Source organism: Pristiophorus japonicus, chromosome 7 (genome assembly GCF_044704955.1).
Source record: "Pristiophorus japonicus isolate sPriJap1 chromosome 7, sPriJap1.hap1, whole genome shotgun sequence".
NCBI lineage: Eukaryota > Metazoa > Chordata > Chondrichthyes > Pristiophoridae > Pristiophorus > Pristiophorus japonicus.
This window is the reverse complement of record NC_091983.1, coordinates 47090045-47162133: the sequence shown is the minus strand read 5'-3', so window position 1 is coordinate 47162133 and position 72089 is coordinate 47090045.

Below are 72089 nucleotides of genomic sequence, written 5' to 3'. Positions count from 1 at the left end.
CTTGGATTTATATTGCACCTTTCACAACCACCAGACATCTCAAAGTGCTTTACAGCCAATGAAGTACTTTTGGAGTGTAGTCACTGTTGTAATATAGGAGACGTGGCAGCCAATTTGCACACAGCAAGCTCTCACAAACAGCAATGTGATAACAACCAGATATTCTGTTTTGGTTATGTTGATTGAGGGATAAATATTGGCTAGGACACCAGGGATAACTTCCCTGCTCTTCTTTGAAATATTGCCATGGGATCTTTTGGGCCCACCCGAGAGAGCAGACGGAACCTCGGTTTAACGCCTAGTCCGAAAGACCATACCTCTGACAGTGCAGCACTCCCTCAGCACTGCACTGCAGTGTCAGCCGAGATTTTTATGCTCAAGTCCTTGGAGTTCTGACTTGAGAGAACATATGAAATAGGAGCAGGAGTAGGCCATACAGTCCCTCGAGCCTGCTCCATCATTCAATAAGATCATGGCTGATCTGATCTTGGCTTCAACTCCGTTTTCCTGCCTGTTCCCCATAACCCTTGACTCCCCTGAGAGTGCTACCCACTGAGCCACAGCTGACACTGTGGATGCAGGCAGGTACTTATCGGCTCAATTAACATCCCTAGGAGGCATTAATGAGTTATTTTTACAAATGTGGATGCTGGAATCTAAAATAAAAATAAAATGCTGGAAATACTCAGCAGGTCAGGCAGGATCTGTTGAGAGAGAAACAGAGTTAACGTTTCAGGTTGATGATCCTTCGTCGGAACTGGAAAACATTAGCGATGTAACAGTTTTTTAAGCAAGTGAAGGAGCATGGAAAGGAGGGAGGGGGAGGAAAGAATAGAAGGGAAGGGCTGTGATAGGATAGAAGGCAGAAGAGAATTTCCTATCAGCCCGCCAGCGCCCGATTGCTGCCCAAAAGACCGTTAAGATTCTCAAGATTATCGCTGGCGAAAACTCCCCCCACCCCCGCAAAATGAAATCCGCCGAGCGAAAAAAATGGGAGTTGCACCCCCATTCTCGGCGCAAAAGTGGAATTTAGGGTCAATTGGGCCGTTCCTAAAGAAAATGGGCGATACATTAAAAAAATCACTAAAACTTCACCCCGAGGCTGCGGGTTGGGCCTAACAGCAGAAAAACAACACAAAAAATCATAAAAACATTCTTAAGATCCTTTTAGCTCAAATCACCACAACAGAATTTTAAAATAATGAGTAAAATACCAATTACTAACATTTTTCTTGAAGAGGTACTCACCTACTGCCCAGCTCCGCTGATCCTCGTGGGCGTTTTTTTCATACTTACCTACGGGTCACCGCTCAGCCAAAGATTGCGCCGGGGCGATCTGAGGACGGTGCACGCCGGCGGTCCGCTCGCCAGCGGTAACTCGAAACCGCCGGCGTAACTCAGGTAGGGAATTTTTCGCTCAGTTGATTATTGTCCACAATGGCCAATATTGCCCAGAAACCGGGCGATATGCCACTGGAAATTCTAGCCCGAATAGACAAAAGGGATGATGATGCAAAGCAAAAGGAGATGGTAATGGGACAAGTTAAGAAGTTATTTTTAAGTTGTTTTTAACTTGGCTCCAAATTTAACTTGAGCGGAAGAGGTTTTGCGGGGCTCAAGAAACTGACAAGGGAAATGGAGGTGATATTCAGCAGCAGCAGTTCAGGTGGGTATTTAAACCTCTTATTATCCTGTCTGAATAAAAGCTCATTTACTGCAGCTGGTGTCTCAGTTCCCTCTGGCAAACATTTGGCAGAGAGTGCTTATGTGGATACAGCTTTTTTGAACCTTTGAGTATTTGAAATTGACAAGACCAGGATGGGAGGTGCGTTAGATGTGTTTGACAGCATGTTAGAGGAGGAAGACCATCACCATCCACAGCAGCGACGATTTGCTGTGGTGGGATCAGCACGTGTACAGGAGGGAGCTGCACAGGAGGGAGGGGCACCACAGGGAGGCGCACTGGAGGGAGGTGCACAGGAGGGAGGGGTACCAGAGGGAGCTACACCAGAGGGAGGGGCACAGGAGGGAGGAGTGCAGGAGGGAGGGACACAGGAGGGAGGTGCACAGGAGGGAGGGGCACAGGAGAGTGATGCGCGGGAGGGAGGTGCGCGGGAGGGAGGGGCACAGGAGGTTGGTGCACAACAGAGAGGCCAAGGTCACAGGAAGCAGTACACAAGTCACAGCATTTACAGACAGACGCTCAGCTTCCTTGACCTCAGAAAAGCAGTGCTTCCACAGGCTGAGGTTGACACTTCAGATGGTGGTAGACATCAGCAGCCTCTTACAGATAGATCTGTTGCCTGTTGGACCTGGTGGCCATACATTACCAGTGGTTGTGAAAGTGACCTCCGCCCTCAACCTTTTCACCTCTGGATCCTTCCAGGGTGCTACCGGCCACATATCCAGGATCTCCCAGTCGGCTGCATATAAATGAATTAGGCAGGTCACTGATGGGTTGTTTGCCAGGACCTACAATTATATAAATTTCCCCTGTGATGACAATAGCCAGATTGAGCGGGCACTTGGATTCGTCTCTCTGGCTGAATTCAGGGAGCTATTGACTGCACACATGTGACAATCCGAGCACCACCACAGGAATCAGGAATCTTTATAAACCACAAGGGATATTCGTCCATCAATGCGCAGATTGTATGCCACCACAAGAAGAGGTTCATGCAGGTGTGCGCCAGATTCCCTGGGAGATGTCATGATGCCTTCATACTGCGGCAGTCTAACATCCCAAATCTTTTCGTTCCAGGAAGCAAATGTAAGGGCTGGCTCATAGAAAACAAGGGTACCCCCATTAAACTTGTCTCGTGACATCTGTGAGGACCCGCACCAATGAGGAGCAGGAATACTACAACAAGAGCCACATGACCACTAGGTGTGTCATCGAGCAAGCCATTGTGGAATGTTGATCAGCTGTGATAAATGGCGGAGCAGGCCCGAAGGGCCAAATGGTCTACCCCAGCTCCTAATTCTTATGTTCTTAGAGCCTAGATAGATCTGGAGGTACCCTTCAGTACACACCAGAAAGAAAGTGGTGTGCTGCGTCCTGCACAACGGAGAGGATTGCAGGTGGAGGAGGATGAAGGGGCTCATCACTCATCTCCGCATGAGGAGAACATTGAGGAGAAGAAAGAGCAGGAGGAGGAGGAGGGTGAAGCTGGGGCACCCATCTCCAGCCAGCCACTTACATTGCTGCCCGGAATGTCAGGAATGCCCGAAAATCATGATGGTTCACCTAGTCTGAAACATTAATGAAATCCTGCTCTGCCTGCCCTGACTGCTCACCTGCTTTTGGCCTACACCCTCTTGGTTTTGGAGCAGCTGAGGGTCCCACCAAAGATTGCGACACCTGCACCTGTACAGGGGCAGACTCAGTCATCAGGAGACAAGGCAGCATGTCGGGTACTGGCTGAGGGGGTAAGGAGTAAGAAGTGGGAGCACTTTGAATGGAGATTCCCCTTCCATGTCCCCTTTTGCCATTATCCTTTACTAGGCTAGCGCCACATCAGTCCTACCACTCTGCTGCAGACCAGATTGGTGAAAATCAGTGACGCATTGTAAGGCCACAGATAAGGTATTTGTCATCCTGTTTAAGGAGGCTAACAAATTAGCTTCCAAAGTCTGCATGGACTCATTTGCGAGCCTTGCTTGAAGCTCTATGGAGGTGGACTCTCTCTCCATGGCAGACATTGTCACAATTTCCTGCTCTACCAATCCACTAGTGATCGAGTTGGACCCCTCCATCCTCTCCACTATTGTGAAGAGTGTACGTGGCATGTCTGTCAGTACCTGGCTACGTTGGTGATGCACCTCAAGCATTTTCCCTTTCAACAGTAGCCCCCGAGGTTCAGCACCTGTGTCCAGTTGAGTTGAGCTTGGAGAGGATTGCACCTCCCGACGCAGCAGTCCCTGCCAGCAGTGTCTTCTCGTGCTCATTATGAGGTGTGAATCACCAGGTGAAAACCCAACTAACTCTCTAACTGGACCCACCGAAATGGGAGTGTTTGTGCTGTGTGTCCTGTGAAGATGCACCCTCAGAAGGAAGAAGGTCCTCTGAGGAACCGTCCTCATGGAAGTCCTGCTACAATTGCTGTATGTGTGAAGGGCCTAGTCGACAAAAGAAAGGGATATGATTTAGTCCAGGCAAAGTCAGAATCTTGACAATCACCATACCCAGTCTTCTCATCATTCAAGCTTTGATGAAATGAAGTCAGCATATGTGTGTCAGAGATATTTGTAATTTTGACACCAGCTATATGTGAGCTCTCTGTCTCTCCGTCTCCTGACTGAAAGGGACACAGATGTGCCATTTATCTCCAGGGCCTCCATCTCTGCATCAGTTAGCTGGACAATTTGTCATGGTTCACCTCCAGTCCTCTCCCTGTCCCTTGCATTTTACTGAAAGTTGAGTGGGTGTGAGGAGTAATGTGATGGAGAATGCTTAGCAAAACAGAGTGAAAGTGGTGTGGGGTCTTAAACCACATGATGTAGGTGAATCAGCAAACGTATCCAGATTTCCTGACTTGGTTAGGTCATTAACCTGTTTTCTACATTGTATTCATGACCTTGGAACAACGCTCCTGCTGCTCATCTCCTCAGCTATCTCCAAGAAGGCCTTCTTGGTGGGAGCAGCAGGTTTCTTCCTTTCATTGCTGGGGAAAAGTAAGTCCCTCCTGCTCCTGACTGCACCCAACAGTAATTCCAGCTTCTGGATGCTGCCCTTGCTCTATGCCCTGAACACCTCCAATCTCTATTTCTGCATTATGCCTTTAAATAGAGCTGAGCTTGCATCATGTGGGTGTGCATCATGCCCATTGCACAGCTTGGAGACACGAAATCCGGAATTCAAAATTAATTGGTACAATTGAGTTGAGATCGCAGATTCCACCTTGCTCAGTTGACTTCCGGGCTTCCCCACGCAATTCCAGCCTTCCACCGGCCCATGCCCCCGCTGCTTGGAAGCTACCTTCATATTAATATCAGGGCCAGTAACACAAAGAAACAGACTGCTTCAAAAATTCAGAATTTGTTTCACTTTTCAAACAAAATACTTCCATTAAACTCAGGGGAGAAACTGAGGTTGTTTACGTCCCGTGTTAGGGGGCATTAATGGAGCGACAACGACCTTTCACCTGGGCACAGCGCCGCTAAGGACGCCCACTAAATTTTGCTAGAGTTTAGCGGCGGCGGTAACCAGCAACCATCACCGTGTGCAGCGACCCGTTTTTGATCCAGAGCAAACAGTCAGGACCGCCCCCCCCGAAGCTGCAGCAGGCGCTGCCAACAACATCTTCAGTGGGCACGTATCGGGCTACAGGTTGCTTGTGGGGAGGTGGCGTGTGCAGAAATAAAAGTCATCTGACTTCCATTGCATCCTTTAATGCGGGGTCCATGCCACAATCTCCGCTTGAATGTCACGGCTCGCTGCTCCCCAGGTAGGTCCAGGTCGGGCTTCGCAGAGTCAGCAGCTTGACCCTCCGCTTTCGACACGGCAGTGCCACATCTTCTACATGCACCCACCTCCCTACGCTTCCACCCTCTTCGCGCTCCACAGAAGAAGTGGAGTGTGTTATTTTGCACTCCACTTCCTTTCGGGGGCAGTAACCCCAATATCGCAAGCGGGGCAGGACTGCCGTACCTGCCGTAGGAACTCCCGCCTCACGGTTGTTATCGCCCCCCAAGTGGCCCGATCCACAATTTCCCCCCCTCAACCTTCATTATTTGACTTCACAACCACATGTTTTGTCAGTGCATCAATATAACATTGGCACTTTCAGTGTCGATGTCTCATGTTTTGAAACAAGAATTGTTATAGATGTGTACAAAATTAACATGAAATAAGTGATTAATGCAAATATCATTTTTTTTGTCCCAACAATCCCATTGTGCTCTGAAATTTCCAGCTTTTCTATGTAAAATATTCTTTTTGAGCTGCATTATTTAAATCCTCTATGAACATTGGGGAATATAAAAATGGTAGAGTCTCACAGGTTGTTTTTATTTACAGCTTTTACTTTAAGGACATAAGAAATAGGAGCAAGAGTAGTCCATTTGACCCCTTGAGCCTGCTCCGCCATTCAGTCAGATCATGGCTGAACTTCTACCTGAAATCCATCTTCCCATTCTATCCCCATATCACTTGATTTGCTTAATATCCAAGATTCTGTCAATCTCTGTCTTGAATATATTCAACGACTCAACCTTCACAGCTCTCTGGGGTAGAGAAATTATCTTCATTTTGCAAATATTTTAACATGAAAACTACCGGTGTGTAAACTCGTGTTTGAAATTTCTCTTTTTCTCCCCCTAAAAATTAGGGTTTCACCTACATTCACATTGTTTGGACAAACACTGAACAAATCCGAGGGGTAAGATTTTCACTCTTGACTTGTACACCTCTGCTCAACTTTTGTCAAAAACCATATTTTAAAATAACAATCAGTGCCCATCACAGGAACCAGAGGGACAGTCGAATGTTGACGTCACATTATGTCCATTGTTAAGCAGAGTAAGTTTCCCAACTGTTGCAAGCAGTCCAGTTGATATGTCTGATTTTTTTTTTATTCGTTCTTGGGATGTAGGTGTCGCTGGCAAGCCCAGCATTTATTGCCCATCCCTAATTGGCCATGAGAAGTTGGTGGTGAGCTGCCTTCATGAAACGCTGCAGTCCGTGTGATGAAGGTATTCCCACAGTGCTGTTAGGGAGGGAGTTCCAGGATTTTGACCCAGCGACGATGAAGGAACGGCGATATATTTCCAAGTCAGGATGGTTTGTAACTTGGAGGGGAACTTTCAGGTGAATGTGCACCCATGCACCTACTGTCCTTGTCCTTCTAGGTGGTTTGTGTCACAGGTTTGGGAGGTGCTGCCGAAGAAGCTGTGGTGACTTGCTGCAGTGCATCTTGTGGATGGTACACACTGAGGCCACGGTGCACCGGTGGTAGACGGAGTGATTGTTGAAAGTAGTGGATGGGGTGCCAATCAAGCGAGTTGCTTCATCTTGGATGGAGTCGAGCTCCTTGAATCCAGGCAAATGGAGAGTATTACATCACACTCCTGACTTGTGCCTTGTAGATGGTGGAAAGGCTTTGCGGAGTCAGGAGGTGAGACACTCGCCGCAGAATGCCCCGCCTCTGCCCTGCTCTCATTGCCACAGTATTTATGTGGCTGGTCCGGTTAAGTTTCTGGCCAATGATGACCTCCAGGATGTTGATGGTAGGGGATTCAGTGATGGTAATGCCATTGAATATCAAGATAAGGTGGTTAGACTCTCGCTTGTTGGAGATTATCATTGCCTGGCACTTGTTTGGCATGAACGTTACTTGCCCCTTATTAGCCCAACCTGAATGTCATCCAGGTCTCGCTGCAAGCGGGCATGGTCTACTTCATTTTCCGAGGAGTTGTGAATGGAACGGAACACTGTACAATCATAGCGAACATCTTCAATTCTGACCTTATGATGGAGGGAAGGTCATTGATGGAGCAGCTGAAGATGGTTGGGCCGAGTACACTGTCCTGAGGAACTCCTGAAGCAATGTCCTGGAGCTGAAATGATTGACCTCCAACAACCACAACCATCTTCCTTTGTGCTAGATATGACTCCAGCCAATGGAGAGTTCTCCCCCTGATTCCCATTGACTTCAATTTTACTAGTGCACCTTGAGACCACAATCCGTCAAATGCTGCCTTGATGTCAAGGACAGTCACTCTCACCTCACTACTGGAATTCAGCTCTTTTGTTCATGTTTGGACCAAGGCTGTAATGAGGTCTGGAGCCGAGTGGCCCTGGCCGAAGATTAATACGAACATTGGAAGAGGAGTAGGCCACTCAGCACCTCGAGCCTGTTCTGCCATTCGATTAGGTCTTGCTGATCTGTAGCACAACACTATTTACTGTACGAATTTTTGAAAACAGACTTTTGGACATTGCTTGGACACATTTTCTGTTACTGCAGAGAAGCAGACAGCACTGACTTGGGGCAGGTCCATGCTTGCCCCACAGGAATACGTATCAGCTGAGCGGGGATGGGTAAATGGCTGAAAGCAGGAACATCATGGTTGATGGGCACCTTTGGTCATGGAATGGGAACCCATCAGTGAGATATTAAATAAAGTGGCCGGTGTTCCGGCCATCGAAAGACAAAGGAAAGCTATTTGACTACAGACTGGTCGGAGCCACATGTTGAGGTACAGCCCAGTAACAAAGGAACAGGCACAGACTTGATTTTGCTCTTCAGCTGCACACCCTCTGGGGAAGGATAGTTGGACTTTTGGCATGAGAAGAAGCTTTTTTCAAGTATAAGAGACGGCAGTTGCAGCCATCTCTTGCTCTCTCTCCCCTCTTCTGCGCCTGCTTGCTTCATTCAATGCACAAGGACTGAGCACTCCATCTGGGACGGAGAGAAGAAACACCAACCATGAGCAACAAGAGCCTCGCTATTTCCACTGGGAAGCTGAGCTTGAGACTGGACTTGAATACCACAGATTGGTACAGAACCAGAAGATACGGCTCATCGGGAGAAGCAGCGAGTGAACAGAGGGGTAATTCGTGAGCATTTATCCCAGCCCACATCTTTAAGACCACCGCATAGTCTGAAAGGGTGTTGTGTGTCCCAACCAAGTCTTAGGGGTTTTAGTGGGGTGGTTTTTGCAAGGATCATAAGCGTGTGCACAATTTTGTTAGACAGATCCGGTGGTACTTTTGAATCTGAGCAGGGGTGTTTTAGTCGTGGGTACTTTGCATTAGGGACTTGTTCAGATGGACCAGGGTGTGTGTTGTACTGTGTTTGTTTGTTTTACACACCAGGGTGTGTTTTACTGGGTGCAGGTGTGTACTTTAAGTTGAATAAAAGCATTGTGACGGTTGAGAACGAAAAGATGTCTATGTCTGTATATTACTGTTCACGACTATAATTCCGGTGTCTAGAACTGTTGTAAGAGGATTGATTCGAAACCAACAAGGGCAAAACCACTTACATTACCTGCCTTTATTCCACATCCCTTGATACCAGTATAAAACAAAAATCTATCAATCTCAGACTTGAAAATTTCAATTGACCCAGCATCCACAGCATTTTGGGAGAGCTACTTCCAGATTTTTACTACCCTTTGTGTGAAAAAGTGCTTCCTGATTTAACTCCTAAGTGGCCAAGCTCTAATTTTAAGATTATACCCACTTGTTCCGGATTCCACTACTAGCAAAAATAGTTTTTCGATATCATTCAATCATTTCATAACTTTAAATACCTTTGTTAGATCACCCATCAACCTTAGAAACTCAAGGGAATACAAGCCAAGTTTATGCAAGCTGTTCTCATAATTTAACCCTTTTAGCCTTGCTATCATTCTAATGAATCTACACTGTATTGCTGCCAAGGTCAATATGTCTTTCCTGAGGTTTGGTGGCCATAACTGAAAGCAGCATCCAGCTGGGGTCTGATCATGGATCTGTATAACTGAAGCACCACTTCCTCACTCTTGAATTTCAATCCCCTGGATTAAAAAACCATTCTTTTAGCTGTTTTGATTACTTTTTGTAACTGTGCACTAACTGGCGTTTAAGGATTTGGACACCCAAATCACTTTGCTCCTTCACAGGTCCCTTTTCTCACCATTAAGAAAATATTTATCTTTCTCAGATCTTAAGCTGATGGCCTCACAGTTCCTCACATTAAACTGCATCTGCCATAGTTTTGCCCATGTCTCTTTGTAACTTCCTTCTCATATCCACACAACTTACTGTGCCTTCTAACTTAATGATATCTGAAAACTTGATATACCACTCTCCATTCCTTCATCAAAAGTCATTAATACATACGGTGAAAAGATGAAGTCCCAGTACAAACCCCTGAGGAATTCCATTCATCATATCCTGCCAATCAGAGAATGACCCTTTTATTCCTACCCCCATTTCTTACCTCCCAACCAATTACTAACCCATGTCACAAGATTCCATGTACTCTCATTTTTGCTAATAATTTCTTACATGGAGCCTTCTGGTCATCCACATGGACAACATCCATCGACATTTCTCTGGTGACCATGCTAGTTACCTCCTCAAAAAGAAATACACAGAGTATGTTTTGTATCTTTCAAGTCTTTTCAACTGTTTTCCTTGCTGAACTTCATAACAAATGCTACAGCAGGTTTTACGAGAAGGAGCCATAAAAGTATCGACCACCATTGCTTTTCAGCTATAAACTTGAAACTTATCAAAATCTGTTCTGTATTGGAATCCAGCAAAGTCACTAAAATGGTAAGCACCAGGAATGTAGACACATAGAAACATAGAAACATAGAAAATAGGTGCAGGAGTAGGCCATTCGGCCCTTCGATCCTGCACCACCATTCAATAAGATCATGGCTGATCATTCACCTCAGTACCCCTTTCCTGCTTTCTCTCCATACCCCTTGATCCCTTTAGCCGTAAGGGCCATATCTAACTCCCTCTTGAATATACCCAATGAACTGGCATCAACAACTCTCTGTGGTAGAGAATTCCACAGGTTAACAATTCTCTGAATGAAGAAGTTTCTCCTCATCTCAGTCATAAATGGCTTACCCCTCATCCTTAGACTGTGTCCCCTGATTCTGGACTTCCCCAACATCGGGAACATTCTTCCTGCATCTAACCTGTCCAGTCCCGTCAGAATTTTATATGTTTCTATGAGATCCCCTCTCATCCTTCTAAACTCCAGTGAATACAGCCCAGTCGATCCAGTCTCTCCTCATATGCCAGTGCTGCCCTCCCGGGAATCAGTCTGGTGGACCTTCGCTGCACTCCCTCAATAGCAAGAATGTCCTTCCTCAGATTAGGGGACCAAAACTGAACACAATATTCCAGGTGAGGCCTCACCAAGGCCATGTACAACTCCAGTGTGAGTCCGCACCATGAAGAGAAGCTGCACCAGATATTTCCATCAGCTTCTATTGCAGCAAAAAAGTATTTAGGCTGTGCATAATTCATTTTCAAGAATATGAAATCTTCTAATCCCCTGAGGCAGAAAAAGAATTGAATATCAGGCCATTTATGTCACCCGGTCCAGTTTGCTTCAAGTTTCAATTGAAAGCTGCTATCAGCATGACAGCTGGGCTAGTGAGTCAAGCCCTATTTTGGAATACACAGCACAAAAGGATGTACATTCCATAGTCTAACATCATAAACCACACATTTTGAAAATATTTTAGAACAGGTAACAAAGTGTTTGCAAGAGGTTTTTTTAACTGCTTGTAATTAGAAGCAATGTCAATTCTGTACCCTTCTTCCTCAGGAAGGTGAATAACTGGTAATGGCTGTGTGCTCAAAGTTTCTCTCTTCAACTCTTCAGAGCCTGATTATATAAATCCACAGATTGCACAGTGGTAGGAAAGTAAACGTTTGCTATGCATTTCAGAATGACTGGGGAGTAATGAGTTTACAGACAATTATATTCTGTACAACATCTTGTTCTCTGGCTTATTTTTTTTTAAAGAGATTGTAACAAAGATTAAAAGCTTTAAGATTAACCCTAGCGACAGCAGATATGCATCAAACCAATCATCATATTCAAAAATGTTATGCAAAAATAAATGTAACTCTCACTAATCATCACAACCAAACGAAGTACTGTGTTTAAATTTTTGTCATGTAGAGTCCTTGAACTTCATGGCTGCCTCGACACAGTGAAATTACAATGAAGCACTGTGGCATTATACAATTAAATTTGGGATAAAACAGCATTTTCAATCAAAAAGTGCTTAAAGGAAAATACAGAGGGTAGTTTTGAGGTTGCACAAAGGACTGAACCTTGGGATTTGCAGCTGATGTATGTTTTGGTCAAATACAAAAACTTGGAGCTTATACAAGTTGCTGACTGAGCAAAACCACAAACACTCATGTGCAACCAATGTAGAAATTGTAAATGCAAATTATTCAGCCTGTGAATAAGTGCACAGGCCAGACATTCAAATTCATAAAGATTTTTAGTACACAGTGCCCTGGAAATCTGCCTTACTGGCTAGATAGTTTCCAATAGTAAAACCTAGATGAAATTGCAAAAGAAAATGCTTCTGAGCTTCAATAACTCCTTCTGCTACAAGGAGGATGCAATCTTCGGCTTATGGAAAGAAAGAAACACTTGGCTTTCTATAGCGTCTTTCACGACCACCGGCTGTCCCAAAGCACTTTACAGTCAATGAAGTCCTTTTGGAATGTAGTCACTGTTGCAATTTCGGAAACGCAGCAGCCAATATGTGCAAAACCAAGCTCCCACAAACAGCAATGTGTTAATGACCAGATAATATGTTTTTTGTTATATTGATTCAGGGATAAATATTCAAAGAGACTACAGGTCACTTTGGGATCGAGGCCGATCCGGATTCCGGGTATTTCCGGATTTTGGAACGTCTTTGCCTGGGCCGAGGTAGGTGGGGTCAGGCAGCTGAGGTAAGGGGGCAAGGTCGGCCCGCCGAGGTGAGGGGGAGGGAGGGAGGGGGGCTAAGTGAATCCTAGACAAAATTACAAAAGAAAATGCTTCTGAGCTTCAATAACTCCTTCTGCTACAAGGATGATGTAATGTTAGGCTTATCTTGATTACCATTGCAGTGACGTTGCCACGAATACTCTGCAAACATGCCCCTTTGGCATGCTGGTGAAGTTGTTGTGCCACCACATCGTAGCAACTTGCAAAGCATTTTCCTGCTAGTTCCGGTGAAAAAAAAATCCAAGTAGGAGCCAGATTTTAGACTTGTTTCTTCTGATTGAAAACAGAGGGAAATAGGCCCCTGGAGTCACGAACGGGCTGGTGGTCTGATCACTTCAGCAACACCATGAAGTGATTTTACAGGTAATAAAAATCACTGCTGGAACTGTCAGAATTACTTTATTTCTACTTCAAGTTCTAGATATGATCCTTTGCTTATGCAGTAATATGTTGACAAACCATGGAATAAAATATTATGTCAAGAGCACCATTTTAGAATGTAGAGCTATTTCTGATATCATATCCATATAATATAAAGCAATTTATCATTTCCACCCCCCCCCCCCCGCCACCATAAAGTGTTTTCACACAACTATTAATAAACTAATAAACAATTATTAAACACCATGCCAGTCCAAGTTTCATTTATTCTGATACTAGGCTCCAGCTGAAACAATGAATATTCATTGTACTGCTCAATATGTTGCTCCCTTTCAGTTCGATTTTAGTTTTGTTTGCAGTGTAAAATAAGGCCAACAGTGTTAAAATAGCATATAGAAATTTACATGAACACATTAAACAGAGCATTACCAAACACAATTAAACTCCAAATATTTATCACTTTCAGATGCCAACTGATCTGCTGTGCAAATCTAGCACCTTTTTTTTTTTGTTCTTAATTTTGAACATACTCTTTGCCCCAGTAACCACCAATATTGTCTATTAACACAGGTACAGTTCCTCTTCCATTCAAACTGCAGTTATCACCCCCTTTCTCAAAAATAAGCTATGCTTAGTCTCTCTGTCCTCTCCAATTACCATCGTATATTTACCCTCACTTCTTCTTCAAGGACCTCTTGTCCCAACTTCACCTTTCTCCCTGACAGCTCAACCAGACTGGCCCGCATCTTCAATGTTCTACTTGACACTGAGTTTCAAACTCTTCATACTATCCTTCACCCAGATCACATACTTCAAACTTTGCAACATTATCTGCCTCCATCCTACCTGACCCCCACTGCCACCAAAACCCTGACAAAAAATGGATCATTTTTGCCCCAAAATTTAGCTTTGATTCAGACACATAAGCGGTTAAAAACCATCTTCAGTGATAAATAGTGGTTCCTACTCAATGTTGCATTCTGTTGCAATTATCAGTCTATTACTGAAAGAAAAAGGGCCCAAGCCTTCCAGTTTAAATACAACCGTTCTATGTGTTTGATTGCCATTTTCTTTTGAATTTTAGATTTAAATTTATGATGACCCAGTAAGAATTTCAAAGTTATTTATCAGCACACCTTTCTCAAATCAGAAAGATTATGTGCAACCTGCAAAGAGAGTCAGCTAAGCCGGACAACTTCTGCAGCTTACAAGAAGAAAAACATGATGTAAGAACATTTTGCAGTAGAAATAACGGTGAGGCTCAGTGTTCACCGTTATTAAAGTATAAATCCATCAGTAACTTGCGGCAACTGTACATGTGCAGTTAAACACAAAAGTCGGGAAATTGCTGTCTGAATTGCCCTGCTCCTCCAGAAGCTTTGCTACACCGGTATCTCACTGGCAGACTTGACATTGAAACACATGGAATGGCGTGACGTTGCTGCACTTATGTGACAGATACCCACTAAACATGGCAGAAAATGTTAGGTCTTGTCCATTCCAGTGCAAGTACTCTTTTAATGGTGAGGTAAGTCTTAATTACTGCCAAACAACCTCTCTGGCACTGAAAAATACAAGTGGAGCCTCATTCCTTCAGCTTTTAATTATTAAAAAAAAAAGTAAACGATGTTTTTAACGGTGAACACTGAGCCTCACCGTTATTTCTACTGCAAAATGTTCTTACATCATGTTTTTCTTCTTGTAAGGTACAGAAGTTGTCCGGCTTAGCTGACTCTCTTTGCAGGTTGCACATTGTCTTTCTCTTTTATCTCTCTCTTTTAATCCCATTTTTCTTTCCTTTCCTTTATTTTGCTTTCTGTACATGATTTGATATTGAATGAATTATTCTAACTTACACTTCCTGGTATAGACTCTGCACAGATCAGTAAGGATTCTTCAATCTGATTGGTTAAGGAGAAACACAGTTGCTTACCCTGTTCATAAAGGTCGCAGATCCATAGAAGGTGCTGTGCCAAAATGGCTCTCTAATTACAGTAAGTTCTAGTGTAAAAGCCCATAGAAAGTTTCTTCGCCTCTGACTGCAAAAGCCAGCCCATTAAATGCAGTACAGTTTCGCACATAAGTTACAATCTAATTTACAGAGGGCTTAACTACTGTAAAATTTATTGGGGGAGATTTTCAGTTTGATGCCTGTGTATAAAACTGATGTTGTGGATTGGCCGCCCGTTATAGAATCCACCCGACTTTCATTTTCATTGATCACAATTTCTATAAGAGGTGGCTGATCCAAAACGCAAGTTTTACACCCAGGCAGCAAGTCTAGTCCATTAGGTTATTGCTACTACTTATGTTATGTTCAGAATAACTCCACAAGACTGTATGCTGTAAGCTCAAACTGATGTGACCTTAGCCTCTTTAATCAAACTCCAGAGTGTTGAAGCAGTATAGCAGACAGCCTTTTATACTTGCTTGGGTCTCCAACAGGTGCACCCCCTGGTGGCAAGTCTTACACTATTATAAAGTTTACATACATAACAAGTTACATGTTTTATTTTAAACTCTGGTGTCTTTTACATTCTCCATTCTCTTCCAAAAAACAATAACAGAACCTTCTGTTGCCCCAGCCCTATTCTCTGGAACTTGTTCCCTAAACTCCTCCACTTTCTACTTATCTTTGCAACTGCTGCTCAGCATCCTCAGGTAAATGTCGACAAATGGCAGTTTTTACATAAATGCAATGCAATGTTGCTTTGCAATAGCTGCAGTAAAGTGTGATGCTAAAATTTGATGGCTCTTCAAATTTTGAAAGGCTGTGTAAGACATGCTTGAAAAGATACTCTCATTGCAAATCAGATTTGCCTCAGCTAGGTAGAGCCATATGCAATGTTGACCAAACATTAAAAACTTACCAGATAGTTCCCAGTCCAGCAGAGAACCTTTAAAACTTAATTTTAAACTTTATCTTCGCTTTTGCTTGTTGGGTTAGCTCTTTGCTAACATGAACATTTAAGTGACATTTAGATAGCAGCAAGTGCAGCTCTGTGCATTCATGTTTTGTGTGTATTCATCTGCTTTGGACTCTCTTGCGTAACATCCAAAATCATTGACCTGGCATTTTTTATTCGAAGCATCTTTAGTGTAAACATAGATAGGTCATTGAAGGGTTCTCTGGATTTTCTTCTTCATTTGCACTTTAGTCTGCATTTACTTTCGTTCTGCTGCAAATATCTTCAATTTCAATAAGTGCTGCTGGCTTATTGTCAAGTAACTAAGCACCTACCAACATCAGCTTGTTCTCAGAATAGTGTTTTGCCATTGCAATAATGAGGCCTCCCTATAATCATCAAATGATGCATTACTCTTGGCTGTTCTTGGTGGTTAGAAAAATGTAAATTACTGATAAAGGTTTGGAATAAAGTGGGTAGGCTGCACTGAGAAAATATATAATTACTAGATTTAAACAATGCAAACTCTTAAAATAACTGTCAGCCCTCAAATATTAATGTACAGCACTGCAAAGCTCAAGCTACATTTGGGTAACTAAATTACGTACATACCCAAATATCATTCCTTAACTGGAAATGATTCAGGTCATGCGTATAGTGTGCTGTAATAATGGTGACAGTTACATATGTAGCCCAGGGATCTCTCAGTAATGTAAACATTTTTTATAAGGCAAAGTCCTTGCTCACTGGCAATCATGCGGAAAAAGAAAACAAATAATTAATTTTAATGGAACATTGATTTTAAAATGAAATTATTCATTTATCTTAATTTTTAAACAAGAACAATGGCCTGAATTTTGCAGTCAGCGACGAACAAGCAATGCTGACATTCATGACTGTTACATTCGTCCACAGACTTTCTATGGGCTTTTGCACTGGGACTTGCTGCAATTAGAAATCCATTTTGGCACAGCGCCCTCTACAGGGAACCCTGTGTGAACAGAACAAGCAACAAAGTGTCTCCTTAACCAATCAGATTGAAGATTCCTTACGGAAATTGCAGAGTCTAAACCAGGAAGTGTAAGTCAATGTCAAATCATGTGCGGAAAGCAAAATAAAGAAAGGGAAAGAAAGATGGGATTAAAAGAGAGAGAGAGAGAGAGAGAGAGAGAGAGAGAGAGATAAAAGAGATAGAAAGCAAAAGTCAAAAATACATATTTACTTTTTAAATGTATTTAACACTCCAATAATAATTACAATCTGAAGAAATGAGGTTCCACACTTTTAAATGTTAATTTTCAGTGCCAGGGAGGTTGTTTAGTAATAATTAAGACTTATCACAGTAATAAAAAATTACTTACACTGGAATGGACAAACTCTAACATTTTCTGGCGAGTTTAGTGGGTATCTATCACGTACGTACAGCAACTTCACGCCCTTCTATGTGTTTCAATGTGAAGTCTCTCGGTGAGATACCAGTGCAGCGAAACTTCTAGAGGAGCAAGGCAACTTGGACGGCAACTTCCTGATTTCCTCATTTAACTGCAATTGTGGTTGCCGGAGGTTGCTGTCTGATTTACTCTTTAATCATGATGATACTGATAGTCTCACCATTACTCTTATCACAATATTCTGGACTGTGTGTCTATTGATAAGTTCTGTAAAAATGCAGGCTGAATCACAGAAAATACAGCCCCTTCAGTGGCTGTGGAATAAACTTCTGCTGCTGCTGAGGGTTCACAGCGCCTCATGGATAACCAGATTTGAGCTGCTAGATCTGTTCTGAATCCATCCATTTAGAGGTGATAGTGCCACACAACATGATGGAGGTTTGAATAGCTTTCCTAATAATCACTTGTATTTCTCTTGAGCAGACAGCAACAGTTGACATTCATACTTTTGTATTAAAGGTCATAAGCCCGATTTTAACTCAGGGAGGTTGATTGTGCAGGCAAACCTCCCTCCCCATGATGTGACTGCGAGGCCATGCTCCATTTTAACTCTTGGCCTCATTAACATTTGGAGGGTGGGCTTCCCTCAAAATCACCTGCAGAATCATGAGCTACACAATTTCTGGCACGTCCCACGAATGCACTTAAAGTGGGGATGTGCCTCTTGAAGTGAGGTTGCATTTCCTGTTTGCATTCTCCAGTTAACGGCTGGGATGAGCCAAAAGACTCAAGTCCCTCTCTGTGCCAATGGAATGGTTGAAATTTCTAGAAATAACAGTATTTCAGCAAAAAAAAAACAATCATCAGTAAAGCTCCTTCAGTTCCACAGATAAATACCATAATCTGAGTTCATGCAGGTGCCCTTTTATATTGTGCTATTTCTGGCCTGTACCACCTAGTACAACTCAGCAAGTCCAGCACCGGGTGTTCACCACCCTAAAATTAATTAAAATTGCACCAGGTTCCTGTTGACATCATAAGCCACCAATATTTAAACTTTATTGAGGCTCCCCACTATGTCTAGGTCCCAATCAAAATGGCAGCAGATAGCCTTGGAGCAGGAATGGCACTGCAGGTCCTGTGCCCATACTTTCATTGTGCTGCCACCCACCCCCTTTTTTAGCCTGCAAATCAGCCCCGGTAGATATTAGCGGAGGAGTAAAAAGATTGGTCTAATCAATTTAGGTCACATGAGCATGAGCTATTTCATACATAATGTAATATTTAGTATTCACTTGCAGTTTAACCATATGCATCATATTGCAGATCCTTATCTTAAATCAACAGTTTATTTCAATCTCTGTAATGACTCAAGAGTCTGGTTACTGTAAACTCACTCAGGTGCAACCTGATCCATCTTTATTCCAGCCCAAGTGTGCCAGCATGACAAAGACACACAGCTTATATACAGGCGACCAAGCACACATGCCACATGCGTACAGCCCGATGACCACCGACTGCGGCGCCCTTTGGTGTCTGGTGACCCCCAAGCATTAATACATAACAACATCCCCCTTTTAAAATCTTAAAAACTGTCTTTTTACAAATTAAGATGGTCTGGGGCTTTCCTCTCATGAGTTGATCGTCCAAGTTCAACTTTGACTCTGGGCGAGCGTTCTGAGCCCGTTGAGACTAAGGGCTGAGTAGCCGATCTGATGGGAGTGGTCATGACCACATCAGAGACTGAAGATTCAGAGTCAATGATGTCAGCAGAGTCCTCTGATGAGTGAACAATGGTTGCTTGGTCACTGACTGCATCGTCCTCACTCGGTTCCAGTTCATCCGTGTGCCGCAGTTTAACCTGATCAAGGTGTTTCCTGCATGTTTGCCCATTCTTGAGCATGACAATAAACATTCTGTTACCCTCCTTGGCTGTAACAGTGCCGGCGATCCACTTTGGACCTTGACCATAGTTAAATACATAAACCGGATCGTTCACAGAGATGTCACGGGACACGGCAACACGATCATGACACCATTGCTAACTTTGACGTTTGTTTTCAACACAATCATTCAAATCAGGATGAACAAGAGAAAGCCTAGTCTTGAGATTTCTCTTCATCAGTAGTTCAGTAGGAGGAACCCAAGTAAGCGTATGAGTTCTTGACCTGTAACTGAGCAATATACATGACAACCGTATCCGCAGTGAGCCCTTAGTTACACGTTTCATACTTTGCTTGATTGTTTGAATGGCACGCTCTGCTTGACCATCAGATGCAGGCTTGAATGGAGCTGATATCACATGTCTGATGCCATTGAGTTTCATGAACTCCTGGAACTCAAGACTTGTGAAGCGAAATCCGTTGTCGCTCACAACAATGTCAGGCAAACCATGAGTAGCAAACACGATACGAAGGCTCTCAATGGTAGCTGTAGATGTGCTGGATGACATAATAACACACGCTATCCACTTAGAATATGCATCTACTAAGACAAAAAACATCTTTCCGAGGAATGGACCCGCAAAATCAATGTGGATCCTCGAACATGGTTTGGATGACCATGACCAAAGACTCAGCGGAGATTCCACTGGTATTTACTTAGCTGCATGCAAGTATTGCACTGATGCACACACGATTCCAGATCAGACTCAATTCCAGGCCACCATACATAAGACCGAGCAATGGACTTCATTATGACAGTACAAGGATGACTGCTATGGAGTTCTTCTCCCAGAGGGTTGTGAATCTGTGGAATTCTCTGCCCAGGGAAGCAGTTGAGGCTAGCTCATTGAATGTATTCAAATCACAGATAGATAGATTTTTAACCAATAAGGGAATTAAGGGTTATGGGGAGCAGGCCGGTAAGTGGAGCTGAGTCCACAGCCAGATCAGCCATGATCTTGTTGAATGGCGGAGCAGGCTCGAGGGGCTAGATGGCCTACTCCTGTTCCTAATTCTTATGTTCTTATGTACAAATTTTTCTCTACCTTTCTTAGGCATGATTGCACGATTACCCCACAGTAAACAGTCTGATTGAATGGACAGTTCATCCTTGCGACAGTTATAAGGTTTGGTCTCCTCACGCATCTCCATAGGTATGGCAGACCAATCACCACTGAGTACACACCGTTTCACAACCGATAAAATAGAGTCATGGCTGGTCCAGATCCTAACTTGTTGAACAGTGACAGGGGTTCCTTCACTCTTAAAAGCCATCCATTACTAACAGTAAATCTACAGGTTGAGGCATCTCCATCTCAGTGGTGGGTAAGGGCAGACGACTTAATGCATCGGCACAATTCTCAGTACCAGGTCTATGATGGATGACATAATCATAGACAGACAATGTCAGTGCCCATCTTTGAATGCAGGACGATGCATTGGTATTAATACCTTTGTTTTCCGCAAACAATGAAATGAGTGGCTTGTGATCCGTTTCTAGTTCAAAACGAAGACCAAACAGGAAAGGTGCATTTTTTTTTACCTCATACACACAGGCCAAAGCTTCTTTCTGTACCATACTGTAAGCTCTTTCTGCTTTAGACAGACTTCTCGAAGCCTACACAACAAGTTGTAGCTTGCCCGATTCATTTGCTTGTTGGAGTACGCAGCCAACCCCATATGAAGAAGCATCACAGGCCAATACAAGACACGTACATGGATCATAATGAAGCAACTTGTTTGAACATAGCAGATTCTTGGCTTTCTCAAAGGCTCTATCTTGAGACGCACCCCAGATCCAGTTGTCACCTTTTCTTAGTAACACATGCAGTGGCTCTAGTAAAGTGCTCAATCTGGGTAAGAAATTACCAAAGTAGTTGAGTAGCCCAAGGAACGAACGCAGCTCCATCACATTCTGAGGCCTGGGTGCATTTTTGATGGCCTCGGTTTTTGAATCAGTGGGCCTGATGCCATCAGCAGCAATCTTCCTCCCGAGGAATTCGACTTCAGGTGCCATGAACACATACTTCGAGCGTTTCAGCCTGAGTCCCACTTTGTCCAGATGCTGTAGGACTTCAAGATTGTTCAGATGTTCAGCAGTGTCATGACCTGTGACCAGAATATCATCTTGAAACACGACAGTTCTAGGAATGGACTTCAGTAAACGATATTCCTCTGAAATATGGCTGCAGCCGAACGAATCCCAAAAAGACACCTGTTGTAGACAAACAGTCCTTTATGGGTGTTGATGCAGGTGAGTTTCTTTGAAGTGTCGACAAGCTCCTGGGTTATATATGCCGACGTCAGATCCAGTTTCGTGAACGACTATCCACTAACTACCATGGCGAACAGGTCATCAGCCCTCGGTAACGGATACTGATCCTGTTTTGAAAATCGATTAATCGTAACCTTATAGTCTCCACAAATCCTGACAGTGCCATCACTCTTCAACAATGGAACAATGGGACTAGCCCACTCGTTAAACTCGACCAGTGATATGATTCCTACATGCTGGAATATGTCAAGCTCAATTTCAACCTTCTCCCTAATCATGTACAGAACAGACCGAGCTTTGTGATAAGACAGGCCTTACATTGGAGTCCACGTGAATCTGCTCCTTGGCTCCCGTAAAGTTACCAATGCCCGGTTCAAACAATGAAGGAAACTTTTTCAATACTTGAGCACATGAAGTATCATTCACCGAGGACAACATCTTGACATCATTCCAGTTCAGCTTGATTTTCTCGAGCCAATTCCTGCCAAACAGCGTTGGACCATTACCTGGGATGAACCATAATGGTAGCTTGTGAACCACACTGTCATATGACACCTCGATTGCTACACTACCGAGCACCGGTATGAGTTCCTTAGTGTAAGTACGCAACCTGGCATTGACTGGACTCAGCTTCGGTTTCGCAGCCTTAGTGTCCCACAGCTTGTCGAATGTCCTTTGGCTCATTATCGATTGGTTTGCACCCGTGTGCAGCTCCATTGATATAGGCACGCCATTCAGCTTCACATTAACGACTATCAGCTGGCTCTTGCTCAGAAACGAATACAGTCCATTCACTTCCTCCTCGGATTGCGTATCCAGGCCATCACTGAACTGGTCCTCATCAACCATGTGGTGAGCCGCACCACGCTTGCTCTGTTGTGAACACATCCTGTGAAGATGCCCCACTTTTGGACATCCATTGCATGAGTATTGTCTAAACCGACACTGATGAGGCCGAAAATTGCCCCCACAACACCAACAGGGTGAAATCTGGTTCGAACCAGTTGGCGGGCTCTGAGCAGCGGCAGGTTTCGCGTAAGCAGCTATTCCCGAAAATGACACCATCTTGTTTACAGTACTTGCCGTGAAACTCTGACTCGTCGATGATATCTACCTCAAATTATCATCCGTCGTCATGCATGTCTGGGCAGTCGCGGTGGCCTTTTTCAAATCCAGCGTCTCTACAGCCAACAGCTTCCTGAGGATGGCATCATGGCTGATGCCTATCACGAAGACAGCACGTAGCATGTCTTCCAGCATGTTCCCGAACTTACACAGCTCACCAAGACGTCGCAGATTGGTGACAAATCCCGACACGACCTGGCCCTCTGCACGAACATGCGTGTAGAAATGGTAGCATGATATGATGATCCCCTCTCGTGGTTTCAGATGGTTACCCACCAACATACACAATTCCTCGTACTCTTTTTCCGCTGGACATACAGGCGAGAGAAGATTCTTCATGAGGCCGTAAATTTTTGGACCACAATCAGTGAGGAGAACTGCCCTGCACTTAACTGCCTAGGCATCTGCCTCCATGCCGTTGGCCACAAAATACTGATCCAGGCGGTTGACAAGATCCACCCAATCCTTGCCCTCCGTGAATCTCTCCAGGATTCCAACCGTGCCCATTGTGCATGTGAAGATTCTTAAATTACCTCGTCGCCAATTGTAATGACTCAAGAGTCTGGTTACTGTAAACTCACTCAGGTGCAACTTGATCCATCTTTATTCCAGCCCAAGAATGCTTGTGTGACAAAGACACCCAGCTTATATACAGGTGATCAAGCACACATGCCACATGTGTACAGCCTGATGACCTCTGACCGCGGTACCCTCTGGTGTCTGGTGACCCCCAAGCATTAATACATAACAATCTCAAACAATGCTTTAAACATTACTATGTGACCTTATAGTCCCCTTCATGGTCTCCTTATTGTTAGAGGTAAGATGCTTTGAACAAAATTAGAAGCTGTATTTCTTTTAAAACTCAGGCTCAGGTGCTCCTATGAAGAATATCAGCAACAGTCCATAGAGTAACTATAAGCTTCTGCTTGAATAACCATGTCTATAACAGGGTTCTGAAACTTTCCTGGTTGAAGGAACCCTTTTCAAATGGATTAGTAATCACGGACCACCCGCATCTAAATTATAATACCATATAATACTCATAATATGAAAGTGCTGCATGTAAAGAGTGTTTTAATAATGCTTATAACAAAACAGATATTTATTTACAGATAGCAGTGTGATGCGTGTGCCTGCTTCCCACTGTAGAGTCTGTCTGTCTTGGTGTGATGTTTGACAATGACACTCATAAATGATTGATGGCTACTTTATCCAATCAACCGTCTCCAATGATTGGTTTCTCACCAATCAGAAAAAGGGGCTGGATAATTTTATGAATGAAAAAAATATGTAATAATGAGCTATATATATATATATATGTGTGTGAGTTTGTATATTATAATAATTAAAAATTAATTATCGATGAATGCACTTCAGAGTTGTGTCTGTTGGTTAAAAGCTAAGCCTAATTTTTGAAGTACGATTCTATTTATTCCTCCCCACAAGACGGGTGTTAACATGTATGAGGATTGACCTGTCCAAAAAACAATCAATGGGGAATCACTGTTCCAGTCGGGAGCGTTCCAACCAGTCAGTGCACAGAGAGGCAGTACTTATCGAGATTGGTGGGGGTGGGGAGGAAGGTTATTATTAGTTTTAATAATATTTAACTTATTATTGAAGCCGTCTCCGGTTAGAAACCTTTTCATTTCAATATGTTTCAAATGAAACTTGTGATGGAGGCAGGTTAGTTTGCGGACTCCCTGGAAAATCTCTGCGGACCCACAGGGGTCCGCGGACCCCAGTTTGAGAACCACTGGTCTACAAGCACTTTAAGTCTATAAGTACTTTAATTCCGAACCTCATTCAAAACTTAAACAATGGCCGGAATTTTCACCTTCAAGTCGCGGCGGGTACATGCGGGCCGCGTCGCTGTTCGCCATCCTGAAGTTTTCAACAGCGCATTTTACACTGCGCGTTGAAATGAATTGGATCAACTGAAAGAGTCAAGCGAGTTTCCCGGCCAATTAAATGGAGTGGGTCTGATGATGTCACCAATGACTCGCTTTCAGCTCAGGTATTTAAGGGAGCCTTGCACACATCACAGTTGATGGCTGTTGGAAGAGACTTATCGGTGGTTGGGCCAGGTGGCTATTGTTATCTACTGAAGATTTTTGTGAGGGTGCAATGAAAGATGGATTCCCAGCTCCATATGACTGGGATCAGATTCTCAGATGCCTCCCTGGAAATCCTGCTCCAGGGAGTCAGAGCACGGAGGGAGCTCCTACTCCCCAGTAGTGGCATAAGGGACCAGCCATTGAAACTAAAAGGGCATAGCTGGAGATCACCCAAGACGTGCGCAGCAAGGGTGTTGTCAGCTGCTCCTGGATATAGTACTGCAGGAGATTTAATGATCTCATGAGGTCAGGAAAGCTGAGTACAATGTCACACTCAACTACATCCTGATGTGCGTGTCACCCCAACCCCATCACTCTGCCTTCCCAAGCCTATTCCTGCACGTCACTCCTCACACAAATCTACCCTCACTGTCTATGAACCTACTCACATCCCCATCTGACCAACCACTTTCACACTCACATTCAGCCTAATGCAATCATAGCAAGTACACAACAGAAGGAGGCCATTTGGCAATATTACTGCACTCCCTCATAATCACCCTCTACAGATTCCTTACACTCATTCCATCACTCTCACAGAAAGTTCTCTTCTTTCCCTCCTTGTTGGAGAAGGGAGTACAGAACAGGAGAGAAGGGGAAAGAGCCGAAGGCCAGCAGAGGGGGAGGCGCTTGAAATCTCGGGAGTTGCACAGCTGCTGGTGGTGGGAGATGGAGAGAGAGGGCCCTCCCAGCAATCTGGTGACAGATTTAAATATCCCACGTGGCATTCAACAGTCACACATGGTGACTGATCAGTCAATGAAATATCATCATGTGCACAATGGTAACATTACAGATTCTGATAAGAGATGTAATTCATGTCTTTACTCTTCCACAGATCCATTACATGTCCTCCCCTCCCCCCGCCATTATCCAACTGGAGGAGGAAGACGACACCTCAGAGGAATCTCCATTCTCTCAGGGTACATCGTTAACAGACCCATGAGTACCCAGCACCATCGCAGATATGCATACGTCAGTGGGTCCTATGAGACTTAGAGTAGTGTTGTCACCTGGTGTCTCACACATCACAAGTGAGCAAGGGCAGATGGTGGAGACAGGAACAGCGATGGAGTCCTCGCTGGAGGGCGCAGTACGCTCCAACCTCTGCTCAACTACAATCAGATGCTGAACCTCGGTGGCTGTTGACAAAGAGATTTATCTTGGAGGAGCAGCAATAAATGCGTAAGGCTCTGGCAGCTTTTCCAGCCCTGGAACTGGATTTTACCCACCTCGGCAGTTCCACGGTGAGCGACTTCCATGACTGGTAGTGACCCCACAATGTGTTGATCCGGGCCTCCGACATGATTTTACCTTGCTGGGGCTTGTTCATTCCGCCCTAAGAGGTCCCCGGCCAATTAAAAGGAAGTGGGTTTGATGACATCATCTGATGACACGTCATCAGCCGGTTTCCTTAAAGGAACCATGCCCACATACATTTTGACAGCTGTGCTGCCAGTGTTCTGCAGCATTGGGGTGCTACAAATACTGAAAAGCACTGCACAATGGGCGGAAGAGACCTCCCCAGCAGATCAATGCAGCCTGGTTGCACATTGTACAGGAGGGCACAGGCAGGGATGTCATCAGAAGGATCTGGCTGCAGCAGGGCAAACCTTTCAATCATCTCAGTGGCTCATGAAACGTTACTGCAAAGCCACACTCAACCTCATCCTGTTGTGCCACTCATCACATTTCCATCACTCTGCCTTCCCTACCCTACTCCTTCACATCCTTACTCACACCAATATACCTTGCACCTCCACCCATTCCTCTATATCTACATTATCACATTCCTATCTCACTAGCTACCCCTCACACTCACCTTCATCCTTATCCAATCATACCAACTAACAACACACAAGTTGATGTAAATTTTCTGACAATGTGTTGTCAAACATTGAAATTTATATTTTCAACACTTTGTGTTCTTGGTCAGATCTGTGTGCACCTTTGGAAGTGACTTGGTGAGCTGCAGTGAATAATGGTGAGACATAACAATACCCCTCCCCCAGTGGCTTGGCCATTGTAGGGATGCTTCATGGTGTTGGTGTGGGGTGGTGACAATCTGGCACATCATGTGGCAGCCAGGGTATACAGTGTCAAGTGAAGTAAATCTGGCCATGGTGAGGCCATCCCTGGCCTCCCGGGCAGCAATGTGGTTGGGTGCTGATGCCCTGTGTCCTGTGCAGCATTAGATGATTGCAGAGAAGGTTGGTGTTGTTGTTGTTGCTGCTTGTGTGCTCAGTGCTGCTGGTGTTGGGGCTGATCGTGGTGGGATTCTGAGGACCAAGGTGAGAATTTTTCAAGGGCACCGATGCTGGAATAGATGGCAACTGAAGTTGAGATGATAGAAGCGATCTGTCATTGGTGAGATAGGTTGCTCCAAGGAGGTGACATTGGATAGAGTTCACTGCAGCCACTTTAAACCTCCATAAAGCTGAAAAGTGTATTCCAAATCCTGAAGGCTCCAGCTTCTTTGATTGGAAATTGAACAGCTATGAAATGGTAGCTTTTATACTACTGCAGCTGTCAACTAGTCAAACCAATACAGAGTTGTTGCGAACCCAGTACACTTACCTGACGTGATACCTGAGGGACGTGTACCTTGTAAATTTGGACCTGGTAATACGCTGCTTCTTCACTAGCACAATTGCCTGACACGTCACTTAGTGCCAGGTCTGCAATCCGCAGCCAGAGCCGGCACTTTGGAAATTCACACGGAGGCGGGTTCAGAGCGGACTTCTGACCGCTGTCAATCACGGCCTCCAAACTCGCACTTGCAGAGCTGGTAAGATTCCGGTCACGATGTGCGTGATTGTACAGAGAATGGAGGAGTCCATCTCCAACATGAGCAGCACCGTGTCGCAGACGATGGCAACGATATGCTCTTCCATGGAAAGAATGGCCACCAACAAGAACATGCTTCCTGTGAACCACACATCGTAGACTCTAATGACCTTATCTCTAGAAGGGATAGCAATGTAGACTTGGGCATTCATCGCCCCACTGATGTGCAGCAATATGCTCTCCAGCTCCTTGCTAGCAGTGAAGTGCTGGTGGCCCATGAGAGAGATGATGGTGAGAGGGGATATGGGATTGGGGGCTCTGCTCAAAGCACTCCCACTTCTCCTCATTGCCTCCCCCTCAGTCACAGCCCCACATGCTGCCTCGGATCCCGATGGCCGAGTCTGCCACTGCACAGTCACAGGAGGAACAGTCTTGGTGGGGCCATAACAGGCTCCAAAACCCAGAGGACATCTGCCAAAAGTGTCAAAGCAGACACAGCAGGGAAGTGAGCAGGCTGCCTCTACCTCTGCTGAAGCTACAGGGGTTGCACCTCGTAGAAGCACTCGAATAAGAAAAAAGACACAATCCTAGATGCACAACGGTATGCACATGGGTTTTTGCCAAATGTTAGTATTAAGTTTCAGTTCTATTTCTGATGCACCCATGAATTTATTTCTTTACACCACTTTCCCATCTTGTCCATTTTTGTCTGCTACCTGGGAAGCGGCCTTGTCACTTGGACTGCACAGTGATGCATTACTTAATCTCGAGCAATGGGTGTTTGTTTGACAGGAATGGTTTGGTCATTTTAGGACTGCATTGTGGTGTTAGTGGCTGGGTGGGGGGGGGGGGGGGCAGTGGTGGGGGGAGGAGGAAGTTGGTACAGCATCTGGGAGTCAGATGGGTGCACTGGTGCAATTTTAATTAAATTGAGCCATTATGATGCCAACCTGGTCCCCCCGGGGAGCAATGTGCACCGCTGCTGGTGACATCTCCATCTCAGGTTCCTCCTCCTCCTCATGTTCCACCTGTTCCTCCTCCTCCAAAGAGGCTGTGAGCTTTGCATCTTGCTCCTCCTGCAGCTCCAATCCTCACTGCTATGGTATGAAAATTCCAGCCAATGTTTCAGTCCATCCCAGCATTTGCCGCTGTTACATTAATCATTTTCTCCTGGTTATTTTTGAATTCTCTTTTAAAGGCACAGACATAAAATAAAGGCAATAAAACACATATAATGCATTGCAACATCGTTACAAATTACAGAAACATTAAGTAGCAATATTTCACTGTTCACTTGTGTTGAGCCGCAAAATAAAACTTAGAAGTTCGGACAGAATTAAGCAAGCCCCAGATCCTGAAGAGAAAGTAAATCTTGAGGAGACCGTGACAATTTTACATTTGCGTGTAATATTATACTGCAAGCTCTCTCAGGTTGGAGTCAAAGATATTTAAAAATATAGGGCCCAACTTTGCGATATCCGAGAGGCCCGCCTATTTTGTGGAATGAAAAGCGCGCCAAAAACTTACCTCACGATTCTCCAAGTGCAGCAGACCTGTTCAGCAGTCAACGCGGCACAGCACAGCAGTGGGGGTGCGGACCTACAGCCCTGGGCCCAAAAATAGTGCCGGCAGCAGCGCGCATGCGCAGTGGAGTCTGCGCACGTGCGCAGCAGCTCCTGGCCCCCAGATTCTGTGTGCGTGTGCTGCTGGCTGTGTGGGAGGGGCCCGAAGCATGCAGCCCCTAGCCCTGGTCGAATGGGCTCCTACAGAGTGCCAATTTCCAGCCTGCAGCACGCAGCCCCTAGCCCTGGCCGGGCTCCCGGTGCTCCCAAACGGGTAGGTGAGGTAGGAACTTTTTATTTATTAATTTATTGAATGATTTTTTATTTTTTATTTATTGATTTATTGATCATTTATTATTGATGATAGTTTTTTATTTTTAAAAGTGAAATGTTTAATGCTTTAGAAAATCCCCTAACTTCCCTCCCTGCCCCCCCCCCCCCCCCCCCCCGCCATCTCTGGCTGCGCCGAATTCTAAAGTGTACGTAAGGTTTTTCTGAATGTACAAAAGTCGATACTTATTCCGTTCTAAGTTAGATTGGAGTAACTTTTCGCTGCTTAAATTTGCAAAACAGACGTAAGTGGCTGGTAACGCCCATGTTTGAAAAAAAAATGAACTAAAAATAAACTAAACTAACTCACTAGAATTAGAGCAAACCAAATGCTGAGAATTGCGATTTCTAAGATATTCCAAACTAAACTAGTTGCTCCAAACAAATAGGAGCAACTCCTCCCGAAACTTGGGCCCAAAGTCATTTTATTAGAATAATAGAAATATTATGACACAGGAGGACATTCAACCCATCGTGTCTGTGCCGGGCAAAAAAGAGCAACCCAGCCTAATCTCACTTACTAGGTCCGTAGCCCTGTAGATTACAGCTCTTTAAGTGCACATCCAAGTACCTTTTAAATGTGATGAGGGTTTCTGCCTCTACCATCCTTTCAGGCAGTGAGTTCCAGACGCCCACCACCATTTGGGTGAAGAACTGTTTCCTCATCTCCCCTCTAATCCTTCTACCTACTACTTTAAATCTGTGCCCCCTGGTTGTTGACCCCTCTGCTATGGGAAACAGGTCTTTCCTATCCACTCTATCTAGGCCCCTCACAATTTTATACACCTCAATTAAATCTCCCCTCATCCTCCTCTGTTCCAAGAAAAACAACCCCAGCCTATCCAATCTTTCCTCATAGCTAAAATTTTCCAGTCCAGGCAACACCCTCGTAAGTCTCCTCAGCACTTTTTCTAGTGCAATCACATTTCCTGTAATATGGTGATCAGAACTTCACGCAGTACTCAAGCTGTGGCCTAACTAGTGTTGTATACAGTTCTAGCATAACTTCACTGTTCTTGTATTCTCTGCCTCAGCTAATAAAGCAAAGCATTTCATATGCCTTTTTAACTTCCTTATCGACCTGTCCTGCTACCTTTAAGGATCTGTGGACATATACTCTAAGGTCCCTCTGTTCCTCCACACTTCTCATTATCCTTCCATTCATTGTGTCTCGCTCGCCTTGTTGCACCTCCCCAAATGCATTACCTCACACTTGTCCGGATTGAATCCAATTTTGCCACTTTTCTGCCTAACTGACCAGTTCATCGATATCTTCCTGCAGTCCAGAGCTTTCCTCCTTACTATCAACCACAAGGCCAATTTTTGTATCATCTGCAAATTTCTTTATCATGCCCCCTACATTTAAGTCTAAATCATTAATATATACTACAAAAAGTAAGGGACTAAGTACTGAGCCCTGTGGAACTCCACTGTAAACAGCCTTCCAGTCACAAAAACTTCCCTCAACCACTACCCTTTGCTTCCTGCCACTGAGCCAATTTTGGATCCAATGTGCCGCTCTCCCTTGGATCCCATGGGCTTTTACTTTTTTGATCAGCCTACCATGTAGGACCTTGTCAAAAGCCTTGCTAAAATCCATGTAAACTACATCAAACGCATTGCCCTCATTGACACTCCTTGTTACCGCCTCAAAGAACTCAATCAAATTAATCAGACATGACAACCTTCCCTTAACATCATCATCATCATCATCATCATAGGCAGTCCCTCAGAATCGAGGAAGACTTGCTTCCACTCTCAAAATGAGTCCTCAGGTGGCTGAACAGTCCAATACGAGAACCATAGTCCCTGTCACAGGTGGGACAGATAGTCATTGAGGGAAAGGGTGGTTGGGGCAGGCTTGCCACATGCTCTTTCTGCTGCCTGCACTTGATTTCTGCATGCTCTCAGCGATGAGACTCGAGGTGCTCAGCGTCTCCCGGATGCACTTCCTCCACTTAGGCCGATCTTTGGCCAGGGATTCCCAGGTATCAGTGGGGATGTTGCACTTTATCAGGGAGGCTTTGCGGGTGTCCTTGTAATGTTTCCTCTGCCCACCTTTGGCTCATTTGCCGCGAATAAGTTCTGAGTAGAACGCTTGCTTTGGGAGTCTCGTGTCTGGCATGCAGACAATGTGGCCTGCCCAGCGGAGCTGATCAAGTGTGGTCAGTGCTCGATGCTGGGGATGTTGGCCTGGTCGAGGACGCGAATGTTGGTGCGTCTGTCTTCCCAGGGGATTTGCAGGATCTTGCGGAGACATCGTTGGTGGTATTTCTTGAGCAACTTGAGGTGTCTACTGTACATGGTCCATGTCTCTGAGCCATACAGGAAGGTGATCTTCCTTCGGCGGCCTCTTCCTCGGCGTCGATTCACCAAACTCACCCGATCCTTGATCCCCGACGATGCCCGGCGAGCCAGTTGAGCCTCTGACCAGGCACTCGGACCTCCAGCCCTCCAGCGGCGATCGGGCCCACCCCCCCAACGCCCCCTGCGGCGACCGATGGGTCTCTCCTTCCCTTAATAAATCCATGCTGACAGTCCTTGATTAATCTGTGTCTTTCTAAATGAATTTTTATACTGTCCCTCAGAAATGATTCCAGTAAGTTGCCCACCACCGAGTTTAAACACTCCTGTACTATTTACCTGAACACCATGCACAAATCGTACACTTCTACTTAATCACCTTCTACTTGCCAGTTGCTTAATAGTAATTCCCTTCATTGCTTGGGCATTCATGCATTTCTTACCTGTTTGGTAATATTGCAAGCAATCTGCATCACTCACTTCACAAGGCTTTGTCCCTTTCGGAATATATGTAAGCTAATAACATAGAAGTGTGACATTTCTGCATGTATTTAGGTATATAGTACAGCAGTGTTCATTCTGATGGGCTTTTGGAATGGAAACAACCACTTCTTCATGCCGATTTTCTGCAGTAATGTGAAGCAGGATGTATGGATCAATCTGCTGTATGAATTGCTGGTGTAAATGTAATTTCAATCTGAACAAGTAAGAAGAAGTCCGCACATGTATCAGGCAGGTAATTTAATATATATGAGTTTATTAACTGACTTGCTTCAGCAACCCTCACAATAAACCCTAGGGGGTGAAATTCAACTTGGGTCACCTTGACCCGAACTGAATGTGATCTCACTGGGGATGAAAGAATAAACAGAACATTCCTTCTTAGAAAATCAACACTCGGGATGTTTACATTACTGTTGCTATACACTTGCATCTTGTCCATCAAAATGTTAGCCAAGTTTGATGTTTTAAAATCCCATGGTAAGGGAATGCATAACTTGCTAACACCACAGAAAACTCAAACTTTGATATATATACTTCCAGAGGAGAAAAATTTGCTGCATTTTACATGATATTGGGATATGTCAAATAGAGTGATTTGCAATCATCAGTTTCAGCTGTGAACTATTTTACATAGACAAGTAACAGTAAAACAAGAGGGCACAGGTTCAAATAGACTAGCAATGATTTCTAGTCAGCCAGCGGCTCAGTCGGCAGCATTCCCACCTCTGAGTCAAAAGGTTGTGGGTTCAGGTCCCACTCCAGAGACATGAGCTCAAAATCTAGGCTGATGCTTCAGTGCAGTACTGAAAGAGTGCTGCACTGTCAGAGGTGTTGCCTTAGAAACATAGAAAATAGGTGCAGGAGTAGGCCATTCGGCTCTTCGAGTCTGCACCACCATTCAATAAGATCATGGCTGATCATTTTCTCAGTACCCATTTCCCGCTTTCTCTCCATACCCCTTGATCCCTTTAGCCATAAGGGCCATATCTAACTCACTCTTGAATATATCCAATGAACTGGCATCAACAACTCTCTGCGGCAGGGAATTCCACAGGTTAACAACTCTCTGAGTGAAGAAGTTTCTCCTCATCTCAGTCCTAAATGGCCTACCCCTTATCCTAAGACTGTGTCCCCTGGTTCTGGACTTCCCCAACATCGGGAACATTCTACCCGCATCTAACCTGTCCAGTCCCGTCAGAATTTGATATGTTTCTGTGAGATACCCTCTCATCCTTCAAAACTCCAGTGTATAAAGACCTAGTTGATCCAGTCTCTCCTCATATGTCAGTCCAGCCATCCTGGGAATCAGTCTGGTGAAACTTTGCTGCACTCCCTCAATATCAAGAATGTCCTTCCTTTCTTTCTGCTTCCTGTCTGCCAACCAGTTCTCTATACACGTCAGTATATTACCCCCAATACCATGTACTTTGATTTTGCACACTAATCTCTTGTGTGGGACCTTGTCAAAAGCCTTTTGAAAGTCCAAATACACCACATCTACTGGTTCTCCTTTGTCCACTCTACTAGTTACATCCTCAAAAAATTCCAGAAGATTTGTCAAGCATGATTTCCCCTTCATAAGTCCATGCTGACTTGGACCGATCCTGTCACTGCTTTCCAAATGTGCTGCTATTTCATCCTTAATAATTGATTCCAACATTTTCCCCAATACTGATGTCAGGCTAACCGATCGATAATTACCCACTTTCGTTTTTCCTCCCTTTTTAAAAAGTAGTGTTACATTAGCAACCCTCCAGTCCATAGGAACTGATCCAGAGTCGATAGACTGTTGGAAAATGATCACCAATGCATCCACTATTTCTAAGGCTACTTCCTTAAGTGCTCTGGGATGCAGACTATCAGGCCCGAGGGATTTATCGGACTTCAATCCCATCAATTTCCCTAACACAATTTCCTGCCTAATAAGGATATCCTTCAGTTCCTCCTTCTCACTAGACCCTGGGTCCCCTCGTACTTCCGGAAGGTTATTTGTGTCTTCCTTCTTGAAGACAGAACTAAAGTATTTGTTCAATTGGTGTGCCATTTCTTTGTTCCCCATTATAAATTCACCTGAATCCGACTGCAAGGACCTACGTTTGTCTTCACTAATCCTTTTCTCTTCACATATCTATAAAAGCTTTTGCATTCAATTTTTATGTTCCCGGTAAGCTTCTTCTCGTACTCTATTTTCCCCCTCTTAATTAAACCCTTTGTCCTCCTCTGCTGAATTCTAAATTTCTTCCAGTCCTCAGGTTTGCTGCTTTTTCTAGCCAATTTATTTGCCTCTTCCTTGGATTTAACACTATCCTTAAATTCCCTTGTTAGCCATGGTTGAGCCACCTTCCCCGTTTTACTTTTACTCCAGACATGGATGTACAATTGCTGAAGTTCATCCATGTGATCTTTAAATGTTTGCCATTGCCTATCCACCATCAATCCTTTAAGTATCATTTGCCAGTCTATTCTAGCCAATTCATGCCTCAAACCATCGAAGTTACCTTTCCTTAAATTCAGGACCTTAGTTTCTGAATTAACTGTGTCACTCTCCATCTTACTAAAGAATTCTACCATGTTATGGTCACTCTTCCCCAAGGGGCCTCACACAACAAGATTCCTAATTAGTCCTTTCTCATTACACAACAACTAGTTGAGAATGGCCAGCTCCCTAGTTGGTTCCTCGACATATTGGTCTAGAAAACCATCGCTTACACACTCCAGGCAATCCTCCTCCACCGTATTGCTACCAGTTTGGTTAGCCCAATCTGTAGATTAAAGTCACTCATGATAACTGCTATACCTTTATTGCACGCATCCCTAATTTCCTGTTTGATGCTATCCCCAACTTCACTGGTACTGTTTGGTGGTCTGTACACAACTCCCACTAGCGTTTTCTGCCCTTTGGTATTCCGTAGCTCCACCCATACCGATTCCACATCATCCAAGCTAATGTCCTTCCTTACAATTGCATTAATTTCCTCTTTAACCAGCAACGCCACCCCGCCTCCTTTTCCTTTCTGACTATCCTTCCTAAATGTTGAATACCCCTGGATGTTGAGTTCCCAGCCTTGGTCACCCTGGAGCCATGTCTCCGTGATACAAATTATATCATAACCATTAACTGCTATCTGCGCAGTTAATCCATCCTCCTTATTCCGAATACTCCTCGCATTGAGGCACAGAGCCTTCAGGCTTGTCTTTCTATCACACTTTGCCCCTTTAGAATTTTGCTGTAAAGTGGCCCTTTTTGCTTTTTGCCTTAGGTTTCTCTGCCCTCCACTTTTACTTTTCTTCTTTCTACCTTTTGCTTCTGTCCCCAATCTACTTCCCTCTGTCTCCCTGCATTGGTTCCCATCCCCCTGCCATATTAGTTTAACTCCTCCCCAACAGCACTAGCAAACACTCCCCCTAGGACATGGGTTCCGGTCCTGCCCAGGTGCAGACCGTCCGGTTTATACTGGTCCCACCTCCCCCAGAACTGGTTCCAATGTCCCAGGAATTTGAATCCCTCCCTTCTGCACCACTCCTCAAGCCACATATTCATCTGAGCTATCCTGCGATTCCTCCTCTGACTAGCACGTGGCACTGAGATTACTACTTGAGGTCCTACTTTTTAATTTAGCTCCTAGCTCCCTAAATTCATCTCGTAGGACCTCATCCCGTTTTTTACCTATATCGTTGGTACCTATATGCACCACGACAACTGGCTGTTCACCCTCCCTTTTCAGAATGCCCTGCACCCGCTCTGAGACATCCTTGACCCTTGCACCAGGGAGGCAACATACCATCCTGGAGTCTCGGTTGCGGCCACAGGAACGTCTATCTATTCGCCTTACAATTGAATCCCCTATCACTATTGCTCTCCCACTCTTTTTCCTGACCTCCTGTGCAGCAGAGCCACCCACGATGCCATGAACTTGGCTGCTGATGCCCTCCCCTGAGAAGTCATCCCCCCCAAAAGTACCCAAAGTGGTGTATCTGTTTTGCAGAGGGATGACCGCTGGGGATTCCTGCACTATCTTCCTTCCACTGCTCTTCCTGTTGGTCACCCATTCCCTATCTGGCTGTGTACCCTTTACTTGCGGTCAGACCAACTCACTAAATGTGCTATTCACGTCCACCTCAGCATCGTGGATGCTCCAGCGTGAATCCACCAGCAGCTCCAGTGCCGCAATGCGGTCTGTTAGGAGCTGCAGACGGATGCACTTCCCGCACACGTAGTTGTCAGGGGCATCGGAAGTGTCCCTGACTTCCCACATAGTACACAAGGAGCATAACACGTGTACGAGCTGTTCTTCCATGATTTAACCCTCAGATTAACTTAATTTGGCAACAACAATGCTAAAATATTACTTACTGATAAAGAAAAGAAAAAGAAAAACTACTTACCAATCACCAGCCGATCACTTACCCCCTTGTCTGTGACATCACCTTTCAATTTCTTTCTACCTCTTTTATGCCTTCTCTCGCCGCTGCAGCTGCACCAGCAGGCCTTTCCTCGACGTTGGGCCTTTTATAGGCCTCCCCCAGACTCTCGCTGTTTGGACTGCCGCTCCTCCTCGATGTTGGGCCTTTTATAGGCCTCCCCGGTCTCCCGCTGCTTGGACTGCTGCCTCTCCTCGATGTTAGGCCTTTTATAGGCCTCCCCGGTCTCCCGCTGCTCGGACTGCTGCCTCTCCTCAATGTTGGGCCTTTTATAGGCCTCCCCTGGACTTCCGCTGCTCGGACTGCTGCCTCCCCTCGATGTTGGGCCTTTTATAGGCCTCCCCTGGACTTCCGCTGCTCGGACTGCTGCCTCTCCTCGATGTTGGGCCTTTTATAGGCCTCCCCTGGACTTCCGCTGCTCGGACTGCTGCCTCTCCTCGATGTTGGGCCTTTTATAGGCCTCCCCCCGAACTCCAGCTGCTTGGACTTTAAGGTGAAACGTTAAATCGAGACAATGTCTGCACTCTCAAGTTGATATTAAAGATCCCATGGCATTTTTAAAAGAAGAGCAGGTGAGTTCTCCTGGTGTCTTGGCAAAACATTACTAAAAAATAGATGATCTGGTCGTTATCATTGTGTTTGTGGGACCTTGCTGAATGTAAATTGTGTTTAGTATGGAAGAACTCCCAAAGACTGAGTACTGTGAGCTAAAACTGATGCGACCTTAGTCTCTTTAATACAACTCCAGAGTGCCTAAGCAGCATTGCAGACAACCTTTTATACTCCCGTGCCCGAGGTGTACAGGTGACCCTTGGGCCTCCAACAGTTGAGCCCTCTGGTGGCAAGTCTTACACAATTACAATGTTTACATACATAACATCACCCCCCCCCCCCTCCAAAAGTCATTGATACAAATTATTTACAAGTTGAGATGATCCAGGGCTCTACGCTTCCTGGTTGATCATCTGAGTTCAAATTCTGGCATGGGTGAGTTGTTCAGACCATTGCTGCACTGCGGCGCAGCTGGTCTGACAGGACTGTTGGGTTCATCCTCTTGATTGACAGCGAGGTCGATAGCTGGTTGGGTGGGTGTTGGTGGATCGATGATGGTGATGTCCTCTTCAGGTTGTTGGTGAACCGCAGTGTGGTCTGATCCAAATGCTTTCTGCACGTCTGTCCATTCAATAATTTGACTATGAACACTCTATTCCCGTCCTTGGCCAAGACAGTGCCAGCAACCCATTTAGGACCATGACCGTAATTAAGGACAAACACAGGGCCATTATCAATGTTACGCGATACAGCTACGCGATCATGGTACATGTTTTGCCAGTGCCGCCGGGTTTCCACATGATTATTTGGATCCAGGTGGACTAGGGAGAGCCTGGTTTTGAGCGCTCTCTTCATAAAAAATTCTGCAGGGGGAACCCCAGTGAGTGACTGGGGTCGTATCCAGTAGCTGAGCAGAACCAGAGATAAGCAGGTCTGCAAGGCGCCTTCTGTCACGCGTTTCAAGCTCTGTTTGATAGTTTGGACTGCCCATTCTGCTTGACCATTGGATGCGGGCTTAAACGAGGCAGACCTGACATGCTTGATGCCATTGCGGATCATAAACTCATTGAATTCCGAGCTGGTGAAACACGGTCCATTGTCACTGACAAGGACATCAGGCAAGCCATGGGTGGTGAACATAGCCCGGAGGCTTTCAATGGTGGCAGTGGATGTGCAGGATGACATGATTACCCATTCAATCCATTTAGAGTAAGCGTCCACTACAACTAAAAACATTTTTCCGAGAAAGTGGGCAGCAAAATCTACGTGGATCCTGGACCACGGTTTGGAGGGCCATGACCACAAACTCAATGGAGCCTCTCTTGGTGCATTGCTCAATTGTGAGCATGTGTTGCACTGGTGTACGCATAACTCTAAATCCGAGTCAATGCCGAGCCACCAAATATGCGACCTGGCTATAGCCTTCATCATGACCATGCCTGGGTGGGTATTGTGTATGTCGCGTATTAACGTTTCCCTGCCTTTTTTTAGCAAAACCACGCGATTACCCCATACGAGACAATCCGACTGGATGGACATTTCACCTTTGCGTCAGTGAAACGGTTTAATTTCATCTTGCATTTCCCAGGGAACAGCCGACCAGCTTCCATTGAGGACGCAACTTTTTACAAGTGATAGCACAGGATCCTGGCTGGGCAGTGACGGGTGACCCCTCGCTCTCAAAAGCATCCATGACCAGAAGCAAGTCTGCAGGCTGCGCATTTCCACCTCGGTAGTGGGCAATGGGAGCCGACTCAGGGCATCAGCACAGTTCTCCATGCCTGGTCTGTGGCAGATAAATAACAGTCATAGGCGGACAATGTTAGTGCCCATCTTTGGATGCGGGACGAAGCATTGGTGTTTATACCTTTGCTTTCTGAAAACAGCGAAATGAGCGGTTTGTGGTCGGTTTCAAGCTCAAACCAAAGTCCAAATAGGTATTGGTGCATTTTCTTAACCCCATATACACATACTAACGCCTCTTTCTCGACCATACTGTATGCTCTTTCAGCCTTAGACAGACTTCTAGACGCGTATGCAACCGGTTGAAGTTTGCCCGATACATTGGTTTGCTGTAACACACAGCCGACCCCCATACAAAGATGCATCACAAGCTAGCACTAATCGTTTACACGGGTCATACAGTACAAGTAACTTATTGGAACAAAGTAGGTTTCTGGCCTTCTCAAAGGCTATCTCTTGAGATTTACCCCAAACCCAGTCGTCACCCTTACGTAGCAACATGTTCCAGCAAAGTGCTTAACCCGGGTAGAAATTTACCAAAATAGTCGAGGAGTCCCAGGAACGAACGCAGCTCCATCACATTCTGTGTACTGGCTGTGTTCTTGATGGCCACTGTCTTTGAGTCCGTGGGTCTGATGCCATCTGCCGCAATCTTTCTCCCCAAAAATTCGATCTTTGGCGCCAGGAAAATACACTTAGAGCATTTCAGCCTGAGTCCCACTGTCCAGTCGACTTAGAACCTCTTCCATGTTGTGCAGGTGTTCGGTGGTGTCACGACTGGTAATCAGGATGTCGTCTTGAAACACAACAGTGCGCGGAACCGATTTCAGCAGACTCTCCATGTTCCTCTGGAAAATGGCAGCGAATCCCAAAAGGGTACCTGTGGTATATAAACACTCCTTTGTGCGTGTTGATGCACATCAATCTTTTTGAAGATTCAGCCAGCTCCTGTGTCAGGTAGGCAGAGGTTAGGTCCAACTTGGTGAACGACTTCCCCCCCCGTTAATGTTGCGAACAGGTCATCCGCCTTGGATGGCGGGTACTGGTCTTGAAACGAGACTCGGTTGATTGTTTCCTTGTAGTCTCCGCAGATTCTGACCGTGCCATCGCTTTTCAACACCGGAACAATTGCACTGGCCCACTCGTTGAAATCGACTGCCGATATGATTCCCTCTCGTTGAAGTCTGTCTAGTTCGATCTTAACTTTATCCCTTATATATGGAACCGCTTGAGCCTTGTGATGAACAAGCCTTGCATCGGGGACTAGATGGATCTGCACCTTGGTGCCTGTGAAGTTGCCGATGCCTGGTTCAAATAGTAACGGAAACTTGCTCAGCACTTGGGCGCACGATGCATCATCCACTGAAGATGGTGCTTTGATATCGTCCCAGTTCCATCAAATCTTTCCTAGCCAGCTTCTGCCGAATAGCGTTGAGCCATCCACAGTGATAAATCATGCACAGCTCCATCGTACGATACCTTAACTGGCGCACTGCCAATAACTGGTGTGAGCTTTTTGGTGTAGGTGTGCAGCTTTGTCTGAATTGGGCTCAGTTTGGGCCTTGTTGCCCCACAGTTTCTCAAAAGCCTTCTGGCTCATAATTGACTGACTCGCCCCCGTGTCCAACTCCATTGATACCGGAATACCGTTCAATTTGACTTTCAGCATGATAGGATGGCTCTTGGTGGTGAAGGTGTGTATCCCATACACTTCTTCCTCGGGTTGAGTTGCCTCTCTTGTTTGTTCTACGTGATCCACGCTGGATCGATCATCCTCTGCCGACTCTGCCACGTGGTGAGTCACAGCACTCTTGCACATTCGCTGGAGGTGCCCCATTGTTTCACAGGCTTTGCTCACATAGTGCTTGGATCGACATTGCTGGGCTCGATGATTACCCCCGCAGCGCCAACATGGTGCTAATGGATTTGCATTCACGCCCGATGGCGGACTCTGACTCATCTCAGGTCTTGCAGCTGCAGACGTGCAGGCCCTGCCATATGCAGTTCTGCCTACTAGCGATGTTATTTTATGCACAGTACTTGCCGGTGAGCTTCAATGCTGGGAAGATATCTGTCTGGTATTATCGCTCGTGGATATGAATGCCTGGGCTATCGTGATGGCCTTGCTCAGGTCTAGGGATTCAGCGGACAGCAGCTTGCGAAGAATGACCTCGTGGCCGATGCCAAGCACAAAAAATTCCCGCAGCATTTCCCCCAAAAATCCAGCAAATTCACAAGTCCCCACAAGGCGTCTCAGGTCGGCGACATAACTTGCCACGTCCTGGCACTCGGAGCGGTGGTACGTGTAGAAGTGATACCTGCCCATTAAGACGCTCTCCTTTGGCTTGAGTGGTTCCAAACCAGCGTACACAACTCTGTATATGTCTTCTCTGCTGGTTTCTCCAGTGCTAGCAGATTCTGCATGAGGCCGTATATTGTGGACCCACACACGGTGAGGATTATCGCCCTGCACTTGATCGCTTTATCGTCCCCATCCAGCTCATTGGCCATGAAGTACTGGTCGAGACGCTCAACGAAGGCTTCCCAATCATCACCCTCTACAAATCTCTCTAAAATACCAACGGCAGCCATGACCGTGTGAAAGTTCATAATCTGTTACTCGTCGCCAATTGTTAAGTATGGAAGAACGCCACAAATCTGAGCACTGTGAACTAAAACTGGTGTGACCTTAGTCTCTTTAATACAACTCCAGAGTGCCTAAGCAGCATGGCAGACAACCTTTTATACTCCCTTGCACGAGGTGTACAGGTGACCCTTGGGCCTCCAACAGTTGCGCTCTCTGGTGGCAAGTCTTACACAGTTACAATGCTTACATACATAACAAATTGAATGCCATGTTTCCTACATTACAACAGTGGCTACACTTCAAAAGTGCTGTAAAGAACTTTTGGAGGTCGTGAAAGGCGCTATATAAATGCGTGACTTTCTTTCTTTCACACAACACATAGGGGCAGGAGTAGGCCATTCAGCACCTCGATCCTGTTCCACCTTTCAATTACTTCATGGCTAACTCAATTTACCTGCCTTGGTTCCGTAACCTTGAATGCCTTTGCCTAACAAAAATCTGTCAACCTCAGTTTCAAAATGTTCAACCTTTTGTTGGGGAAGAGAGTTCTCGTTTTTCATTACCTTTCATGTGAAGAAGTGCTGTTTGACATCATCTCTCTATGGCCTAGCTCTAATTTGAAGGTTATGCCCCCTTGTTCTGGACTTCCCCATCAGAGGAAAGATTTTCTCTCTATCTACCCTATCAATCTCTTTAATAATCTTAACAACACCTCAATTAGATCACCCTTAAATCTTTTATACTCAAGTGAATGCAAACCCAGTTTATGTAATCTATCTTCATAATGTAATCCTTTTAGTCCCGGCATCATTCTGGTGAATCTGCACTGCCCATCACCCCGCTCCCACCTCCCCCCCCCACCCCGCCCCCTCAAATTCCCAATATATCCTTCCTGAGGATTTAACGCAGTACTCTACAAGTAATCATCACATAGAATAAAGTTCCAACGAGGGTAGAGGAGGCAAAAACTTTTCATTCAAGAGTCAGTTACAGCTGATGGTGCAAAATTAACCAATTGCAGACGATTCAAATAGAAAAATATAAAGGGAGAGATTGACAAATAGTCTGGAAATAGGACAAAAGAAAGATAAAATGTATCAATTTGAGAATGCTTATTTTTCACCATTTGCAACTTTCAATAAAAAAGTTGACGTGTATTCCTGCTGTATTCTCCCACTTTCAGCAAGACTAGCACATTTCAGAAAGAATACTACCAATTGTTTTCTGCAATTTGATAATCTACTTATTAAAAAAAGACATTTTAAAAATGATGCATTTCTTTTCCACGAAAGGTTATGCTAAAACCTATATGGTTAAACATAGCCTTCACAATATCACAGTGGTCAATTTAGAATACAGGATGAATCAGCATTAATATCCACCAGAGGCTTTGCAAACTAAATTTTCATATCACGAACATGATTTTGAATACTTGACAAATGATTATGTTTCTGAGCAAAGTATGAAACCTCACAGTGAATGAGTTTTGTCATCCAGATGGCATCAAGCTAAAAGGCATTGGACAGCAATTTGTAAGAATACACCATTTTCTGCTTTATTTTTGCTGCAACTTTGCTATAATGTGGAAAAGAAATGCATAATTTTTAAAATGTCTTTTTTTAATAAGTAGATTATCAAATTGCAGAAAACAATTGGGAGTATTCTTTCTGAAATGTGCTAGTCTTGCTGAAAGTGGGAGAATACAGCAGGAATACACGTCAACTTTTTTATTGAAAGTTGCAAACGGTGAAAAATAAGCATTCTCAAATTGATACATTTTATCTTTCTTTTGTCCTATTTCCAGACTATTTGTCAATCTCTCCCTTTATATTTTTCTATTTGAACTTAATAATTGTCCAAATTTTATAATCCAGCATACTTTGCGAAGCCAAGAAGCTACTGTGGGATCTGAAGTAAAACACTAAGGGGCTGAAATTGGCCCTCCTGTTAAGGCCTGTTACCGCTGGAAATCGGCAGAATGAAATGGCCGCCGATTTTTTGTGGAATGGCGCCATTTTGAAAATTGCCCTCCTGCGGTATCCCGGCGGTGACCCGCTCTCCCCACTACTGCTCTGCTGCTGCCAATCCATCCGAAGTGTGTCATCAGAGCGTGCACCGCTGATGCTACCCCCGGACCGTGAAATTCTGCGGAGAAAATCATGTTGCTGCCTCTCGGTGCCATCGGCAGCTTTTTCTGTCGGTGCACTGTGTTTGTAGTGCTTGTAAAATGGTGGTGTGGCCGCCATCAGAGGGGAGGACATGCTGCCGTGGCCGGCATCTTATTTTTTTTTCGGCCTACTGCCAGGTCGGCCCGACAATTAAGACCCCTAGTTCGGTCAGGCCGCCAACAGGCAGCCTGGCACCCCCTCTTGGGTGCCAGGCCGCTGGTCGGCTGAAACCCTCCCTGGTTTCAGTGGACCTAACTAAAATAAACACAGAGTTCGCAGCAGCCCTCCCCTTTAAGTGAAGGGGAGAGACGTGGTGACGCACCAGCATGATGACATCATCAGCGCTGAGCTGATGAGTGACAGCGGCGGACAGTCCGCCCACCCCCATTTCCGCCCCTCTAGTGACCAAACTTCTGCTCACTGTCTCATTTCCGTTCCCATTATGACCAACTTCCGGTCCCCTCGAAAAAAAAAATCCAAAGAGAGGTATTTCACGCAAGAGGTCACCACATCCACTACGGCAGTGGATAAGCTCAAACACGGCAGGTGCACACCTTTCCATCGGGGGATGTTTTTGGCCCCTAAGACTTGTTGAACCAGCAAATTATGTTTTTCTCACAGATAAGGGAGGATCAATTTTGGCCAGGAACGTAAGAAATTTCCTGAGGACACAACACCATTTGTGGACAATGGAGTCTTTAAGGACACATTTTAATTAACGGACTATTGATAAAATAATGGAAAACAACTGTGTATAGATTGATATGTTATTCAGTGGGCCAGTTGCCAAGTTTTTAAGTATAATTGGGCTGTTTGATAAATACTTGTGGATGTACAGTCGGAGTGGCAACTTGGTCAGATGCCGACAAAGGAGCCACATCTAATTGTTATCGATTTGAGCACTCGCTGACATTTTTCTTATAAATGCTTGAGCATAGAATAAATGGGATTGATCTGTGTATATTTATGAACAATCAGAAATTATTGGGCACTGATGTTACAAGACACTTGCTTGTACTCTCTTGTTAATTTTAAGTAAAGGTTACCCTGTAAAATGGGATACAAGATATCTGTGTCTTGAGTTTTGTTTGTTCCACAAGTCTGAACTCTATAAACTGCTAGACAGCATGTCTTACAAGTGCTTACAGATTTCAATAATTTTCTGAATCCAATATTAATATGGCCTCATCACAATCACCATCAATCTTTCAGTTTTCCGTTAATGAAAACACATTAAAAAAAATATATAGTTGTTCCTACTGCATCAAGGAATCATGGGATCCAGGATGGCAGGCTACTTGTGGGGCAGCCGACAAGGAATTTTGTAAAACGTTTTACATTTTCCAGGATCCTGGAAAAGGCACAATCAAGTGCCTTGGATGCCTCTTGGTCCCTTCCTGCCCACTTCAGCGACAATGGATTCCAGTCACGGATGGCATCACTTGTGTCCAGCGTTGCAATGGGGGGTCATGACATTATGACATCATTACCGCCCACTTGGACAATGCCCGATATTTGGGTGAATTTATTCACTGTCACTTCCAGGGGAACATTTCAAAGTGGCAGTGATCAGTGGCACAGCTCCCTGCCCAGGTTTCTACCCCTGACTGAGTGGAAGTGGAAAATCCTGCCTTTACAGGCCAATTGCCAATTTATCCTGCTGCACGCAGTGCCAGAATGGCAGTCCTGCTGCATTCTTCAATACCTATGAGGTTTCACAGGCTGACTTGAATTTAAATCATATATATTCACTCTCAAAATTCATTCAAATGTGCCAACATGACAAATTGATTATAAAATTTGTTGCTCAATTCATTTGAACAGCATACGTATTTGGCACGTAACATAGTGCTGTACAATGCTTGTGAGCGAAATGAAGGGAACGACGCCCATGAATGAATGAGGAGGCAGCAGTTCAGGCATGCTCACATTGATATCATTTCACATTAATATTGAGGTGTACCATGTTCTGGAAGCAAATCTTTTGTGGACTGGGCAATAGCAGTCTTCTCATTTGACCAGTTGATTTACAACGAGTGCTCAAGTTTTAAAACAAGTTTATCAAAAAGATATGCAGTGGGGGGAGTGAACAATTTTCAACTTTCAAGCCCGTCTTTGTTAGAGTGGTTAGAATGTGGAACTCGCTACCAAATGGAATAGTTAGGAGGAATAGTATAGATGCATTTAAGGGGAAGCTAGATAAATACACGAGGGAGAAAGGAATGGAACAGTGGGCACGTTTTACTGGAGGTGAGGGTGGACCAAAACCCATAAAGTGGAAGAGATGCTTTCAAACATGGACTATATTGGGGTTTTGAACAATGGGACAAAAGGAGAAATGCTGCAAGGAAACTAGGAATTAGGAGTTAGATACCGGGAGCACTATTTGTGATTTAGAATTATAAGTGGCTTTGCCCTTGGTGGTTTCGAATCACCCCCCTTACAACAGTTCTAGACACCGGAACTATAGTAGTGAACAGAATACTCAGTTACAGACAGATCTTTCGGTCTCAACCATCACAATGCTTTTATTCAAGTTAAAGCTCACACCTGCACCCAGTAAAACACACCCTGGTGGCGTAAAACAAGCACAGTACAACACACAACACTGGCTTGTCTAAACAGGCCCCGATAGCGAAGTACCCATGACCTTGTCTAAACAGGCCCCGATAGCGAAGTACCCATGACTAAAAACTCCTGCTTGGCTCGATAGTGCACCACCGAATCTGTCCAACAGACTGTGCGTATGCCTATGATCCGTGCAAGACCTCCCCAGTAAAACCCCCAAGGCTTGGTTGGGACACATGACACCCATTCACACTATGCGGTGGTCTAAAGGATGTTTGAGCTGGGACAATACTCACCAGTTTACCCCTTTGGCTTACTCGCTGCTTCTCCCGATGAGCCCGTATCTTCTGGTTCCGTACCAATCTGTGGTTTCCAAGGCCCAGTCTCAAGGTCGTCTTCCCAGTCGAAATAGCGAGGCTCTCTTTGCTCATAGATGATGGTTCCTTCTCTCTATCCCAGACGGAGTGCTCAGTCCTTGAATGCATTGAATGAATAAAGCAAGTGTAGAAGAGGAGAGAGAGAGAGTGAGAAATGGCAGCAAACTACCTTCTTTTATGCGTGAAAAATGCTTGTTGAATCCTTGCGCCAAAAACCAGTCCAACTAAAGAGTATGAAATCACATCTCTGGCCTGTGCCTTTGTTACCTGGCTCTTCCTGGGGATAAAGGCTCCAACGGTCTGGGTGGCTAATAGCTTCTTTTGTCCTGAGTTCCCGCATTCCGGGGCAGGATGATGGCTTGAGCACTGACCAGTTTACCTGATCTCTCACTGATGTGTTCCAATTACATGACAAAAGGGTCCTCCATCAGCTGTCCACGTGCATTGAGGTTCCTGCTTTCAGCCATTGATTTATCCCAGACTATCCTCGCCCACCTGATGTGTATTCCCGTGGAACATGCCTGGGCCTGTCCCAGTCATGCTGTCAGCTCTTCTGCAGTAAATGAAATATGGAAAAGCAATGTCCAAAACTCAAAGCCCAAAATCCTGTGAAGTCTGTGTCGATGTTTACGCTGATGCTTACAGAATAGTTTGCCTTCCTAAAAGTTGGCAGTTAGGTTGGTATTTAAAATGAACAGTGATCCAAATTTTGGAAAATATATAGCGGCCAAAATTGCCCCTTCCGATAAGGCCTCTGGCCGCCTGAAAGCGCGACCATGGGGCGGCACAGAATGTCCACCGAGCCTCCGCGGAGACGCCACCATTTTGAAAATTGCTCTTTCTCAGGTTTGGAGCGGTGTCTGGGACCGCTCCGCCTATTTTCCCACCACAGCGTGCACACGCCGACCCCTTACCGCCTGGCTGGGACCCCTTCCTGAAATCGCCCCTCGGGAAATTGCCTCTTTCCTGGAATTGCCCCGTGGGAGCGGCCCCGCCGCCGGTCGGTGGCCCCGACAGCTTCTGCTGTCGATACACTCTCTGTGGCGTGGCGGCATGGCCACACTTAAAGGGGAGGTGGCGCTGCCGTCGACGCCATGTTATTTGTTTTTGTCGGCCGACTGCCAGGTTGGGCTGACAATTATGCCCGCGGGTTGGGCCGGGCCATCAACAGGCAGCCTGGCACCCCCTCTCTGGTGCCAGGCCGCTGGCCCAGCTGAAATCCTCCCTGGTAGCCCAGTGTTTGTCACTAAAGTGGCTGTAGAGTTCGCAGCGGCCCTCCCCTTTAACTGAAGGGGATTGACGTTGTGACGCGCCAGCCTCAGGTACTCCGCCCCTCCCCCACGTCCGCCCCGCTAATGATGGCCACTCCGCCCCTCCCCCACGTCCGCCCCGCTAGTGATGGCCACTCCGCCCCTCCCCCACGTCCGCCCCGCTAGTGATGGCCACTCCGCCCCTCCCCCACGTCCGCCCCGCTAGTGATGGCCACCCCGCCCCTCCCCCATGTCCACCCCGCTAGTGATGGCCACTCCGCCCCTCCCCCACGTCCGCCCCGCTAGTGATGGCCACTCCGCCCCTCCCCCACGTCCGCCCCGCTAGTGATGGCCACTCCGCCCCTCCCCCACGTCCGCCCCGCTAGTGATGGCCACTCCGCCCCTCCCCCACGTCCGCCCCGCTAGTGATGGCCACTCCGCCCCTCCCCCACGTCCGCCACACTAGTGATGGCCACTCTGCCCCTCCCCCACGTCTGCCCCGCTAGTGATGGCCACTCTGCCCCTCCCCCACGTCCGCCCCACTAGTGATGGCCACTCTGCCCCTCCCCCACGTCCACCCCGCTAGTGATGGCCACTCTGCCCCTCCCCCACGTCCGCCACACTAGTGACGGCCACTCCGCCCCTTCCCACGTCCGCCACACTAGTGATGGCCACTCCGCCCCTCCCCCACGTCCGCCACACTAGTGATGGCCACTCTGCCCCTCCCCCACGTCCACCCCGCTAGTGATGGCCACTCCGCCCCTCCCACATGTCCACCCCGCTAGTGATGGCCACTCCGCCCCTCCCCCACGTTCGCCCCACTAGTGACGGCTACTCCGCCCCTCCCCCACGTCCGCCACACTAGTGACGGCTACTCTGCCCCTCCCCCACGTCCACCCCGCTAGTGATGGCCACTCTGCCCCTCCCCCACGTCCACCCCGCTAGTGATGGCCACTCCGCCCCTCCCCCACGTCCGCCACACTAGTGATGGCCACTCCGCCCCTCCCCCACGTCCACCCCGCTAGTGATGGCCACTCTGCCCCTCCCCACGTCCACCCCGCTAGTGATGGCCACTCTGCCCCTCCCCCACATTCGCCCCGCTAGTGACGGCTACTCTGCCCCTCCCCCACATCCGCCCCGCTAGTGATGGCCACTCCGCCCCTCCCCCACGTCCACCCCGCTAGTGATGGCCACTCTGCCCCTCCCCCACGTCCACCCCGCTAGTGATGGCCATTCTGCCCCTCCCCCACGTTCGCCCCGCTAGTGACGGCTACTCTGCCCCTCCCCCACGTTCGCCCCACTAGTGATGGCCACTCTGCCCCTCCCCCACGTTCGCCCCACTAGTGATGGCCACTCTGCCCCTCCCCCACGTCCACCCCGCTAGTGATGGCCACTCTGCCCCTCCCCCACGTTCGCCCCACTAGTGATGGCCACTCCGCCCCTCCCCCATGTCCACCCCGCTAGTGATGGCCACTCTGCCCCTCCCCCACGTCCGCCCCGCTAGTGACGGCCACTCTGACCCTCCCCCACGTCCGCTCCGCTAGTGATGGCCACTCTGACCCTCCCCCACGTCCGCTCCGCTAGTTATGGCCACTCTGACCCTCCCCCACGTCCGCTCCGCTAGTGATGGCCACTCTGACCCTCCCCCACGTCCACCCCGCTAGTGACGGCCACTCTGACCCTCCCCCACGTCCACCCCACTAGTGACGGCTACTCTGACCCTCCCCCACGTTCGCCCCACTAGTGACGGCCACTCTGCCCCTCCCCCACGTCCGCCACACTAGTGATGGCCACTCCGCCCCTCCCCCACGTCCGCTCCGCTAGTGACGGCTACTCTGCCCCTCCCCCACGTCCACCCCGCTAGTGATCGCCACTCTGCCCCTCCCCCATGTCCACCCCGCTAGTGATGGCCACTCTGCCCCTCCCCCACGTCCGCCACACTAGTGATGGCCACTCCGCCCCTCCCCCATGTCCACCCCGCTAGTGATGGCTACTCTGCCCCTCCCCCACGTCCACCCCGCTAGTGATGGCCACTCTGCCCCTCCCCCACATCCACCCCGCTAGTGACGGCCACTCTGCCCCTCCCCCACGTCCACCCCGCTAGTGACGGCCACTCTGCCCCTCCCCCACGTCCACCCCGCTAGTGACGGCCACTCTGCCCCTCCCCCACGTCTGCCCGCTAGTGATGGCCACTCCGCCCCTCCCCCACGTCTGCCACACTAGTGACGGCTACTCTGCCCCTCCCCCACGTTCACCCCGCTAGTGATGGCCACTCTGCCCCTCCCCCACGTCCACCCCGCTAGTGACGGCAACTCTGCCCCGCCCCGCTAGTGATGGCCACTCTGCCCCGCCTCCCACGTCTGCCCGCTAGTGACGGCTAGTCCGCCCCTCCCCCACGTTCGCCCCACTAGTGACGGCTACTCTGCCCCTCCCCCACGTCCGCCCGCTAGTGACGGCTACTCTGCCCCGCCCCCATGTCCACCCCGCTAGTGATGGCCACTCCGTTCCGCCCCCACGTCCGCCCCGCTAGTGACGGCTACTCTGCCCCTCCCCCACGTCCACCCCGCTAGTGACGGCTACTCTGCCTCGCCCCCACTTCCACCCCGCTAGTGATGGCCACTCCGCCCCTCCCCCACGTCCGCCCCGCTAGTGACGGCTACTCTGCCCCTCCCCCACGTCCGCCCGCTAGTGACGGCTACTCTGCCCCGCCCCCATGTCCACCCCGCTAGTGATGGCCACTCCGTTCCGCCCCCACGTCCGCCACACTAGTGACGGCTACTCTGCCCCTCCCCCACGTCCGCCACACTAGTGATGGCCACTCCGCCCCTTCCCACGTCCGCCACACTAGTGATGGCCACTCCGCCCCTCCCCCACGTCCGCCACACTAGTGATGGCCACTCTGCCCCTCCCCCACGTCCACCCCGCTAGTGATGGCTACTCCGCCCCTCCCCCACGTCCACCCCGCTAGTGACGGCCACTCTGACCCTCCCCCACGTCCACCCCGCTAGTGACGGCCACTCTGACCCTCCCCCACGTCCGCTCCGCTAGTGATGGCCACTCTGACCCTCCCCCACGTCCGCTCCGCTAGTGATGGCCACTCTGACCCTCCCCCACGTCCGCTCCGCTAGTGATGGCCACTCTGACCCTCCCCCACGTCCACCCCACTAGTGACGGCCACTCTGACCCTCCCCCACATCCACCCCACTAGTGACGGCTACTCTGACCCTCCCCCACGTTCGCCCCACTAGTGACGGCCACTCTGCCCCTCCCCCACGTCCGCCACACTAGTGATGGCCACTCCGCCCCTCCCCCACGTCCGCTCCGCTAGTGACGGCTACTCCGCCCCTCCCCCACGTCCACCCCGCTAGTGATGGCCACTCTGCCCCTCCCCCATGTCCACCCCGCTAGTGATGGCCACTCTGCCCCTCCCCCACGTCCGCCCCGCTAGTGATGGCCACTCCACCCCTCCCCCACGTCCACCCCGCTAGTGATGGCCACTCTGCCCCTCCCCCACGTCCGCCACACTAGTGATGGCCACTCCGCCCCTCCCCCACGTCCACCCCGCTAGTGATGGCCACTCTGCCCCTCCCCCACGTCCGCCACACTAGTGATGGCCACTCTGCCCCTCCCCCACGTCCGCCACACTAGTGACGGCTACTCTGCCCCTCCCCCACGTCCACCCCGCTAGTGATGGCTACTCTGCCCCTCCCCCACGTCCGCCACACTAGTGATGGCCACTCCGCCCCTCCCCCATGTCCACCCCGCTAGTGATGGCTACTCTGCCCCTCCCCCACGTCCACCCCGCTAGTGATGGCCACTCTGCCCCTCCCCCACATCCACCCCGCTAGTGACGGCCACTCTGCCCCTCCCCCATGTCCACCCCGCTAGTGACGGCCACTCTGCCCCTCCCCCACGTCCACCCCGCTAGTGACGGCCACTCTGCCCCTCCCCCACGTCTGCCCGCTAGTGATGGCCACTCCGCCCCTCCCCCACGTCTGCCACACTAGTGACGGCTACTCTGCCCCTCCCCCACGTTCACCCCGCTAGTGATGGCCACTCTGCCCCTCCCCCACGTCCACCCCGCTAGTGACGGCAACTCTGCCCCGCCCCGCTAGTGATGGCCACTCTGCCCCGCCTCCCACGTCTGCCCGCTAGTGACGGCTAGTCCGCCCCTCCCCCACGTTCGCCCCACTAGTGACGGCTACTCTGCCCCTCCCCCACGTCCGCCCGCTAGTGACGGCTACTCTGCCCCGCCCCCACGTCCGCCCCGCTAGTGACGGCTACTCTGCCCCTCCCCCACGTCCACCCCGCTAGTGACGGCTACTCTGCCTCGCCCCCACTTCCACCCCGCTAGTGATGGCCACTCCGCCCCTCCCCCACGTCCGCCCCGCTAGTGACGGCTACTCTGCCCCTCCCCCACGTCCGCCCGCTAGTGACGGCTACTCTGCCCCGCCCCCATGTCCACCCCGCTAGTGATGGCCACTCCGTTCCGCCCCCACGTCCGCCACACTAGTGACGGCTACTCTGCCCCTCCCCCACGTCCGCCACACTAGTGATGGCCACTCCGCCCCTTCCCACGTCCGCCACACTAGTGATGGCCACTCCGCCCCTCCCCCACGTCCGCCACACTAGTGACGGCTACTCTGCCCCTCCCCCACGTCCACCCCGCTAGTGGCGGCTACTCTGCCTCGCCCCCACTTCCACCCCGCTAGTGATGGCCACTCCGCCCCTCCCCCACGTCCGCCCCGCTAGTGACGGCTACTCTGCCCCTCCCCCACGTCCACCCCGCTAGTGACGGCTACTCTGCCTCGCCCCCACTTCCACCCCGCTAGTGACGGCTACTCTGCCCCTCCCCCGCTTCCACCCCCAAGATGATGCTACTTCCGCCCCGCTGCAAAAAAATCCCCGAATTGCTGAATTTCAATGGTTAGGCCACCCCATGCATTGGGGAGGCCAGAACACATCGGAACCGATAGGTGTGCCTCGTTTCGAGCGGTGGGCAATTTCGGTCCCATAAAATGTTAGTCTTGTTAAAAGATTCAGTGGTTGCCTCAGCCTCAAGTGAAATGCACTTTTTCCAGTAGCGGAATAAGAACTACACTTGGACACACAGTACAATCATTCGACAGATTTTTGCTTGTGATTGTTCCTCCCCCCACCTCCCCAACAATTGAATCGCTTGCCAGCATCCACCATCAAGCCACGTATATATTGAATGGCTACATGATAAAGTACTGAAGGGAACAGCACATTCAGAACAAAACCCTGTAAGGGAGAAGAGAAAAGGTGTTCAAAATTGGGAAGGGATCAATATTCTCTGCAAGAACAAAAAGGTAATTGTCAAAAGCCATTTTTGTATCAAATCCTGTTTAGCTGCCTTCACAGAAAAAAGAGAAGAAGATTGATTTTATTAAAAAAAGCAACAGAAAGAAAAATATTGTTAAGATGTGAAGAGAAAGAGAGGTTGATTTAAATTTCAAACACACACACTAGAAAAATCAATGTTTATAGCTTGTGAGCAGAATGGTCACATACAGCATGGAATCGAAGAGACAAGCGATTTGAAACTTGGCTCCGTAGCACCGGATTTTTCTGTGCTACGGGTGCAGTTTAGTGACGGAAAAGGGGTGCGTGCTGCACGTGCACACATCTGGTGCATGCCGCACCGGATGCCAGTTTGGTGAGGGCAGTAAGGGTAAGGTTGTGGTGAGGGGAGTGGGGGAAAGCATGTGCAGCTTGTAAATCAGAAGAGATTTTGGGATGAGGGGGAACTGGTATGTGAGAAGGAAGATTACATATGAGGATACCGGCATCTGGTATTCTTTCAGCTCCGCCGCACAGCAATGCCTCTCCCAATAATGGCCAGCACCGTCTCCTACATGGGGGTCAGGTTATGCAGGCATGCCTGTCCCACAGTGGTTAGGTCCTGCTGGCACTGGTTGTGAGCCACCTTTTCTTACAAGAGAAAGGGAAGTGTGTCAGTGAATGTGACGCAATGTGTTTGGGTGATATGCCTGTCATGGTTGAATATCTGATAGTGTGTGCAAGCTGTAAGATGTGGGAGTGAGCTTGCAGCAGTGGTAGTGTGTGTAGCGTGGTAAAGTTATGAATATGAGGTATGAATCGTGTTTGGTAGAGATTGGGGTTGGTAGGTGTGTGTGATGGAGGTGTGGTGCATTCAGCAGTGTGTGAGGCTAGTGGGCTATGGCATTTGAAGATGACTTCACTGACCTTGACCACTCATGTGAGGTCATTAAATATCTTCCTGCACTGCACCCAGGTCATTGGGGCTATACAGCTGGCAAAGCGGCTAGCTGCTGCCATTGGCTTTTATACATTTGTCTGGAGGACCTCCTGGCCCCCTGTGGAAACAGGACTTCTTTCCTCAAGTTGACTCCTGCACCAAGGCCTCCATCATTGCATCAGAAAACCTTGGCACAAGTGCTCTCTCCTGTTGCAACATAATTGTTTTTTTTTTAACTCCTCCCATTCTCTTGCCCAGCCAGTTGAATGAACTGCTGCAGGCAGAATGCACCTCCCCTTTAAGAGGTGCAGACTGCCTTTAACAAGTGCAGGCTAGCTTTAATTCATGCGAGCCTCACACGAAGTTGGGCCCATTGCTGCGTTTTCAGCCACTCAGCAGTGCATTCAGCGATCATGCTACTCAGCAGGCAGCACAAAGGTAGCACGCTGCCTGCATTCCTTTGAACAGGTGGGGGTTGACCGCTCATCATGATCCCCGCACCCATTTTCAGCAGCAAACAAAATTCTCGTGCTAAGTTCTTTACAAAGTATCACTTGGAAGAGAGTTCTGATCTGTGCTGGTTGTGATTGACAGAAGCAACTTTGGATGACAAATCAATCCTCACCTCTATCATACAGTTCAGCCATGAGATGACGGGGGAGAAGGAAAGAAAAATAACTAGCATATGAAAAAAAACTTCAATTAAACTTCATCTCGCTGTTCTAATGGAGTTGCCTGACCAGTTGCGTGACCTCTCAATTTTCTACCAGTGCACTGTGGGTGTTGCTTCACTATGTTTTATGGTTTGTTCCCAAGTAGTTTATTATACTGAAGCTCTACTACACTGTAACACCAAACTATTGTTCTAATTTATAGGTTGCTGATTAAATAAAACTGAAATCATTTAAGACATTTCCACATACAATGTACATGTACAATCTTTTCATACTAAGTCAATTAATAGAACAGGTTAAATCAAAAATATTAAGTGATAGATCAGGAAATTAAAATTTAGCCTGCAAGCAAAGCCCACCCTTTACTGTCACAGTAAATGATGTCGCTTTACAGACAAGGTGCAATGAATCGTGTATGGACTGCAACAGAATAAATGCCCACAGCAATGTAAAGCTCCTGCTGGCTATGTATTTGATACTGTAATGATAATAGCATCTGCAGAGTGTAGAGTGATCGGAAAGGCTTTGATCTCCTTCAAGTGCCTTCAGGCAATATCTGAGTGTTGTGTGGTGATCTGAACTTGGAGTATGATCATCATGGGAAAGATTGCTGTAGATCTTTGCCCAGTAAAGTTAGTCCCTCATTTATGCATTTTAAAGGAAATTTTGATCTGACCATACAATGTGCAATGTCCAACACAAGTGCCAGGCAATGGCCCTCTGTAGTCGAATGATCTCTCCATAGCATTAATGGCAGTACCATTGATAAATTTCTCGTTATCAACACCTTGGGTGTCTCCATTGACCAGAAACGCACTTGACCCAGCCACATAAATGTCGTAGCTGCGAGAGCAGGTCACAGACTGGCTTTTTTGCTGTCAGTGTCTCACCTCCTGACTTCACAAAGCCGATCCACCACCTAGAAGGCACAAGTCAGGAGGGTGATGGAATATTCCCCCCTTGCCTGGATGAGTGCAGCTCCAACAACACAAGAAGTGCGACACCATCCAGGAGGGAGCAGTTTGCCTAATAGGCAGCCCATCCACTGCCTAAAACATCCACTCCCTCCCACAGCGATTCAAGAAGGCGGCTCACCACCATCTTCTCAATGGCATCTAGGAATGGGCAATAAATATAAATTTTAAAAGTTGATATGTTGCTTTAATAATGTTTTGGGGTTCTTACATCCTGTAGTGTCCCTGCACCTTACTACAAACTCACACGAGGTATAGATATATCAGACACAGTCACTCTGTGACCTTCACCTTTATTCCCAGGACCAAAGAGTCTTGACCCTGGGTGGGACCTCCTCTTTTATACCTGGAAGCCCAGGTGAGGAGTGTCTCCCGCAAGTTCACCCCCTGTGGTCAGGGTGTGCATTTCTAGAGTACAGGTACAGTGTACATGAGTTACAGTTACATGACTATGTCATTGCAAGATGGTTAAATACATGACATCACCTCCCCCCTTAAGTCTTTTAGTTTCAGAGGCTAAGTCTGTCAGGTGGTCGACACTCTCTCGTGGAGTGCCGCAGTTGTGGCTCTGGTGGCTGAGCCTCAGCACACGTCTCTGTCATTTGAGGTGATTCCGGCCTGTCTGGGCTGGCCGCAGGGACTGTGCATGCTGAGGACTGTCTTTGTTGCTTGTCCACTGGCAGTGGTGTGGGTGCCATCTCATGCTCTTCTTCAGGTTCCTCTACGTCTATGCTGAACCTTTTCTTTACTTGGTCCAAGTGTTTGGGGCATATCTGCCCATTGTTTAATCGGACCACCATGACTCTATTTCCTTCTTTACCAATTACGGTGCCCTCAAGGCACTTGGGTCCCAAAGCACGGTTATACCGGGTCATCTATTTCTATACACCTCCCGCTTGAGTTTCGATCATGGAGCTCAGTTTGGGACTGGCGCTTGCCCTCAAAAATGTCTGCCAGGGCTGGGTGAATGAGGGACAGCCGCGTCTTGAGCATGAGTTTCATGAGGAGTTCCGCTGGCGAGTGCGGGCGGGACCTATAGGCCAGCAGGAGGCGCGATAGGCGGTACTGAAGGGAGGGTCCTTGGATGCGTAGCATGCCCTGTTTTATGACTTGGACCACCCGTTCCGCCTGGCCGTTGGAAGCCGGCTTGAACGGCGCTGTCCAGACGTGCTTGATCCCATTGCCCGACATAAACTCCTGGAATTCATGGCTGGTGAAACACGGGCCATTGTCGCCGACCAGGATGTCTGGCAAGCCATGGGTCACGAAAACCGTACGCAGACTCTCCACGCTGATGGATGTCATGCACGAGTTCAATATGATGCACTCAATCCACTTCGAGCATGCATCAACAACGATCAGGAACATTTTACCCATGAACGGGCCCGCATAGTCTTCATGAATATGTGACCATGGTCTGGTGGGCCAGGGCCACGGGCTGAGTGGGGCCGCCCTGGGGGCATTTCCCAGCTGGGCACACGTCGTGCTCCTGCGAACCCAGTGTTCCAGGTCTGAGTCAATCCCCGGCCACCATACATGTGACCGGGCAATGGCCTTCATTAACACAATGCCAGGGTGCTCACTGTGGAGTTCCCTGATGAACACGTCCCTTCCTTTCTGGGGCATGACTACCCGGCTGCCCCATAGCAGGCAGTCGGCTTGGATGGAGAGCTCATCCATCCATCTCTGAAATGGTCTGACTTCCTCGAGGCACGCCCTGTGTGCTGGCGCCCAATCCCCAGTCAGGACACATTTCTTTATCATGGATGGGAGGGGGTCCCTGTTGGTCCAGAGTTTGATCTGGCGGGCTGTGATGGGGGAGCCCACAGTGTCAAAAGTCTCAATGGCCATGACCATCTCGGCGCTCTGCTCCGATGCCCCCTTGGTGGTGGCCAGTGGGAGCCTGCTGAGCGCGTTAGCGCAATTTTCGGTGCCTGGCTGGTGCCGTATGGTGTCGTCATACACAGCCAGCGTGAGGGCCCAGCGCTGTATGCGAGCTGACGCATTGACGTTGACAGCCTTGCTGTCGGACAACAAGGATGTTAATGGCTTGTGGTCCGTCTCTAGCTCGAACTGTCTACCAAAAAGGTACTGGTACATCTTTTTCACACCGTAAACACACGCGAGTGCTTCCTTCTCGACCATGCCATATCCACGCTCTGCCTGGGAGAGTGACCTGGAGGCGTAAGCCACCAGTTGATGTCGGCCGTCATCGTTACCCTGCTGCAACACACATCCAACCCCGTATGATGATGCATCGCATGTTACGACCAGTTTTTCACAGGGGTCATACAAAGTCAACAGTTTGTTGGAACACAGCAGGTTCCTCACCTTATTGAAAGCCCGTTCTTGACAGTCCCCCCAAAACCATTCACAACCTTTACGCAGGAGCAGGTGTAACGGCTCCAACAATGGGCTTAAGTTCGGCAGAAAGTTCCCAAAATAGTTCAAAAGTCCCAGGAATGATCGTAACTCCGACATGTTGCCGGGCCTGGGCGCCCGGCGGATCGCCTCCGTTTTTGATTCAGTGGGCCGGATCCCGTCTGCGGCAACCCTCCTGCCCAAAAACTCGACCTTTGGGGCGAAAAACACACACTTGGCCTTTTTCAGACACAAGCCTACCCGGTCCAATCGGCGTAGCACCTCCTCCAGGTTGTGGAAGTGATCTTTGGTGTCTCGACCCGTTATGAGAATGTCATCTTGGAATATGATCGTTCCAGGAATGGATTTGAGCAAGCTTTCCATGTTTCTCTGAAAGATGGCTGCTGCCGAATGAATGACAAACAGACACCTGTTTTCGACAAATAATCCCTTGTGCGTCGTGATGGATTCTTCAGCCAGTTCCTGATTCATGTCGGCCGAAGTGAGGTCCAACTTCGTGAACAGCTTGCCACCTGCCAGCGTGGCAAAAAGGTCCTCCGCTCTCGGAAGCGGGTATTGGTCTTGCAGCGATACTCGGTTGATGGTGGCTTTGTAGTCGCCACAAATCCTAACCGAGCCATCTGCTTTGAGGACGGGAACGATGGGACTTGCCCAGTCGCTGAATTCAACGGCCGAAATTATGCCCTCTCTGAGAAGCCTGTCCAGTTCACATTTAATTTTTTCATGCATCACATACGACACCGCTCTGGCTTTGTGGTGCACTGGTCTGGCATCAGGAGTGATGCGTATCACTACTTTAGTGCCCTTGAACGTTCCCACACCAGGTTGAAACAGTGACCTGAATTTTTGTAGGACCTGTGAGCATGAACTTCGCTCCATGGATGAAATGGCATGCACATACCCCCATTTCCAATTCATCTCAGCTAGCCAACTCCTCCCCAAAAGCGCGGGGCCATTTCTCGGATTGACCCAGAGTGGCAGCCGGTTCTGTTATCCATTATGTGTTACCACCAAGTTTGCTCTGCCCAGCACTGGGATGATCTCTTTTTTGTACGTCCGTAGCTGCGTCTCAATGCATTTCAGTTTGGGCCTGCTAGCTCTGTGTGGCCATAGTCTCTCAAATTGTTGGGCGCTCATGAGTGACTGGCTAGCTCCCGTATCCAGCTCCATGTGCACCGGGATGCCATTCTGTAAGACTTTCATCATCATGGGTGACGTTTTAGTGTATGAGCTGTGGACATCAGCCACATGAACCTGCTGAACTTCAGCATCTATGGCTTTACCCCAAGCCTCATCCTGCATTGCAGACCCCTCGTCTGGTTCCTCTGTCTCGCAGATTAGCCTCGCTACTGCCTTTTAGCACATCCTGGCCAAGTGTCCACTGACATTACAAATCCTACAGTTATATTGCTAGAACCTGCAGCTTTTCGCAGTGTGTCTACCCCCGCACCTCCAGCATGAGTTGAGATTGAGATTGCTGTTAACAAAAGCACTATTACCAGGCATTCCTCTCTGATTGCCCATTTGGTTGTTTCTAAGCACTCTGATGGCGGGTGTTAATGGTCCCATCACGGGACGCATTGTTCCTCGAGATGGCGTGAATTGCCGATCCCCTTTCCATTGTCCATGTTGCGGGTCCATCCTAGAGTCTGTTGCTGCCTGGGTGGTTTCGAAATGCCCTTGCCTGCCTGCGGGGTCCCAAGCCGCATTCACCATGTTAACTCCCTGGTCCATCGCCACGTTTGGACCAGGGCTGCGTGCGTAAATTAGCTTGGTCTCCTCTTCCCCTGCCATAAAGGTCTGAGCTATCAACGCCGCCCCTTCTAAAGTCAAGTCCTTAGTCTTTATGAGCTTCCTGAAAATGCCGGCATGATTAATGCCATTGATGAAAAAGTCCCTTAACATCTCTCCCCTGCAGGCATCGGAGAACTTACAGAGACTGGCCAAGCGCCGCAGTTCCGCCATGAAGTCCGAGACGTTTTGTCTCTCCCGATGCCGGTGAGAGTAGAACTGGTGCCGGGCCATGTGTACGCTACTCGCCGGCTTGAGATGCTCACTGATCAGTTGGCTGAGCTCTTCAAAGGACTTGTCCACCGGCTTTTGGGGTGCGAGCAGGTCTTTCATCAGCGCATACGTCTGTGGTCCGCAGCTGGTCAGTAGATGCGTCCTCCGCTTGTCAGCCGCTGTCGCTCCCAGCCAGTCCTTCGTGACGAAACTCTGCTGGAGTCTTTCTACGAAGTCATCCCAGTCCTCACACACACAGTTCCTCTGTGCCACCAGTGGCCATCCTCGTGGTTCGGTGATTCCTGTTTCTCGTCGCCAGATGTAGTGTCCCTGCACCTTACTACAAACTCACATGAGGCAGAGATATATCAGACACAGTCACTCTGTGACCTTCACCTTTATTGCCAGGACCAAGGAGTGCTGACCCTGGGTGGGGCCTCCCCTTTTATACCTGGAAACCCAGGTGAGGAGTGTCTCCCGCAAGTTCACCCATTGTGGTCAGGGTGTGCATTTCTATGGTACAGGTACAGTGTACATGAGTTACAGTTACATGACTATGTCATTGCAAGATGGTTAAATACATGACACATCCAGTCTAGCTATGAGAGGTAATTACATGCTTAGCTTAAATAAATTACTAGAAAATAAAACAAGCACAGAAAAGGCAAGAGTGAACTCCATAACTTGCAGTCTCTCTGTAATCCTTAAATATGTCTCTATGAAGGGAATACACAGACATTATAGTATGGGGTATGTCTAGAAACTGTTGCTGCTATTCCTGGCCAGACTCCCTGGCCTAGAAATGTAATTAACATTAAAAAAAAAGGTTACCAGCCGCCCACAAAACGAGTGAAGACAGCACTGCTCTTTTGGTGCTGCCTGCTGATTTTAAATGGCTGCAGTACAGAAGCTCCAGTGCAATGCGTTCTTTCCAGCGGTAACATCAGCAGGAGGCCAAAGGTCACGTCTAAAGGATCAGTGTGGTGTACTCGGGCAGTCATCTTATTAACAGTACATTTATAAGTGAAAGCCCCGCATAGAGTGTCCGAGAGGCGGGAGTGCGTGGCGGGAGTGCGTGGCGTTGGTTGGTGAGGCCTATAAAGACCCAGTGGCAGCGAGAGGCGGCGGCAGTCCGAGAGGCGGGAATGCATGATTGGTGAGGCCTATAAAGGCCCAGCAGCAGAGGAGAGGCAGCGGCAGTCCGAGAGGTGGGAGTGCGTGGTGTCGGAGCGGCCTATAAAGGCCCAGTGGCAGCGAGAGGCGGCGGCAGTCCGAGAGGCGGGAGTGCGTGATTGGTGAGGCCTATAAAGGCCAGCCTGTGCAGCTGCAGTGGGGAGAGAAGGCAAGAAAGAAGTAGAAAGAAATCAAAAGGAGACGTCACGGCCAAGGGGGTAAGTGATTGGCTGGTGATTGGTGAGTAGCTTTTCTTTTTATTTTTTATATCAGTAAGTAACCTGTTAACATTGTTGTTGCCAATTTAAGGGTATCTAAGGGTTAAGTCATGGCAGGAGAGCTCGGTCACGTGATATGCTCCTCCTGTACCATGTGGGAACTCAGGGATACTTCCGGTGTCCCTGACGACTACATCTGCGGGAAGTGTATCCGCCTCCAGCTCCTGGCGGACCGCGTTGCGGAATTGGAGCTGAGGGTGGATTCACTCTGGAGCATCCACGATGCTGAGAATGACGTGAGTAGCACGTGTAGCGAGTTGGTCTTACCACAGGTGAAGGGTCCACAGCCAGCTAGGGAATGGAAGACCAGCAGGAAGAGCAGTGCAAGGAAGGTAGTGCAGGGGTCCCCTGCGGTCATCCCCCTGCAAAACAGATACACTGCTTTGAGTACTGTTGAGGGGGATGACTCATCAGGGAAGGGCAGCAGCAGCCAAGTTCATGGCACCGTGGCTGGCTCTGTTGCACAAGAAGGCAGGAAAAAGAGTGGGAGAGCGATAGTGATAGGGGATTCAATTGTAAGGGGAATAGATAGGCGTTTCTGCGGCCGCAACCGAGACTCCAGCATGGTATGTTGCCTCCCTGGTGCAAGGGTCAAGGATGTCTCGGAGCGGGTGCAGGACATTCTCAAAAGGGAGGGAGAACAGCCAGTTGTCGTGGTGCACATTGGTACCAACGACATAGGTAAAAAAAGGGATGAGGTCCTACGAGACGAATTTAAGGAGCTAGGAGCTAAATTTAAAAGTAGGACCTCAAAAGTAGTCATTTCGGGATTGCTATCAGTGCCAAGTGCTAGTCAGAGTAGAAATCGCAGGATAGTGCAGATGAATACGTGGCTTGAGCAGTGGTGTAGCAGGGATTCAAATTCCTGGGGCATTGGAACAGGTTCTGGGGGAGGTGGGACCAGTACAAACCGGACGGTCTGCACCTGGGCAGGACCGGAACCAATGTCCTAGGGGGATTGTTTGCTAGTGCTGTTGGGGAGGAGTTAAACTAATATGGCAGAGGGATGGGAACCAATGCAGGGAGACAGAGGGAAACAAAAAGGAGACAAAAGCAAATGACAGAAAGGAGATGAGTAAAAGTGGAGGGTAGAGAAACCCAAGGCAAAAAACAAAAAGGGCCACTGAATATAAAGGGGCTGCAGGAGGGGTCAAAACTAAAAATCATGGTTTCAAAACTAGGATTAAAACACTCTACCTAAATGCATGCAGCATTCGAAATAAAGTAAATGAGTTGACGGCACAAATCATTACAAATGGGTATGATTTGGTGGCCATTACAGAAACATGGTTGCAAGGTGGCCAAGACTGGGAATTAAACATACAGGGGTATCTGACGATTCGGAAAGATAGACAAGAAGGGAAAGGAGGTGGGGTAGCTCTGTTAATAAAGGATGATATCACGGCAGTTGTGAGAGACGATATTGACTCTAATGAACAAAATGTTGAATCATTGTGGGTGGTGATTAGAGATAGTAAGGGGAAAAAGTCACTGGTAGGCGTAGTTTATAGGCTCCCAAATAATAACTTAAGGGTGGGGCAGACAATAATCAAGGGAATAATGGGGGCATGTGAAAAAGGAACGGCAGTAGTCATGGGGGATTTTAACCTACATATCGATTGGTCAACTCAAATCGCATGGGGTAGCCTGGAGGAGGAATTCATAGAATGCATACGGGATTGTTTCTTAGAACAGTATGTAACAGATCCTACAAGGGAGCAAGCTATCTTAGATCTGGTCCTGTGTAATGAGACAGGAAAAATAAATGATCTCCGAGTAAAAGATCCTCTCGGAATGAGTGATTACAGTATGGTTGAATTTGTAATACAGATTGAGGGTGAGGAAGTTGTGTCAGAAACGAGCGTACTATGCTTAAACAAAGGGGACTACAGTGGGATGAGGGCAGAGTTGGCTAAAGTAGACTGGAAACACAGACTAAACGCTGGCACAATTGAGGAACAGTGGAGGACTTTTAAGGAGCTCTTTCATAGTGCTCAACAAAAATATATTCCGGTGAAAAAGAAGGGCGGTAGAGAAGGGATAACCAGCCGTGGATAACCAAGGAAATAAAGGAGAGTATCAAATCAAAGACCAATGCGTATAAGGTGGCCAAGGTTAGTGGGAAACTAGAGGATTGGGAAAATTTTAAACAACAGCAAAGAATGACTAAAAAAGCAATAAAGAAAGGAAAGATAGATTACGAAGGTAAACTTGCGCAAAACATAAAAACAGATAGTAAAAGCTTTTACAGATATATAAAATGGAAAAGAATGACTAAAGTAAATGTTGGTCCCTTAGAAGATGAGAAGGGGGATTTAATAATGGGAAATGTGGAAATGGCTGAGACCTTAAACAATTATTTTGCTTCGGTCTTCACAGTGGAAGACACAAAAACCATGCCATAAATTGCTGGTCACAGGAATGTGGGAAGGGAGGACCTTGAGACAATCACTATCACTAGGGGGGTAGTGCTGGACAGGCTAATGGGACTCAAGGAAGACAAGTCCCTTGGTCCTGATGGAATGCATCCCAGGATATTAAAAGAGATGGCGGAAGTTATAGCAGATGCATTCGTTATAATCTACCAAAATTCTCTGGACTCTGAGGAGGTACCAGCGGATTGGAAAGCAGCTAATGTAACGCCTCTGTTTAAAAAAGGGGGCAGACAAAAGGCAGGTAACTATAGGCCGGTTAGTTTAACATCTGTAGTGGGGAAAATGCTTGAAACTATCATTAAGGAAGAAATAGCGGGACATCTAGATAGGAATAGTGCAATCAAGCAGACGCAGCATGGATTCATGAAGGGGAAATCATGTTTAACTAATTTACTGGAATTCTTTGAGGATATAACGAGCATGGTGGATAGGGGTGTACCGATGGATGTGGTGTATTTAGATTTCCAAAAGGCATTCGATAAGGTGCCACACAAAAGGTTACTGCAGAAGATAAAGGTACGCAGAGTCAGAGGAAATGTATTAGCATGGATAGAGAATTGGCTGGCGAACAGAAAGCAGAGAGTCGGGATAAATGGGTCCTTTTCGGGTTGGAAATCGGTGATTAGTGGTGTGCCACAGGGATCGGTGCTGGGACCACAACTGTTTACAATATACATAGATGACCTGGAAGAGGGGACAGCGTGTAGTGTAACAAAATTTGCAGATGCCACTAAGATTAGTGGGAAAGCGGATTGTGTAGAGGACACAGAGAGGCTGCAAAGAAATTTAGATAGGTTAAGCGAAAGGGCTAAGGTTTGGCAGATGGAATACAATGTCGGAAAGTGTGAGGTCATCCACCTTAGGAAAAAAAAACAGTGTGCTTCTTAATGGGATTAATGGGATATAAAACTAATGGGTAGTGTTTTGATGGCTATTTGTGTATGTGTGTGTGTGTCTTGCATGTACAAATTGGTTAAAGATTGCTACTTTCATTTCTGCAGAAGAAATTGTCAACCAACACCTTCGAGCAGTGGCGCACGGGAGGAGGCCCACCACCGGTGCTGGAGATAAGTGACTTGGAGCAGCATGCCTTAGCCTTGATGGGTGGGCACAACCGTGCAATCACCCACAGTGGAGCTGATCCCTTGCCACAGCATGGTAAGTTCATCATAATCCCTAGTCTGTGTTGCGGTCATGTAATGTAATGTAATATAATGTTCTGTAATGTTGCGATCATGTAATGTCATCTCAAAATAATATCATGTACTGTGACGTTGGGGTCATGTAATGTAATATAATGTAATGTCATGCATTTTAATGTATTGTCTGTCGGCCATATATAATGTAGTAATTGTTATGTATGTTAACTATGAAATACTTGCCACCAGAGGGTGTGACTGTTGGAGTCCTAATGGTTACCTGCACACACGTGCAGAGCGCATAAAAGGTCGGCTGCCATGTTGTTTAGAGTTGTAATAAAGAAGACTAAGGTCACACTAAGTTTAGCTCACAGTACTCAGCCTCCTGGAGTTCTTCTATACACAACAATTGGCGACGAGTAACAGAATATGAATCTTCACGCAACCATGGCTGCCATTGGAACATTAGAGAGATTCATAGAGGGTGATGATTGGGAAGCCTTCGTCGAGCGTCTTGACCAGTACTTCATGGCTAACGAGCTGGAAGGAGATACTAACGTGGCCAAGTGCAGGGCGGTTCTCCTCACCGCCTGTGGGCCTAAAATATACAGCCTCATCAAGAATCTGCTCGCACCGACAAAACCAACGGAGAAGGAATATACAGAGTTGTGCACGCTGGTTCGGGACCACCTCAAGCCGAAGGAGAGTATCCTCATGGCCAGATATCGTTTTTACACACACCATCGCTCCGGGGGCCAGGACGTGGCGGATTACGTCGCTGACCTGAGACATCTCGCGGGACCTTGCGATTTTGGAGCTGCGTTGGGGCAAATGCTGTGGGACTTTTTCGTGCTGGGCATCAGCCACGAGGTCATTCTTCGAAAGCTGCTGGCTGCCGAAACACTAGACCTGAGCAGGGCCATCGCGATCGCCCCGGCATGCATGCCCACGGACGATAACACCAAACAAATATCTTCTCAACATCGAAGATCACCGGCAAGTACTGTACAGAAAATGACATCACTAGCAGGCCGTACTGCATATGGCAGGGCCTATACATCTGCGGCTGCAAGACCTGTGATGACTCAGAGTCTACCATCGGGGGTGAATGTGAATCCATTAACACCATGTTGATGCTGCGGGATTAATCATCGGGCCCATCAATGTCAATTCAAGCACTACGTGCGCAAAGGCTGCGCAATGATGGGGCACCTCCAGTGAATGTGTAAATGTGCTGCGACATACCACGTGGCAGAGGATGATCGATCCGGCGCGGATCACGCAGCACAGGCAACTCAACCCAAGGAAGAAGTGTGTGGGGTACATACCTTCACCACCAAGAGCCCTCCTATAATGCTGAAAGTCAAATTAAATGGAGTTCCAGTATCCATGGAGTTGGACATGGGTGCGAGTCAGTCAATAATGAGCCAGAAGGCTTTCGACAAACTGTGGGGCAATAAAGCACAAAGGCCCAAACTGAGCCCGATTAATAAAAAGCTGCGTACCTACACCAAAGAGCTCATACCAGTCATTGGAGGTGGGGCAGTGAAGGTATCGTATGATGGAGCTGTGCATAACTTATCATTGGATTGTTCCAAGCAATGGCCCAACGCTGTTCGGCAGAAGCTGGCTAGAAAAGATTAGATGAAATTGGAACGACATCAAAGTACTATCTTCAGTGGATGATGCCTCGTGTGCTCAAGTGCTGAGCAAGTTTCCTTCACTATTCGAACCAAGCATCGGCAACTTCACAGGCGCCAAGGTACAGATCCATCTAGGCCCCGATGCACGGCCCGTCCATCACAAGGCTCGGGCGTTTCCGTACATGATGAGGGAAAAAGTCGAGATCGAACTGGACAGAGTCCAACGCGAAGGAATCATATTGCCAGTAGAGTTCAACGAGTGGGCCTGTCCAATTGTTCTGGTGTTGAAAAGCGATGGCACGGTCAGAATCTGCAGAGACTACAAGGTAACGGTTAACTGAGTCCCATTACAGGACCAGTACCCACTACCCAAGGCGGATGACGTATTCGCAACATTAGCGGGGGGGGGGGGGGGGGGGGAAGTCGTTCACCAAGTTGGACCTAACATCCTCCTACATGACACAGGAGCCGGCTGAATCTTCGAAAAGACTGATGTGCATCAACACGCACAAAGGGCTGTTTATATACCACAGGTGCCCTTTCGGGATTCACTCGGCTGCAGCCATTTTCCAGAGAAACATGCAGAGTTTGCTGAAACCTGTTCCGCACATCGTTGTGTTTCAAGATGACATCCTGATCACTGGTCGTGACACCATCAAATATCTACACAATCTGGAAGAGGTTCTAAGTCACCTAGACAGAGTGGGACTCAGGCTGAAATGCTCCAAGTGTGTTTTCCTGGCACCAGAAGGCGAATTTTTGGGGAGAAAGATTGCATCAGACAGCATCAGGCCCACGGACTCAAAGACAGAGGCCATCAAGAATGCACCCAGACCACAGAATGCAACAGAGCTGTGTTCGTTCCTGGGACTCCTCAACTATTTTGGTAACTTTCTACCCGGTTGAGCATATTGTTAGATCCTTTGCACATGTTGCTACGTAAGGGCGACGACTGGGTTTGGGGAAAATCTGAAGACACAGCCTTTGAGAAGGCCAGGATCCTGCTATGTTCAAATAAGTTACTTGTACACTATGACCCAAGTAAACGTTTACTGCTAGCTTGTAACGCCTCATCATATGGGGTCGGCTGTGTGTTACAGCAAGCCAATGTATCGGGCAACCTCCAACCGATTGCATATGCATCTAGAAGTCTGTCTAAGGCTGAGAGAGCCTATAGTATGGTTGAGAAAGAGGCGTTAGCATGTGTATATGGGATTAAGAAAATGCACCAATACCTATTTGGACTTCAGTTTGAGCTTGAAACTGACCACAAGCCGCTCATTTCGCTGTTTTCGGAGAACAAAGGTATAAATATCAATGCTTCGTCCCGCATCCAAAGATGGGCACTAACATTGTCCGCTTATGACTATATTATCCACCACAGACCAGGCACTGAAAACTGTGCCGATGCTCTCAGCTGGCTACCATTACCCACCACTGGGGTTGAAATGGCGCAGCCCACAGACTTACTACTGGTCATGGATGCTTTTGAGAGCGAGGGGTCACCTGTCACAGCTGGCCAGATCAGGACCTGTACCAGCCAGGTTCTGTGCTATCATTAGTAAAGAATTGCATCCTAAATGAGAACTGGTTGGCCGTTCCCGGGGAAAAGCAAAATGAAATTAAGCCGCTTCACCGACGCAAAGATGAAATGTCCATCCAGTCGGATTGTCTCTTATGGGGTAATCACGTGGTTTTGCCAAAAAAAAGGCAGGGAAATGTTTATACGCGACCTACACAGTATCCACCCAGGCATTGTCATGATGAAGGCAATTGCAAGCTCGCATGTTTGGTGGCCCGTCATTGACTCAGACTTGGAGTCATGCGTGTATCAGTGCAACACTTGCTCACAACTGAGCAATGCACCAAGGGAGGCTCCACTGAGTTTGTGGTTATGGCCCTCCAAACCGTGGTCCAGGATCCACGTAGATTTTGCTGGCCCCTTTCTAGGAAAGATGTTTTTAATAGTTGTGGACGCTAACTCCAAATAGATTGAATGCGTAATCATGTCATCCAGCATGTCCACTGCCACCATTGAAAGCCTCCGGGCCATGTTCGCCACCCATAGCTTGCCTGACGTCCTTGTCAGCGACAACAGACCGTGTTTCACCAACTCGGAATTCAATGAGTTCATAATCCGTAATGGCATCATGCATGTCAGGTCTGCTCTGTTTAAGCCCGCGTCCAATGGTCAAGCGGAGCGGGCAGTCCAAACGATCAAACAGAGCACGAGACGCGTGACGGACGGCTCCCTGCAGACCTGCTTGTCTCGCATTCTGCTCAGTTACCGGACGTGACCCCACTCGCTCACCGGGGTTACCCCGGCAGAATTGTTAATGAAGAGAGCCCTCAAAACCAGGCTCTCCCTAGTCCACCCGAATCTTAATGATCACGTGGAAACCCGGCGACACTGGCAGGACATGTACCACGATCACACGGCTGTTTCACGTGACATTGATGTTAACGACCCTGTGTTTGTCCTGAATTACGGTCAGGGTCCCAAGTGGGATGCTGACGCTGTTTCGGCCAAGGAAGGGAATAGGGTGTTTATAATCAAACTGTTAAATGGCCAAACGTGCAGAAAGCATTTAGATGAGACCAAATTGTGATTTACTGACAACCAGAAACGACTTGACGAGGACATCACCATCGACGATCCACCAACACACACCCAACCAGCAATCGACCTCGCTTTCAATCATGAGGATGAACCCACTGTTCCTCACAGTCTGGTCAGACCAGCCGCGGTGCAGTGCAGCAATGGTCCGGCCAACTCACACACGCCAGGGTTTGAACTTAGACAATCAACCAGGGAGCGAAGGGCTCCGTATCGCCTCAACTTGTAAATAACTTGTACCGAAGAATTTGGGGGGTGGCGGGGGGTGGGGGAGGGGGGAGTGATGTTATGTATGTAACTATGTAATACTTGCCACCAGAGGGTGCGACTGTTTGAGTCCTAATGGTCACCTGCACACACGTGCAGGGCCAATATAAACGGTTGGCTGCCATGTTGTTTAGGCACTCTGGAGTTGTAATAAACAACTAAGGTCACACTAAGTTTATCTCACAGTACTCAGCCTCGTGGAGTTCTTCTATACACAACAGTAATGCAGCAGTGGTGGTCCTTGAAATAAGACTGTGCTAGGTGACGGTACGCATGTCACCCTGACCCTTCCCCTGCTGCTAACCACTGAAATGTTGTTTTGTACTTGCAGATGCTGATTCGGATGACACCGAGGTAGCCACCGCCTCAACCTCTGGCACACAAACAGCCTCTGCCAGACCTCTCCTCTCAAGCTCCTGCAGACCTCCCGCCTCCACCTCCGCCACCCAGGGAGACCAAGAACAGGAGGAACATGGGGCATTCTCTGAGCCACTTCAACTGGAAGGGGAGTGGGGGAGGAGGAGGAGCAGTCCATTCTTTTAACCTTTGTCTCTGCACCTGTGGGCACGAATACATCTGCATCAGGGTCGGAGTTTTATGGGTTTGGAAATGATTCCGAAGAAGCGGGACCAAGCGGTGTGCAACAATCCACCCCTAGCGTTCAAGCTGCTGTGCCGCATCCACGGAGGTTGATGCATCAAAGAAGGAATGCTGCAAGACAGGGTGCCACTCAACAGGACATGGTTGAATTGTCGAGGATGACCGTCGAGATAGGTCGAGAGCTCCTCCAGGTCATGGCTGCGATAGCTGGGCACATCGCGGGACTTTCAGACCGACAGGAGGAGACTATGTCAAGGCTGATTGCCGCGGTGGAGCGAGTCCGTTGATGCCATGCAGCAATTGATGGTCTCGGGATATGGCATGCAACCCCCCCCCCCTCCCACCCCGTGCCGTAGCAGCCAGGCCTTCCACATCCCGAGCTGCTCCTGTAAGTCCAATCATGGCGCCGCCATTGTCTAACCACCAACGTTCCGGATCCAGTGTTGCACAACGTCCCAACGCGGGGAGGGGCAGGGGTCAGCGTAGGGGTGGGCAAAACGGGAAGAAGGTGGGGCGACGGTAAGGGTGGGGGACGCGAGGCAGTGGGAGTGACTAGAGGGTTGGGTGTTGGTCGTTTTTGTACATGTTGTTGATGTTGTTCTTGGTGTTTTATATGTTGTGGTTTGATTAAAATGTTCATTGTAAATTGTTAAAAATAATTTATTAAGTTTTAAACTGTTAATATTTTTGAAAGTTCTGAAAGTTTCCCCAAGTTTTAAACGTTTTGAATGTTTTACAATTTTATATGAATGTTTTCATTGAATTTAACCACTCGTGTACAGTGTCTAACTTTTAGAAAATGAAGTGTAACAGTCATGAGGGTTCCGTACAGTAGGCAGAATAAGCTGGTGTTGGGGGGAGCTGCTGCCATGGGTTCATCGCGAAGCTCCCCCTCCTCCTCCTCCTCCTCCTCCTCTGTCTCCTGCACTTTCTCCTGAGGTGGTCCCGCCGTCTCCTGTGGCAATTCCTGTCCCCTCATGATGGCTAAGTTATGCAATATTTGGCGTAACTATGAAGTGGGCGACCTGCTCAGGGTGGTATTGCAGCCTGCCTCCAGAGTGCTCCACGCATATGGCTGTTACTATAGCTACTTCCAACATTAGATAATTAGTCATCAATACAGGCTGAGATAGTACAGGCCCCATTGCTTTAAATGTCCACAAATGTCCTCAAGTATTATCTCATGTCCTCAGATAAACACAAATGCCCTTTAAATTTACACCAATTGATCCTCAAATGTCCTCAGATAAACACAAATGTCCTTTAAATTTACTTCAATGTGCTGAAATTGTAAAAATCACTTCCAATTCCCTATAAATCCTATGTAAACTAAGTGTTAAGCTCTCAGCAGCCTTTCATCAAATACTCCCATTTTCAAAATGGTGTCCTTACCGTCGCTTAAGTTCGGCTAAGATCAGGCAAGGCCTTACTTTTCAGGACGGTATTTAGGCCCGGCGGAAAATAAATCTTAGTGATCAAATTTGCGTTTTTGGGCCTTCTCCGATGGACGGGCAGTATCGACTACCTGATATATTGACGACTGAATATCTGATGAATTTATCGGCGACGGGAATGTGGACGGTAAATGGGCAGTAATTGATTTTTTTAAATCAAATTCCCACTTCTGGGCAATAGGTGGATGGTAATATGATTAATTCCGGGCCCATGGGGATTAAAGGGACAATGACTGCTTGGCTAAAGGGCAAAAAGCAGAGTAGTGGTGAACAGTTATTGCCTGATTGGGGAGCATTATAAAGCAGTGTTCCCCAGCAGTTGGTATTAGGACCACTGCTCTTTTTAGTATATATTAATGACCGGAACTTGGGTATTCAGGGCATAATTTCAAAGGTTGCAGATGACACATAATTCGGAAATATAGGAAGCAATGAGG